The sequence below is a fragment of the Nicotiana tabacum genome, chromosome 8, assembly GCF_000715075.1.
Source record: "Nicotiana tabacum cultivar K326 chromosome 8, ASM71507v2, whole genome shotgun sequence".
Classification (NCBI taxonomy): Eukaryota; Viridiplantae; Streptophyta; class Magnoliopsida; order Solanales; family Solanaceae; genus Nicotiana; species Nicotiana tabacum.
In genome coordinates, this window is record NC_134087.1 from 8,056,467 (window position 1) to 8,128,555 (window position 72,089).

A 72,089-nucleotide genomic window follows, 5' to 3' on the forward strand; every position below is an offset into this window, starting at 1 on the left:
TTGCCTTGGAAACATAAGCGTTTAAAAGCGGATAGGGGTACCAGTACTCAAGTACTAAAGGGAACAATGGAAGATTTGCATAAAGAGATGCAACGACACCAAAAATGCTTCTATGGTTAAATCTGAGTAGTGTGAAGGATCCATGGTTTGTCTATCAATGATAATATATGACATTTGTGTGCAGAAGCTTTAACTATAGTTTTCTTTTTTTGATTTCAGCATATTTCAAAATATGAATCATGTGAACCATGTTATACAATGCAATATATTGGAAGTGATGGGAATTAGGGGTGTCAATGGTTCGGTTCGGCCGGTTATTTTATAAAATTTGTATCATACCAATTTTTCGGTTCTTATATTATGTATAACCAAAATTAGACTTTTCGAAACTGTCCCAATCACTTCGGTTTCTCTTCGGTATCGGTACGGTTCGGTAAATATTCGGTAATTTTTTAAAATTTCATGTAAAAATCACTATTAAAAGTAGATTGCAATAACATACGTACTTTTGTGAGACTTAGCGCAACTCTCTAGACATTTTTATAGTTTGGTAAAGGTGATGAATTAGAAAAATATAAAGATGGCTAGAGTATAGATCCATCAACTATTCTACATCAGCGTAAAAGAAACTAAGCAAATACAAAGAAAATATAAAGCACACGAGTGGAAAGACATTAATTGAGCTGCGATTCAAGAATAAAGTCTATAAAAGATTAAATATTCAAAAAAATAAATCTAAATTATACGAAAGGAAACATATTGAATACATTATAATTTATTACTCGTAATCTCTATAATACCTTGTGTCTTGCTAGTGAATATGGTAGAAATAATTTAATTTCAATAGGAGTAGCATAATAGGTTTGGAATTAGGATTTTGAGTTTAATTACTTGTTGGCTTGTAACTGTTTCATAATGAAAAGGCCCCAAAAAAATTTAATGCTTTATTACTTTTAAACTTAATATATAAATATATTTTTCATATTGTAAATTTATTCGGTATGGTTCGGTATTTTTTCAGTTTATTTTTATAAAATAAAAAATATACCCTAATTATCGGTATGGTTATAGATTTATATAAAAACCTACAATTCTATTAAAAGAAACCTAAAAATCGATTCGATACGGTACGATTCGATCGATTTAATCGGTTTTTAAATATCCGTTGACACCCCTAATGGGAATATAAACTTCGTATATGCCGTTGATTTGGAATGACAAAGGCTCACTACTAAACTGGTCAAATAATGGACAAAATGTAATTGTGTTGTGCTTGAAGATACACATGTTTCATATTTTTTTGGGTATTATATCTAATAGTAATAGTTGGTTATGATTGTACTAAATAGCCCAAAGCTCTGCACTGTTCTTAGGTTCTCTTTTGCAGAAATTATACAGGAAAAATAATTACTATCATATTATCCTATTATGCACTTGATGTAAAAGTGATCTGGCATGGTTATTAATTTTCATTTTTATATGGAACACTAATGTATTGGTACCAGAACGCTTAGAAAATAAGGCCGAATACTTATTTCTATGTGATACTTTCAGTTGGATTTTTTTGTGTTTATTCTTTTCTATGTAATTTTTTCTTAGGCTTTTAAAATATTACATATGTATATCTTCTATTATAAGTATATTTGTTTTATAGAATTTTGTTACAAGTTTTTTTTTTTATCTTTTTATCTATATCTATACTATATTAAAAACATGAAGACCCTTAGCAAAATGTCGTTCGTCTTTTTTACTTTTTAAAAAATAGAGTTTATACAATACAAAATAATCATTTCATTATTTTGCTAATATTTAGGAATTTAAAATCAACTAGAAACTTGATTATTAATTTTTTCCTTATTTGAAATGTGTAAAAATGTTTATATTCGTGTACAGAAGCACTAAATTAAATTCAATGCTAATTCAATGCAATATTTTTTTATTCCGGAAGAAAAACACGAAATTTATTGAGATTATTTTTTCAAAAACTCTTCAACTAACATAAGAACATTATTGATAAGGAGTCGCAAGGGAACTGCCGTAAATCTGTTATTTATTCAACTTTCCATCTTCGTTCTTTCACACTAGTGTTAGAACCCGCGTGATGCGCGGATAATTTGACGGAATATTAATCTTATAAAATTATGATTTAATATATCATATTATTTTAAAAAATATTAGTTACTATTTTATTATTTAATGTAGTGTACATAAATATAATAAAATCTATACAAAACCAAAGGATACAAAGCATTATAGTAATTAAATAAATTATTTATTCCTTGTTTATTCTTTATTAAATTAGTAAGTACTTAGTAGTATACATTTAGTAATGTGATTTTTTATTAATTTGTCAACTAGCTTAATATTTTGATACTACTTTTCTTCTAGTAGAACATATGTATATATTTTCTAACTCTGGAAATATATATTTTTATACTTATGTTATACCGTTTAAAATTCTTCAATAGTCTAAAGCTATCAATAATTTTCTTGAGTGTTATTTATTTATATTTTATTTATTAATTAATTCAAAATATAAATATTATAAAATTATCTTTATCCACTTCTTTTTGTACATTCATTTCTACTATAATATTTGATTAGTTTTCTGATTTTATAATTACTAAAAATTTAAATAATATCATTTTTTTACTAAATTATAATTTTGAAATTCATCAAAAGTATAAAGATATAAGCCTTTTATTATTTTTATAAAAAATGTATTAATATTTTTAATAATTAATAAAATATGTTTTATATATAATATATTATTTTATGTATAATATCCTAATAGTTTCTTTATATTTTTTATTTTTTATTATGAAATTATGAGTTCTATTTATTAACTAATTAGTATATGTACTTTTACGATATCATTTAATTTATTTATTTTTTTAGTATTCTTCAGTTATTACTATTTGCTTATTATGATTTTAGTTATGTGTATAAGTACAACTATTTTCATAATAATTCTAATTATTTTTATAAGTCTTATATATATATATATTTCTTTGTTATCTAATTGTATTATCCATTATTTAATATTGTTAAATTGACATATGAATTATTAATAAATTATTAATTTAGTATAATAACTACTCCCGTACACACATACGCACTACTACTATATTAGGATGAAATTACTCTGAATTGGTAGTTTTATATTTTTTGTTACTTTTGTTTTTTTATTTTAAAATAATTTTAAAACTCCAATTTGAATGAGTAGAATATTTTTTTTTGTATTTTAATTTTTTATTAATAATATAAGATATCTATATTTATTAATTCAAGTAGTGTAACCAAATAATTCAAAATTTAAAATTCAAAAAAAAATTAGTTAGAAAAGTAGGTTATTTTGTCTTAACAATACCGCTTGGCTTTTTTGGTTAAGACACTTGTCTTCATGTAGTGTTTTTGCTTCTCCTATTCTATATAGAAAATATAGACAGAAGATAGAAGATAGATTTATAAATAGCTTAACTAAGCAAAAACATGAAGTTTCGTGAAGGAGCCATAAAAGCCAATTGAAACTCTTCGTTATTTTTTCATGATAATTGCAGTTTATTTTTATGAGGCTTTTTTAGTCTGTTGCAAAACTAATTGATACCTTCATATTTACAAATTAATGTAACATTAAATTTTTCATGTTACTCTTCAAAAATAATTAATTTATTTTATAGCCTCAAAAATATTATGGTATATTTAATACTATAAATTTTACAAAAAATAAGGTTTAAAATTTCGAGATGTGATCAAACACCTTTGAGGTACTTCTATTGTCTAATAGTTAGATTACCAATTTTTACAATATACAAATATAATTACTTATATTTTTAATGGCCGGATAGTTAAATCAACATCTACTACAGATAAAATAGCAAATACTTTTGAAGTATTTTAATTTCTAAATTGTGTACTGATTTATAATTACATAATCAGATACTTCTCAAATATTTTAATTTTTGAATCCTGTAATAATTTTTAATTACTGAAATGGAGCAAAATCTTTCTATAATATAGTATTAATTAAATTTAATTGGTAATTAAAATACGAACTTGAAACAATAAGTATAAACTAGTAGAAAATAAATGTATTTATGAGTTGACATTAATTATTTTCTTTCTTTTTACATTTATTTCAATAAATAACAACTACCTATATTTTCTTATTTTTTAATTTATTTGTTGTAAAATATTAACACAACATTTATCATTTTTAGACTTATTGACATTGTTTTTCTAGGAGCTATATTATCAGACTTTCATTTTCAAGTCTCTCAACGACCAAAAGATTCAATATTAATATGTGGAGCAGGATTTATCCTCTCTAGAGTTAACTAAATGGATCAACATTCATCATTTTCAGGAACTTATATGTTTAATTTATTTTATAATTTAAATATATTATTTAATAATATTTATGTGACTCATGAAAATTATTTATTCATTAATATGTGTACACGCGCAAAGCGCGTACACTAAGACTAGTATCAACAAAATTTACGAAGAGATATGTCTGATCGCGCGAAGCGCGGGCAACATAACTAGTAAGTACATATAAGTAAGTTCTTTTAAGAAAATAAGAAATTTTCACAAGACTATTCAAGCGGGATTAAAAATATTACTCGCATGTACCCATTTACAAAATTTTCTCATTAGAAAAATATAATTTTGTATGTGTTATACCTTGACTTCGAGTATAAAATTCACATAAGTTTATACTCTTGCAATAAAAAGAAGAATAGTTGAATCACAATGTTATATACTATTAAAGGAGTATACAGTATGTGAATTATTGTACTCTGAAAGTATTTTATAACTATTTTTTCTCGAATAGATATAAGTTTAAATTTTTTAAAAATAGATATTTTCGGATTTTCCAAAAATGAATATGCTCCGAGGAAAAGGAGAAAATAAAGGGGAAAAGAAAAATGAAAAAGTGAAAAAAATCCATGTAAAAATTTGTCATTCTATTGTAACTTCAATTCAAAGCATCATCTTCTACATATGATTTCCCCTACCTTCGTCCCATTTTCTTCTTCTTCTTCTCTTATTACAGAGGTTGAGCTGTGACATTAGCAAAACCTCTCCTCATTTTCTCTCTCTTTCGATCTCCTTTCGTCTGCTTTCTGGCACTTTCCACTTAGCTGAGTAGCTACTGGATCGTTAGGGTAATTCATACACAATTCTCTTTTCGGCTGAGTTCCGCATTCATCTGTTAAAATGGTAAGTCCATTAATATCAGTATTTCCTTAATGCTTTCGCATTACGTTACAACTTAGATCTGATCCAAATCTGATTCGATTTAATGGCGGCAACGGATCAATGTATCGGGAACTACATTTGTGTCCCATTAGTCACGTGACTTAGCTAATTCCTCGACTATAATTTGAATGTCAGGTTTACGAATTGTTTGAGATCTGGTACTTTGTTTGTTTACTTACTTAATTTCATTTTTTTCTTTTTCCAATCTCGAATTCGCAATGGCACAGCCTCTAAGGTTGGAGATTAAGGTACTATACTTTATTCAAATTCAAAAATTTCCCGGTTGTTTATATTTTTTGCTTACATTTTTGTATTACCGATACATACTGTGCTGACTGTGGTAATTTGATCAGAGGAAACTTGCTCAAAGATCAGAAAGGGTAAAGGCCGTGGATCTACATCCTACGGAGCCATGGTAATTGAACTTTTGTTTACCAAACATACTAATTTATTTATTTTTTTGTTTTTTCAGTTTTGACGCCTATGCTTGCTAAGTAGTTTCTAATGTTGTATTGTGGATTGACATATTCTTAGGAAAAAGTAAATTACAAAGTTTATGTTGTTCTTGGGGAGGAGATTTTGGGGGTTTTGGGTGGGTGGGGGGTTTAGTAGGACGTTGATGTCATTACTTAAAGCAATTTGTTTTGATTCGGGGTGCCATGCCGTTTAGTTTACCTTTTCACTATAAGTCTAGTTCTCTTGGCTCATTCATGCTATGTCTGCTCGCAGGATACTGGCAAGTTTATATTCGGGGACTCTTTGCATTTGGAACTACCAGACTCAGGTATAAGAAATTACCCAAACTTGTGTTGCTTCCTATTAAATTTGAATTCTTGAATCTTGTGAAAAATGTATGATATCATTACTTGTAAAGTTCGCCTAATTAGAAGGTTCTATACATGAAATGGATGAGAGGGAGCAACTTTTATGGTCTTGGGCCAATAGTCATAAAAGTTAACCCCAAACTAGAAAGTGCATTAGATGAAATGGATGAGAGTGAGCAGTTTTTATGGTCGTAGCTGATTTTCATATGTCAAGATTAATATTTTAGAAAAGGGGGGGGGGGGTTAGAAGCACTCTTTTCCTGGTTTCAGGACATGCAAAGATGAATTAGTCCTTGAGCTAGAACACTTGATTATTATGATCTTGTTGGTGTTGATTCGTCAAGGAGTGATTGATGATGCTTGGGAAGCAGATCAATTTTTGCTGGTAGCTTCAGTTCTGATCATGTGAAGATGGCAATATGCAAATATCCAACAATTTGTACCGAAAGACAAGTTGATAGTTGTAGCTCCCAAATTTGTTGGTAATTTGGAAAAGCCAAGATTACTATTGAGCTCATCATTTGATTTGCCCTGTATGTAGCTGTGTCTTTTGGTTTTCTTATGGCTTACCATTTCCTCTTATTTGCGCCTGTCCTTCGGGATAATATCTACCATAGCCACATTTTAGGAGCTGTTAATTATACATGTAAATTTGGTAGCCAGAACTGCCCGTAAAAGTTATTTTCCACCACTGATATCCTTATATTACAGTAGCTTCAAGTCAATATCAGTAGTATCTCTACATATTAGCATACCATTTAATCATATGAGTAGCGTTATTAAAGGCGAAAAGTGCAAAAATGCTCTAACGTCTGTTGGAGCTTTAAGCGCAAAGCACAAATAAAGTGTGAGCTTTAATGAAAAAAGGCGCAAATAGAGAAAAATAACAAATATGTATGTGTAGTCCAAGACTAATATCTATAAGCATGAATACCAAATATATGGACAAAGAATTGAAGAAAATTTATGATAAAGTGAAATATCAATTGCTTAGTGTCCCTCTTCACGATTACTTGGCAAGGAAAAGTATGTCTTAGAGCCTTGATGACAACACTGAAGCACCTGCTAAGCTAAGCGAAGCACTCAACATGTTTTGAGCCTCGCTTCAGGGCTTAAGCGCACTTTAAGCGCACTTTAAGCGCGCCTTTGATATCACTGCATATGAGACACAACTCTTCTTCACTATGTGCAAATCTACTTCTTAGTTTAATATGAAAAAGCAATTGTATTAGCATTACCCTAAGTCCTAATAGAGCAAAAGTTACATTGTAATAGCATTATTGATAAAATGCTGATTGGTGATTCGTTATTTGCTGCAGACAATGGCACAATCTTTCGAAGTCACTGAATTACCAGGTCCGTTAATAGAATCAAAATGGTACTTTTGGTTGGTTAGGGTGTGCATAAGCAACCTTTTACTGTAACAAAGTTTTTCATTTCTTTTTAACACCTCAATTATTCTTTACAGTTAGATCAGCGAAATTTATAGCACGCAAGCAGTGGATTGTTGCTGGTGCCGACGACATGTTTATTCGTGTATTCAATTATAATACCATGGATAAGGTCAAAGTATTTGAGGCGCACACAGATTATATTAGGTGTGTGGCTGTTCACCCTACTCTACCATATGTGCTGTCATCATCTGACGACATGCTTATAAAGCTTTGGGACTGGGAGAAGGGATGGTTATGCACTCAAATTTTTGAGGGTCATTCCCATTATGTGATGCAAGTCACATTTAATCCTAAAGACACCAATACTTTTGCTAGTGCATCTCTTGATCGGACTATAAAGGTAACCTTGTTTCTTCTTCCTCTCATCCCCTTCCTCTTGGGATAAATTTAAATAAATCATATATGTTATTCACCTATCTGACATTTGGGCTTGAAATTCTTGGCTTCTAGATTTGGAACCTTGGCTCTCCTGATCCTAACTTCACGCTGGATGCCCATTTGAAAGGGGTTAATTGTGTTGACTATTTCACTGGTGGTGATAAACCATATCTAATTACTGGTTCCGATGATCATACTGCTAAGGTTTGCTTCGATAACCTATTTCTATGTTCTGTTGTTGATAGTACCCATATAAAAACTGAATTATATGCTCTGGATCATGGAACAGGTCTGGGACTATCAGACGAAAAGTTGCGTCCAGACTCTTGAAGGTCACACACACAACGTCTCTGCTGTATGTTTTCATCCAGATCTTCCTATTATAATCACGGGGTCAGAAGATGGTACTGTTCGTATATGGCATGCAACTACTTACAGGTAATACTCAGAATTATTTGGTCATTGTAGCTTACGTCTAGTTTTTATTTACCATTAGATAAGATGGTTCATGTTTTGAGTCTTTTGACACACTTCTTACTTTCCAATACATTGTTTCCTTAATTTAATAGACACCAATTACGCGGATAAACACATATGTTAGCATAATTTGTAAGGGGTTTCTTTTGTTAGTTGCATAAATCAGTCAATGTGAATTCTTTGATTGATTTACAGTGATGACCTATGTAAAGTTATTGATGGGTAAACAGCACATGCTTTGCCTTTTTTTTCCCCATCAAGCTGTGCCATCGTTTTTTTCGAGAGATACAGTTTTTATAGTGGCGCAATGTGTTCCTACTGTTGAAATGTTGCCTCTTGTTTTTAAAAAAAAAAGGGATTCAAGGGTACGCACTACTCCCTTAGTCCATATTGTATTAGAGAACATCTAACATGGTTGAGGCGCTATAGTGCTATTGTAGTGGTTCATTTTGCTTTTCATTTTTCCTTCTGAGATCAAACTAATCAATTAGCCCTTGAAAACTGATGAGTTTCTGGATTTTTTAAAAAAGATGAACTTATCTGTTGGAAAAACTTTTTACCGCTTAAAAAGCAGTGCATCTCGTCTTTTGGTGACTTTTCATTTTCGAAAATGGTTATCACTCACTCTTTGTGTGCACCCTTCTGGTTCTAGTTCTGATTCCTTGTATTCTTTTTTAGGTCTTAGGGTTTTAGTTCTTGATCTTTTTGTTCACCTTCATTTTCTGGCAGACTCGACAGAGTGTTGAATTATTTCTGTTAAAAACTAATCCATTTCTGTAGTTTTACCTAAGATAAACTGATGAATATATCCTTTACATATGTAAACACTCCTCTGGTTCTGACTCATTGTATTCTCTTGTAAATCTTGGGCCTTATTTCTTGGCTTTTTCTTTTCATTTGTATTTCATGCAGACTTGAGAACACGTTGAATTATGGCCTTGAAAGAGTTTGGGCTATTGGTTATATGAAAGGTTCAAGAAGGTGAGTTTCTATAATTGATTTATAGCTATAATTTTGTTCTGTTTTGATGTCTACCGGTTTAGTCTCCACATTTATTTTGCTTTTCAATTATTTATATTCTTTCTACCTAGCATTTTGTTTTGTTTTTTAAAGAAGGTCAATGTTAGGGACTTGTGAGATTAACAAATATAAAATATGTGAAATTTAGGAAAATATATGAGCTAAGAAGTAGATCAGGATTTTCATCTTCTGCTTAGTGCTCTCTATTTGCATTCATTCAGATAACTGCAGTTATGATTCATATGCTCAATGTACAGGGTTGTAATTGGCTATGATGAGGGAACCATTATGGTAAAACTTGGTCGAGAGGTACCTGTTGTTAGCATGGATAATAGTGGAAAAGTCATTTGGGCTAAGCACAATGAGATTCAAACTGTTAACATCAAGAGTGTGGGGGCAGATTACGAGGTATGACATGGAATTGCCTCTATGTTTGTTCGCCTGACCCAAATTACTGCTGAATATTGTTTTATGGTCACCTGACTCAATTGCTACTGAATTTGTTTTATGGACTGTTTACTTTACTTCAGGTTACTGAGGGAGAACGATTGCCTTTGGCTGTCAAGGAATTGGGAACTTGTGACCTATACCCACAAGTGAGTCAGATTCGCTGCTGAAACCAAGCATTTTAGTGCAATCTTGTATAACCTGTTTTGCAACAGCGAATTGGATCTCGTTCAATAGTTCAATGGTTATTCATGTGATGTCATCCTGTTTGGGTCTCATATACTGTAATGCTCGTCCTATTAAGACTCTTAATCTTTCCGTTAAAAGAGCAATTTATATACTCTTAGTCTGATTGCTGATCTTGGTTTATTCAGTGTCTAGATTTTCAAGATGGAATGCCATTTTGTATTAGTGATGCTTATCCAGAAAGATATGGTGTCTGTACCTGGTTTTTTGCTTTCCTTATGTCCTTAAAGATGTGTTGTTTCATTAGTTTTGTAATCATCTTCTCATGGTTTAAAGGGGTATGCTAAAATGTACTAGTTGCAATTTCTATCTGCCCTCTTAAGTTTTGAGGATATGTTCACCAGTGGTCACTTACTGTTGATCTCATTCTATTTCCCCTTGTTCACAGAGCTTAAAGCATAATCCAAACGGAAGGTTTGTCGTTGCTTGTGGAGACGGAGAGTACATCATATATACTGCTCTTGCCTGGAGAAATAGGTCATTTGGCCTAGCCCTGGAATTTGTTTGGTCTTCTGATGGAGAATATGCTGTGAGAGAAAGTACTTCAAGGATTAAGATTTTCAGCAAAAATTTCCAGGTTCATGATTGTCCTCCTAACGCCTCCCGCCCAAATTAAATTTCTTTTGATGTTGTGCATCACATTGCGTATTACTGATCTAATGATACATTACTTTAAATAATGTACTCCAATTAGATGCTAACCCCTCTCTCCCTCAGTCTCCTCCTCTTCTTCTATTCCAAACCTTGTTTTTAGTGAACCCCTTACTTCTTTGAGGGCCTGACAAGTAAATTTAAGTTCATGTGCATGCGATAAGCTGTAGCTCTGTAAAATGCATTTAGCTTCTCTTTGTCCTGAAGCTGAAGGGTGCATTGGGACTTGGGTTATAGTTTCTTTTGTTCACCATCTGGCCTAAAAGTGGTTATGTTGATGTCTCCAGGAGAAGAAGAGCATCCGGCCCACTTTCTCTGCTGAGCACATCTATGGGGGTACTTTATTGGCAATGTGCTCAAATGATTTCATTTGTTTCTACGATTGGACTGAGTGCAGGTTGATACGACGAATTGATGTTAATGTCAAAGTAAGATATATAAGCTTGACTTCTGCATGTACTAGGGTGATCCTTTTACTCTTTTAACGGTTGTTACAATGTCATTTGCATTTTCTGCTTCAACTACTTCAGAACCTCTATTGGGCTGACAGTGGTGATCTGGTGGCTATTGCAAGTGATTCTTCATTTTACATACTTAAATACAATGTGAGAGCTCTCTTTCAGCAATTTTTGAATTATTTTATTTTCTTTTCTTTGTGAACTATTTTTCTAATTGTACCTTTGATATTAAACCTGCAGCGCGATGTTGTTTCTGCACATTTAGATAGTGGAAGATCTGTAGATGACCAAGGTGTTGAAGAAGCTTTTGAACTTCTTTATGAGATAAATGAACGGGTCAGAACTGGAATTTGGGTTGGAGATTGTTTCATTTACAATAATTCTTCTTCGAGGCTGAACTACTGTGTAGGCGGTGAGGTATGAAAGTTCATTCACGTAGTTTTGCTTACCTATTTGTTTTCCGAATGTCTCTTCTCATACAGATAGAGTAACAGTTTTTCTATAATCTGTAGGTTACCACAATGTTTCACTTAGACCGACCTATGTACTTGCTGGGATATCTTGCTAATCAAAGTAGGGTTTTCCTGGTTGACAAAGAGTTCAAGTGAGTATGCTTGTGGCAGCTTTTCTACATGGTTCTGGAACTTATTTCAGTTATGATTCTTTGACACATGAGCCTGATTGCTTTCCGTTACAGTGTTGTGGGATATACTTTACTGCTCAGCTTGATCGAGTACAAGACACTTGTGATGCGTGGTGACTGGGACAGAGCAAATGAGGTCTTGCCATCAATTCCTAAGGAGCATCATAATAGGTACATCTTTTCTCTTCTTGAAATAAGCTTGCTTTTCTGGGAACATGACGAATAAATAGCGCTTGATTTCAATTTTTCCTCTCATCTTTCAACATTGTTGCAGAATGTGATGAACTCTGGGTTCAAAAATACAAACTTCATTTTTGTGTAGTTTATGATGTAAATTATTTCCTTAATAGACAAATTATTGAGTACTGGAAACCAAATGGTGCGCGATGGATATTGAGGATTCATATAGCCGAGTGCATCTAGTTTCTGATAGAGGCGTAGTTGTAGTATTGATATAATTTTTAATTATCCTTGGGTTGTGACACACTGCTAGGGTTGTATTCTGGTTGCTAAGCTATGTGATTGAATGCCATTCAGAGCTCTTATTAAGCCCATGATCTGAGAGCACTGGCGTATGCATTAATATGCAGTAGCGGCAGTCTGTTTGCTACACAACTTGGGGGTGGGGGATTTACTTCTTTGTCTTATATGATGGGATTCATCAAGGTTCCTAAGTTGTGATCAAATGTTCCCTATAGTGTTGCTCGTTTCTTGGAATCACGGGGAATGATGGAGGAAGCATTGGAAGTTGCAACTGACCCTGACTACAGATTTGAACTTGCCATACAGTTGGGTAAATTAGAGATTGCGAAGGTAAGGGCTCCTAACTCGTGAAAGTGTGTGGTTTGGCCTCTTCTCTCTTCCTTTGTACTTACTTATGTGAAAAAAACCATATGTTGTTTAAGTATGGGCTTGTGCCCCTTCTTGTTTGCAGGAAATTGCTGTAATAGCGCAGAGTGAATCCAAATGGAAGCAGTTGGGTGATCTAGCAATGTCTGCTGGAATGGTAACTGATGCTTACAGCCACTTGAGCCCCCCTTTTTTGGGGAAAACAAATTCTGAGAAAGGAGAATAAAACCACTTGAATTTCCAAAAACAAGTAAATGCACGAGGTTTTACAAATGGCCGGTGTTTAAGCTCCTTAATTTTTATAGGAACTTCCAAGTCAGTTTTCCGAAAGTTTCTTTTGCTGAAAACTCCTGACCTATACCCATTTTTCTGCTGGGAAAAATCTTCAGTTAAAGTACATCTGTGAAAGTTTTGCCAATATTTCTCTTTCTAGTTGAGTCGTAAAGGGTGTTTGTGGTTTGATTTGTGCTGCCTCCTAGTCATTCTTCTGTAAAATGCATGTGTTCTTTTTAGTTCTTACTTGTCTTCTGTTCTCTTTACACGGATTCTTTGCCTACATTACAATTTTTATATCTTGCAGCTGGAGATGGCAGAGGAATGTTTGAAGCATGCAAATGACTTGAGTGGTTTACTGCTGCTTTATTCCTCATTAGGAGATGCTGAAGGAATAACTAAACTAGCATCTTTTGCCAAAGAGCATGGGAAAAACAATGTTGCATTTCTTTGCCTGTTCCTCTTGGGTAAAGTGGATCAGTGCGTTCAGCTGTTGGTTGACAGGTATTTAATTTTCATTTAAGATCCTTTTATATAGGTTAGTGATCACCCCCAAGCTATGTTGCGCGGACTCTCCAAAACAGCTGCCGCACCCGTTGTCGGATCCTCCAAAAATACACTATTTTTGGAGGATCCGACACACACCCATCGATATTTTCGGAGAGTCCGAGCAACATAGCCCCCAAGGTACCCTATTGAAAATATGCAGCTGTTGGCAAGTAAAGTGTACCAAGAGTTCGAGTATCATCCCATGTGGAGCTAGATCATTTATGATTAAGTCCTAGGTTTATTACAATTATTGCTGATTCAAACAACCACTTAAGGTGGTTATTGATTAAACTAAATATTTCTAATTTAAACAATTAAATTTTGCAACTGGAACTGACACTTTTGGTTAAAATTAACGGGTAAAGCTTTCCTACTTGATTGCCTTGGTTTCAATTATTAGCTTGGAGACATTACTTACTCACGTAAATGTTCTAGTCATATGCAAGTCTACCCTAATTTAAGCAATCAAGCTATATCCCTATCACCCTATGCTAGTAGACTAATTTTGATATATTGGTCTCAAGCTTATTGAATTAGCTATGTGGGGTGAAAGGATATCCTGATTCTCAGTCACAAGTTAACTTAATTAAATCAATTAATTAGCTAATCCCAGACTATTCAGTCTGCCTTATTGTCGAATTACATTCCGACCAATTCATACTAATATGGGATTCTATTTGTTGGCCAGACTAGTAGGAGCGGTACAAACCAAGATAACTAAAATCCACCTTAGAATGACCAAGAATCAATTTGTATTTAGTATCGTAAGGGTCATCATAACCTTGGATAGTGATTTAGTTACAGCCCATGAAAAGCATCAACGCAAAGTCAAAGATAGGACGAATACAAGCCATCGAAATGGTCGTAGAGAATAAATTTGGAAAAACTCTAAACTTGCGGCGTGGTTTTACCAAAACTTGGTGTTGCTTTTAAGAAAGCTCTCCGAAATGTGTTCTCCAGCCAGTCATAGGTAAGAAACCCAGAAGACGACTATTTATAGGTTTGGATCCAAAAACACAAAAGACCATGCTGCCCTGGAAGAGATTTGCCACAAAATCTCAAAGGACTGCGGTTGCTGGGTAGTAACTGCAGTCGAGCTATCGAGCTTTCAAAATTTCATCCAAAACTGTGTAGAGTTAGACCAGGGTCACAGTCTGCCCAAAATCTTCTCGACCCCATCGAGATTTCAATGTTGTTTCTCCCTGCTTTCTTAATCTCCTTGGACCACAATCATGGTGCATATTGCCTGCGGTCGTGGGTCTTGTGAGTTTTTCTTTTCTTTTCTTCTTTTTCTTCCTCTCCCTCTTTTTCTTCTTTCGAAGGGATTTTCACTTTGTTTCCCTTTCATTGCACTCCTATACATCAAAGAGATAATTAAGTGATTAGCAAGTAATATGAACCAAGAATCACTCATGAACAAGCTTAAATGGCGGGAAGTTGATATAATTAAGTATACGAAGTAGCCACATCAGTTTGTTGTCAACACTGGAATGATATTCTGTATTGCAATTTCTTTGTAGCAATCGGATACCTGAGGCTGCATTTATGGCAAGATCTTATCTTCCAAGTAAGGTGTCTGAAATAGTTGCTATTTGGAAGAAGGACCTCAATAAGGTCAGTGATATTCTGTTTCGAGGGTGCATTTATATTTACATGTATTGTTTAATAATTAAAAATCTGCCAGAGCTGCCAATTCTCTAGCTCAGAGCTTCTCTTTGTTTTCTGACGTTACCTCAGTTTAAATCTCTCTTCTTTTTCTTTTTAAAATAAGGAAATTGCTACAGTTTTGTGTTGGGGGGATCATTCTTTTTGACAATTAAGTTTATGGTGCAAAGAAACTTTGGAGCTCTTTGATCTTCGATGATGCTCTTTATGTCTGTTATAGACATCAAAATAAATATTGTTGGATAATAATGTTGTGTTTTATTTTCCATGTTCTGCTTGCATTTATATGTAATTTCTGTGAAATAGCCACGAGAAATATTTTTGATGACTTTCCTGAGAGGCCAATGGTGGCATGAGAACACCCTGTGTCAGATACATACATCCTTTTTAACTTTAAGATGTGAAATTGAGTGCAAGTTAAAAAAACAGCAGGCTAAGGTTCTTAGTCATTTATGCAATAGCATATTTGGGCTTCTTCAGGATAGCAGTCTGCTGACTTATCTTTGACCATATAGCTGGAGTCCTTGTCATATTTTGAACATAGCTTTCTGCATGATTTCCGCTTGTAGGTTAACCAGAAAGCAGCAGAAGCTTTGGCTGATCCTGAAGAATATCCCAACCTGTTTGAGCACTGGCAAATTGCACATGCTGTTGAAGCTAGAGTCGCCGAGGAAAGGTGTAAATAGATAGCTCTTCCCCCTTTGCGTGGATCTTTTGTAGCTCGCATGCTGGTGGCTCTTTGAAAATATTAATGCTTTGGTCAGACCTGCTAATGTTTATGAGTGCTTGCGCCTCTTTTTGAACACATTTTACATCTCTTTTTCTATTTGTGCTCCTTTCCTCTTATTGTTTAGAGTATGAACTCAACATGGTTGTGTTCTAAATAAAAAGCATGGATGGGCATTTTTAACACTAGAGTGGACTGGTTCCCAGTTATGAGCCTAACTGAAAATGAAATTGTTAAATTGCACACAATTTCATTTTGAAAATTTTGCACCAACAAGGTTCTTTTTCTAATTTCTTTGTAGGGGTGTGTACCCACCAGCAGCAGATTATGGAAATTTTGCTGATAGACCAGCTACCAACCTTGTAGAAGCTTTCAGCAACATGAGAATGGATGAAGAACCCCTTGAAAATGGAGATATGGAGCATGAGGTATAAGATGGACATGTTTCTATTTGTCTCTTACGAGGATTCATTTACTATATGTGATCTTTTTGATAAAAGAAGTAAAAACGCACAGTTTGCATTTACCGCATTTTTTTTATAGGAAGCTGAGAATTAACTAGTGTGTCATACTACTTTGTATTTCAAACATCTAAAGATATTCCTACACTCGAGGGTAGTTGATAGCTTCATACAAGCACCTTATACGGCTAATCGTTGTTGGTAAATGCTAAGTGTAAAATGATTTTCTGCCTTGTTTAAACTCTCCAGGTTGTGGAACAGAATGGTGATGAGGTGCACGAACATGAGCAAGATGACATTCAACAAGAGAGCCAAGAAGAGGCTGTTGTGGTTGATGCTGACTCTACTGATGGTGCAGTACTCGTCAATGGAAACGAGGCTGACGAAGAGTGGGGTACGAATACTGAAGGAAAACCGTCAGCCTAAAAGCAATTGGTTGGGCCGGTGTAAAAATCCTAATTTTATTGCTGGTGATTAATTGAATTTCTAGTAGCTGCTGCATTCGGCTCCCATACCTTCCAAATTCTTCTCTTTTTTCTTTTATGCCTCCTTGCTTTCGTTAATCTTAACTGCTTGAAGCAACTTAAACAATCACCCCTCACTCCCCAATAAAGCATGTTTTCGTTAATCTTGACTGGTTGAAGCAATTTAAACAATAGCCCTTCCTTCGAGAAAGCATATTGCCAATACTAAAAAAATACTAAAATATTTTGGAGTCTTCTCTTCTTCATGTCAGGAAGTTTAAGAATGTCTTTCAAGCTTTTAAGGTGCTGCAAGCAGTAGTAGTTCATTTCCGTTATTTAGGTTGAAATGCTGCTATAAGTAAAAATTCCAGCACTGGCTAATAATTTTCAGCTTTAGCATTTGGAATTCATTTGTTTCTTGGCATAAATTAGACAGTTCACTTCTTCAACCTGTTCTCAGATTGTCCCTATTTGTGCCTTTTGTTTTGAACTACTTTAAATTTATCACTTTTCTCTCATTCTTTTGCTTTTCTTCTTTTTGCAGTGCTTACACCACGTCACTAGGTTCAGTGAAGAGAGTTGGTTCCAGCTGTATGTAATCCGTTCCTACGGTGAGAATTGAATTTTCTGCATCAAGTGTAATTTCATGCAAGTCATGTCTGATAAAAAGTTCTTATCTATGTGTCTTCTTGATTGGGATGCTTCAAGTCGCATCTAGTTTTCCATTTCTATTGTGTTAAATACACATATCATTTCATCTACTTGACTGGTGTCTATGTAGATTCGGTACGTCTAAATCTCGTTGTTCTACCTTCTTGAACACAAGAAAAATTGGAGAAACCATGTCTTTTTTCTAGAATTTGGACAGTCTTGTGTCGTGCGTGCATAACCAGAAATTGTGGTACTTATATTCTGGGAAGTGTGGTGTGCCATCTGGAAAGATAGAATTATTGTGTTCTGCAGTTTTTCACTTGCATGATCAAAGTCAATTATTTGATTACACATAAACTATATTTCACCTGGTTCTGGATGTGATAAAGCAGATGACCACCTTATGGGCAAGTTCCACTAGCAATGAGCAATGAGTTTTTGACTTCTTGTCTGTGTTTAGCTGGTTAAGATAGAATTCTTTTTTTCTTTTGACTACATGATATGCATTGCTGTGGTCCAGTGCTAATTACAACTTGCAGAAGTTCTGCCAAATGTGTGTGAATTCCTTGTATAGCTTCATAGGCAAAAAAGCATGCATTCCGTGGCCGCTTGACAGAAACTTTAACTTTTCATTCCAGGTTCTCAAATTATTGCCCAAATGGGACGATGAAGGGACTGGATGTCTGTTCTGAGTGGTGTGATTTTGTAGCAACAGAATTTTGGTGGCATTTTGTAGAAAGCATTTGTACCAGCTCGGTTGTTAGCAATAGCCTAGCATAGTTATATACTTTTCTAATCTTTATGAGACACACAATTCTTTAACTCGTCAAAATTCTTTCATGCCACTGTGAATGTAGAGGAAACACTTATATCATAATTCATATATATATATGGAAGTGGAAATACTGCGGAAGTGTTCTAAGTTCATATCTTGGACCATATTTCTCAATGATTGTCCAACATACCCTTGTTCTGTTCGTCAAAGATCTGTGTTTTCATTTACTTCTGCCAACATGAAGGTAAAACTTGTCTCAGTGGACAGTGATGAATTATTATGGTTTGTGGATCTGACATGTTTGGTCTGAATGCTAATAAATACTTAAAGAAGAATTAAATGAGAGGCTATCAGGCTGATATGCTTCGAACCTGAAGACATGTATAAATAGGTGATACACAAGTTTTAGGCAACTTTCAACAGTTTATACTATTTGTTTATTCATTTATGACATATTTCCAAGTAAAAAGGGGCATTTGCATCTATATCCGCTTTTTGGGTCACGTTTTAACTTGTGCATGCTTTGCAAAAAAATTGTAAGCGTACCCACTTTTTCGCGTAACTTCAGCATATGGTGCTGAAGTAGCAAAGACAATCACGCAAAACTTCAGCATTCTAGTAGACGGGACTGAAGTAGCAAGTGTGCTGAACCAAGTGTGCTGAAGTTTTTGTTTGTAATTGCTGAACTTAAGCATATTAACTGAAGTTTTGTTCTTTATTTGCTGAAATTTTTGTTTGTAATTGTTGAAGTTTTTGTTTTTGTAACTAGCGAAGTTTTTGTTTTGTAACTGGCGAAGCTGAAGTTTTTGTTTTTGTAACTGGTGAGCTTCAACTCTAGAGCTGAAGTTTTTGTTTTGTAATTGGCGGACTTCAGCTCCAGAGATGAAGTTTTTGTTTTGTAGTTGTCAAACTTTAGCTCTAGAGCTGAAGTTTTTGTTTGTAACTGGCGAAGAGCTGAAGTTTTTGTTTGTATCTGGCGAACTTCAGCCTTCTTGGAGTTGATGTTTTAACTGACTTTCCATATGAAAATTAGAGAAGAAGAACAAGATTCTTAACTGTACAAGAATGAAGTAGGAAAACATCAGCACTTAATTCACCCATAAGCTCAAAAGACATTTTATACAATACAACGTAATAACTTAAAGCATGAAATCTTTTTTGCTTTTCTTTTTCTTGAGAAGGATGATTAGGAGTCTTCTTCTTTTCCATGTTGTTCAAGAGTATTTTTCTTGCTTCATAACTGTGTGCATAACAGACTAGTAAAAAAACCAAACCAATGAAACACATGATAAATCGAGCCATTATATTGTTACATCAATGTTAATTCCGAGGAGATATGGAGATCACTGGGAGAAGGAGGAGGAGAAAGGGGGCTGAAGTTGTTTAAAAAGTGGGTACAAGTTAAAACTTTTAAAAAAATAGGTATAGGTTAAATGGAGGCGACCAAATAGGGTTCCCCATGCAATTTTTACGTGGTTATTGGAGAAACATTTAAATTGGGCTATATTGACCTCTCTATTCATGGGGCAAGTGCACAGACAGTCGTTTTCGGGACGCTATTTAGAGATTAGCCAGTACTTATTTTTGTCCTGAAATTCTAAATTAAAATTTTTGACTCCATGATAATTCATGACATTCATGTCCTGAAAATTTGAACAGAAAAATTAAAATTCAGGACGCATTGATTGATTCCTAAATATAATCCGGCTAGCTGATGTCATTTTCATGGCATATAATGATAATGCCAAACTCAGGTTGGAGGATTAGAAGGAGACGTCTATGTACACGTTCAACACATATATACGAGGTGTAATGATTCAATATAACTCTTCCGAAAAAAATTGAATGGGAAAAAATGATCATGCAATAATCTTTTCACTTTTTCTTTCAAAGCAAGGGCACCTATGTGAAAGAAGGTGTGAATTGTAATCATTATACTGTAATTCATTCTATTTTATTGACCAATTTGAAACTTGAAGTATCTTTTAATTACTGTTTTGAAAGCATTAGTTTATAAAAATATTAAATAAATAGGTAAAATGAATAATATAAAAAACATTTCATATCCAAGTTGAATGTGTTGGAAAATTTGTGATATCTCCAAAGGTAATGTCCATCTTGGTTTGGGAAAACTTTTCTCTTTGAAATATGTTATTTACATCTAATTATTATTTAGTAAGTTATTTTACAATTAATAGAGTCAAACTAGCCGTTAACTCGCCGTTGGAGCAACACATATATAAGCACGGTCTTTGGAGAGCTAAAGACACACTTTCTAATACAACTTTCTGAATCATCTTTTCCTCATATATGCTAAGTTTCTTTCTTGAGTTTTGTGCTAGTTCTTTTCTTAGATTAATAACTAGAAAAGCTTGTTGAATCCTGGGGGATACGCCTAATTTTTTTTTATCACGGTGTGGGCGAAATATCCTTAAAGACAGTGTCCTTGATACGCCTCAAGCTAATTCTTATTCTCCATAACCAATATTTTTCCAACAATCTTAAGAATATAGTGATGATATTGAATCTCTGATTCAGATGTGGAAAACCCACTAGTGATTGTGTGATCACCTTTTGATGGGGTGTTATGATATTGAAATTGTCTGACAATGAGGTTGATTAAGCAACCTCTTGGTGAATATTTCACTAGGAATTAAGCTGGCAACATTTGTGTCGATTAGTTGTGATTGCCAAGGCGCAATAGCCATTGTAACAAAATAAATCTTTCAATGGGAAGAGTATACACATTCTCTTGAGACATAATGTAATAAAGCAATTGCTTAGAGAGAAATTTTTATACATATTATGTGTAGTCAAGAGAGGATTTTGGCCGATCCTTTGACTTATAAGTGAAACATCGAGGGATTGAGATTTTTGCCAATTTGAGATGTATCAACAATGATGATAATCCAACCTATGTGATTGGAGATCCCATGAAATATGTTCATATGGGTAATAACAAGTCATTAGTTGATCAAATATGCATTATCAAATTATGTGTCTTCCAAATGGGGTGTGTGTGTGTATATTGATCAAATATGCACTATCAAATTATGTGTCTTCCAAATGGTGTGTGTGTGTATATAGTGCAAGACTGCAAGAAATGTGAGGTTGAGTTATTAAACTCTTAATCCAATAATCCATAGTCTTTTGTAGGTGGTGTATTGCACTGCAAAATACACTTGATGAATGGACCTATATGAGTGTGGAGTGGGGCCGCTCTTATGAAATTTGTGGCGAAACTTCTAGAACACTCATGAATACCAGGCGCGAGCATGACCTATTAACGCAAAATCGCGATAATAGCAGAAATTGTGGGGGTGTAATATGATGAATAAGATCCCTAGCTTACAACAAGAATTTTTGGTTCATAAAAGTCATCAACTTCACCAGTTATTCTGTAAGTTAAATCTTATTTTATCTATATCTGGTTCATAGTCTTTAAGACACCAGATGGATTTCATTATACCCGAAACCCAGCAAATTATTCTCTCTTTCTTTCTTCGTTTACTATTTATTTTTTATATCCCTTTTGAGATATGTGGGGGATTGTTGGAAAATTAGTGATATCTCAAAAGGTAATGTCCATCTTGGTTTGGAAAAACTTTTCTCTTTGAAATATTATTTACATCTACTTATTATTTAGTAGGTTATTTTACAATTAATGGAGTCAAAGTAGCCGTTATTAGCCGTTAACTAGCCGTTGGAGCAACACCTATATAAACATGGTTTTTGGAGAGCTAAAGACACTTTCTAATACAACTTTCAGAATCATCTTTTCCTCCTATATGTTGGGTTTTTTCTTGAGTTTTGTGCTAGTTCTGTTCCTAGTTTAATAACTAGAAGAGCTTGTTGAATCTTAGGTGATATGCCTAATTTTATTTTATCACGATGTAGACAAAATATCGTTTAGAACAGTATCCTTAGCACGCCTCAAACTAATTCTTATTCTCCATAATCAGTATTTTTCCAACAGAATTGCACGGTGCAATAAAGAAAAATATGCAGTCTTTAATTAGTCGATGCAGTGCTTTAGATATATGAATATCAACAGAAAATCTCAAAGTAAAATTTAAATCACAACGCGTAGTGAGAGACAGTTAATATCTGCTTTAATTTATAGGAAGAAATTTACCTGACACCTACACTTGTGTAAATTGTAGTAGTTGAGATTAATTCTTCTAAGTTTAAAATTAATTGTACCAATAATTTAAGGGAAAATTTAATATAAGAATAATTGGGCTCCCCATTTTTCAATTTTATAGCCCATATTTCAACTTACAACCAACTAGCCCAAAAATAATAGGTTAAGATTCAACATTCAACTCCAATAGGTTCTCAAAATTATCATTTAATTTTTAAAAAAGATTGTTCAAGACTTTAAGTTAATTTTCGAATCAGTAACTGTGACTCAAATTTTAGTTCAACAAACCAAATTCATTTGGGTGGTGAAAATTAGATTTTTAACAAGTTTACATATGTGAGTTTAAATTCCGAATTTGATTTTGTGAGAAATTTGGAGTGAGTGTTATTTAGACTTGTTAGAAATAGTATAAGGAGGTTGTATATAAAATTTGAAGTCATTTAATGGAGATTTGGACTGGTTTTGAACAAGAATTGCAACTGAAAATCATGGAAGAAGTTCGTCTACAGACGTTTGTATAAAGGTGTATAAAAGTGTATAATAGTGTATAAGATGTATTTATACACTCATATACACTACTATATAAGATTATACATAATTATACAAAAAACTGATTTCGTTTCTTCCTTGCGTCTTTTCTGAAATTTAACTCAAATCTTGCTCAAATCTACTCCAAATCAATTCAAATTTAAACTTTGAACTCCTTTTGATATTTTCAATCAATTGGAACAACACCCAACTCAAACAACTATCAAACTCAAAAAATTCTATTTTCTAAAGCAAAGTTTTAAATAACCTTCATGGTGGACTTCTACTCTTTAATTTTTTTACAGTGTAACCAGGTAACATAGGGGGAGAAACAGTAATGGCGGACGACTATATAAAAGATGTGAGAAGAAAAGAGAGTGAAAACAATGGTTGTGAGAACACAGATTTAACTCCGTAGCTTTTAGAACCAATGATTGCAAGAATGCAGATTTTGAATTTGCAAGAGTTGGTATTTTCAAAATATGTATAATATGAGCTAGGTCGGTAAAACTTAAAAATATGGACCATTTTTTGTTACGGCGTAAAGGTGTATTTTCTTGTAATTCTTTCCTGATTTAACAACCATCAAGAAATTGTCAGCGGAAAGAAGAAAAAAAGAAAACAAATAAATAGGGAAAACAAAAAAGAAAGAAAAAACAAAGCGAACAGCTCTGTTCATTTGCTCCGTCTAGGGTTTTTATATACTCCCAGTTCATTACAGAAGAGAGTTGAGGTTTCTCCAAAGCTACTTCAAGAAATTTGATACTGCCAGGTAACGATCGATCTCTCTTCTGCTTTTGTAAATGATTTTTTTGCAATTAAATCGACTTTTTGTTAATATTCTGTCAAACTTATTAAAGCAATTAACTAACTAACTAACTAACTCCTAGTAACAAATCCAGAATTTAACAGTAGCGTACCCACTTATATATGAGCTTAATTTAATACTTTTAGGGATTCTTATAATGGGTACTATTTTTTGTGATAGAAGGTTTTCTGGTAATGTACTGTTTGGTGGATGAAATTATATTGGAAAAGAACTGAAATTGAATTATTTTATAGGTATGTTCAAATGATAACTTATTTAATGAGTGACAGTATATGACTGGATTTTAACTTATCACGGCAGTAAAGAATTATAAAATGTACTGGATCATATTTGATGCAATTTGTTTTCTTTGTTTCCTTGTTCGAGCAGCTGTTTTTGTAACCTAGAGGCCTCTATATGCTGTTAATTCTTAGTATGTTTGATTTCAGCTGATTAAAACATGCATTTCTTAGAATGTCTTAGGAGTATTGTTGATTTTTTTGACTTGGCTGTCTTGTTTACTCTGATGAATAGCTCGTTGCATCCTTAAGTTTTTTTCTGGATAGGTCTTTAGAACTTATTTATCCTCCTGATAGATTGCTTTCTTCGAGGAATTTTATGATCTTGATTCCTCGAAATTGCAACATTTTTTTTTTGCATAAGGTGCTAACCTCCGTTCGTAATTTCGAGCACCTTACTTCGAAATTGCAACATATGTGATGTATGACTGATAAATAAGGGAGAAGAAGGTAGTTTAGGGTAAGCATTTGTCCAATTTTCGGGGAAAAATACCCTTCTAACCATTTCATTGGAAAGAAACTAAGAAGGTCAAGGCATCATGACTGAATAGGTGGCTGTTTTTTATTAATTCCACTCTCCTATTCTATTCCCTGCTACCTTATATATTTGCTTGTTCCGGTTTTATGTTTATTCTTTATTAAAGTTTAATAAATATTAGATAATTCAATAACATCAGTGTGTGCTCACCTAATTTGTGTAATTGGCTTCCGTATATGATTGCTGCCCTTATGTCTGAACTACTTTCACTTAATCAGCGAATGTTGTGAGTCCTTAGTATATTGTTTCGACTCCCATTTTTTGGTTTTCCTTATGCCGTTTCACATTTGAGCAAATAGAATGTGCCTTCCTCTCTCTCTCTCTCTCACACACACACACACACACACACACACACTCACTCACACTCTCGCTCTGTTGTTTCCTTCAATGAGTTTGTTGAGAATGTTAGTTGTTGCCTTGTTGGTATAGCCTGTGGCCATGGTATAAGTTTCCTTGTAGTTATTTCAAAGTATACTGTCATCTGACCTACCTTCCTGAAGATTGATGAGGTTTTCCTTTGCGCTTTCCGGTTTATCTAGATTTATGACCTTCCCTCAATGGTATAGGTTGCTTTATGCTGCAGGGCAGATTGATTTATTATTTGTTTGTCAGGTTACTGAAACTTCTAAGTATTTCCTGCAGAAATTTGAATCTTTCGGGAACCCTTCAACTGTCTTTCTTAATTTTGGGATGGGGGACGCTGAATCTCTTCAACCATCAAAGAAAAGGGCTGCTGTAAAGGAATTATCGCGAGATAATCCTGGTCTTGATGATGATAATGAGTCATCTGAGCAGGAGAGTGGAACTTTCAAGAGAGCAAGTGATGAGGTGATGGCAAGTAGGAGAATTGTCAAAGTCCGTAAAACGCCATCGACTACAACTACTCCGTCTTCTAACCCTTTTGCGGGGATTCGATTTGTTCCACCTACTGATGCCAGTACAACTCCTGCTGTGACCACAACTGAAGCTGGGAGTGGGGCAACAACTTCCAAGAAATCAGAAGAATCAAATGATCAAAGTGAGGCAACTAAAGAGGAAGAAACTTATGTGAATAGGGAAGCTGATCATGAGAAGGAAACTGATGGAAAGTCTAAGCTACCAGAAAACAGATCTGATGAGTCCAAAGCTGACGAAAATGTTGATAAGGAGAAAGTTGATAATCCCAATGAGCCTAACATACCTGAATCTACTGAAAAGAAGGCAGCGGAAAGTGAGAAAATTGAAGATGATACCAAGGCAGCGACAGTAGTGGAAAAGACTGCAAATGACGTAGAAGTGGAAGGCAATAAGACCGAGAATGAAGAGGAAAAACATGTGGGCGATGGAGAAAATCAAAAGGGTGCTGAAACTGCATCTTTTAGCTCGTTCCAACAGCTCTCCAGTAGCCAAAATGCTTTCACAGGACTTGCAGGAACTGGGTTCTCCAATACTACGTTCTCGTTTGGAGCTAGTTCGAAAGAGGGATCTCCACTAGGACCTGGCTCTCTCTTTGGAGTAAAAAGTGACCAGTCACCTTTTGGTCTTAATCTTTCCACTAATGGAAATGCTTCTCTGTTTGGTAACTCTGGGTCATCCAGTGTTAACAAGGGCGAGGGAATTGGAATTCCTTCCATGCAAGAGGTTCCTGTTGAAACAGGGGAGGAAAACGAAAAGGCTATCTTTACCGCTGACTCTGCGCTGTTTGAATTTCTTAATGGAGGGTGGAAGGAGCGCGGGAAGGGAGAGCTGAAGGTCAATATTTCTTCAACTGAGACTGGAAAAGCTAGACTTGTTATGAGAACCAGAGGAAATTACAGGTTGATTTTGAATGCTAACCTTTATCCTGAAATGAAGCTCACAAATATGGATAAAAAGGGTATCACTTTTGCTTGTATGAATAGTGCTGGCGACGGCAAAGATGGACTTTCTACTATTGCTTTGAAGTTCAAAGACGCCTCTATAGTCGAGGAGTTTCGAGCTGCTGTGTTGCAGTATAAAGATAAGATGGCAGGCTCTTTGAAGACACCACAAAATTCACCTTAAACTTCATTATGTCTAATGATTATAGCAAAGATGCATAGAGATTCTATTTTCATCACGGAACCCACACTACATTTGTCCCTTTTTCCTCCCTTTGCAGAGGTAAAAAGCCAAGGTAGAGAGAATATTTTGTCTAGAGATGGATAACTTGTAATCCGATATAGCAAATAGAGTCTTCTCCATTATGTTGTTTATCTCTTGTATTTCTTCTCCTTTTTTGCTTTGTTTGGATATAACCTGTGGTTTCGCTGTCTTTTGCATTGGTTTGAATCGTAGACGCGCCGCTCTAGCCTTCGATCTCATGCTATCATTTTCCGATGTATTTAGTTTCTTTTTTTCCTTTTATTGGGTAAAGTTGCAAGTTTGTAACTCATCGACAACCTCGTAGAAAATTTTCCTATGGTATGCTCCTTTTTTCTTTTCTTTTTTTGGTTTTGCACGCGGTCTTTGGCACCCTCTTTGGGCCTCGATTAATCCGAATTCGCTGGATAAGGCCTAATATTGTGGAAACGCTCCCTACATGAGTTGTTTCCTTTTTAGGGCTCGAATTAAAGGAACTCTAATAAAGGGTCGAGGGATCATGTCCATCCTACCACACCTTGATGGTTATGATTTTCTCCTTGAAGTCGCAAGTTCCGCATCGAAAGGTGTGACTAAGTGATCAATAAAGTAGATTGAGAATCTAAGGTTTCATGTTCAAATCCCAGCGGAGATAATAACACTAGATTAACCTCTTTACTCTAAAGAGGTTATTGTAATATAAAATGTTCTTGACTTGTGTTTGTTGTGCTAAACTTGCTTAATTTGGTCTTCAATGCCTAGCTTTATTTTGATGATGAGGAGTGGATCTGCCTAAACAGGTCTGTCCACAAAATCCTTAAGAAAATAAATATATCCTTTACTAATTATTTAAAAGTGTCTTGAGGGAAAGGTTGGTTCCCTTCACGTGCTATCGTTTGCTCTTTGGCCTTTGGCATTTCTTTGTTCACGGGGCATGCCAAGACAACGAAAAATACTTGAAATTAATAGGACGAGATACATTGTCCTGCCGCATTTCAGCAAATTAACCAATTATAAACTGAGCTTCACGCAATTCAATAAAAACAGACTATCATATGTGGTTTGTTAATTGACAAAAACTGATATTGCCTTTGATTTTCAGTAGCTTTTTTCAATAAAGTAACATTTGCTATTAACACAATTGAGGCTGTGACATTACAGAAATGTACTTATTGATCATTGGTTTATCCTTTAAAGAATTCCGTGATTAACTGTTAGCTGGTCAAAACTCAAAAAAATCACCAAATCTGAAATTTACAGAAATATCAGGGAAAGCATAAGCGAATCCAGTATTTAAATTCTATAAGTTTAACTTTTAAGGTTTTAACGTATAACCCATTATATTTTTAAAGTTATGGGTCCATATATTTTTGCAATTTTAACAAGTTTTTATATATAAAGTTTTACTCCGCATTGAAAGTTATGAGTTCGATCGAACCCGTCATTACCACACAAATTCAGAAACACACAGTTGTGAATTACTTTCCCATACTGGAAAACAAGATAATAAAAGAAACAAAAAAGAAAAATGGGAACTGCAAAAAGACAAAAAAAAGAAAAGCTAAGGAAAAACGAAGAGGATAATAAAGTCCCATAAAAATATAAAATACTCCAGACAGTAGCAGTGCCACTTCTAAGGTGAGGAGTAGTTCCTTGTGCACATTCTTGAGCAGGATCCAACACAGTCATCCATTTTTCCTCCATCTAAAAAGAAAGAATAACGAGAAAAATGAATTAGAAAAACAAACATACCAAGAGAAAAATACAAGCAAATAAAAAAAACAGCCAGGTGCACTAAGCTCCCGCTATGTACGGGGTCCGGGCAAGGGTGGGCAGCCCGGCACGAAGCTCCCGCTATGTTCGGCGTCGGGGAAGGGGCGAACCACAAAGGTGGGCAGCCCGGTGCACTAAGCTCCCGCTATGCACGAGGTCGGAAAGGGCCGGACCACAAGGTTGCGCAGCCCGATGCACTAAGCTTCCGCTATGCGCGGGGTCGGGGAAGAGCCGAACCACAAGAGTCTATTGTACGCAGCCTTATCCTACATTTCTATAAGAAGCTGTTTTCACGACTTGAACCCGTGACTTCCCGGCAGAAAAATACAAGCAAAAACAGAATAAAAAATACTTATGACCATAGGGAGGCTAGCTGCAGAGGGAAACTTACTAGGTTGATGTTTTGAGCTGAGAGTAGAACAGGTAGAGAAGGCACAACCTAGCTTGCAGAAGTTAAGGTTTTTACTGTCTGGTTGAAGTCGAACATCATTGTTTGAACTGGCTGTGACAGTAGAAGTACTACTACTATTATCAGAACCTGAATTAAAGATGCATTCTTTTAAGCATCTAGAAGTGCAAGTGCAGAGATTTTGAGAAGGTTCAATTAAGCAGAATACAAAGCATTTTGAGTAGCAATCCTTAAAGTTAGTTAAGGAGGCATTTGACTGGTCTACAAAAACAACTAATATCAAAATAAGTGCCCTTAACTTAGTTAACTCCATCCTTTCTTTCACTCTTTTTTCAGAACACAAAACTTCTTGCCCTATGGAAAACCTAAAAGTGTGCTTATATAGAACTGTAATAGCCAGTATTCACAAGTGGCAAACATATATACATATTTATAATATTGCCTTAGTAGTTCAACGATTGTGGTATTTGGTGTTGGCTAAAGTTGCGGTGACATGTGATAGATTTTTGTCTTTGCTGTTGCTGTGGAGCCTTGGCGTAACTGGTAAAGTTGCTTTCATGTGACCAGGAAGGTCACGGGTTCAAGCTTGTAAACAGCCTCTTACAGAAATGCAAGATAAGATTACGTACAATACACCCTTGTAATCCTGTCCTTCTCCGGACTCCGCCCATAGCAAAAACTTAGTGCACCGGACTGCCTTTTGCTATTGCTATCTTTATATAGGACTATAAGAGTAAGGTGGTTAACAAGGACAAAGGATGAGGAAGTACAATTATATTTTTTCCTTATTCTAATACCATTTACTCTCTCCGTTCAAATTTAGACGACAAACTTTCTTTATTAGCTCGTTCAAAAAAAATGATATATTTCTACAATTGGAAATAATTCAATTTTAAACTTTTTATTTTACCCTTAATGAGAAGATGTTATAACCCCACAAATATTATGGGCCCACAAAACTTTTACCCCTTAAGCTTTTAAGCTCATAAATTTCAAATGTCTTTCTCTTTTTTCTAAAACGTTATGCCGAGACAAACTACTTTATCTAAATTGAAATGGAGGGAGTATTAGAGAAAAAGAACAAACTGGTCCTCCGACCTCGCTTAAAAACTTACTTACATTTGATTTTTCACCAAATTAGCAATGACTAAGTGATAAATTAAAGTGATGCTGTGTACTATTTAGCTATAGTCCAATGATGATAATATAGGGTAATTGGGGTGTCATGATATGGCATCTATTACTGCAAAGTGCTAAGGTGGCTCAGCTAATACTCTTGAAGTATCCTTATATATGCAGCTAGTGCAGAGGTGGAATATTAACTAGTTTGATAGTTGTTTTACCAAAAGATATTGAAACCTTTTTGATTAAATCAATTAATAAAGATGAAGAAGTAAATCTTAGGCAAGTATAATTAAATTTGGATAAAATGATACAAGAGAAAAAAAACAAGACGAATGATGCTTCCTCATATGTTGGAACCAAATGACTACTCATAAATATGAGTAACTTCAAAAGTAGAAGAATCTAGCAATGAATACAATTGACCGAGATAAAGGATGATGTACGGATTTCAGATCTGTAGTAAGCAAAGTTGTCTTTTTCGTATTCACTTTTCGATCCCCCTTTTACAAAGTCTTCCCCCTCTATTTATAAGGGACAATCCCCTCTTGAACCCTAAAAAGGTACAACATAAAGAATATTCGAAAAACATATTCCTATTGTCTCCTACTACGCCTACACTATTGCAAATGTTGTGCGTTCGCTAACTGTTGTCGGTCGTCACCCTTTACAACGACCAAAGGACGTTGCGTCGTAAGGGCCTCATCCTTCGCCGTACTCAGTAGTGGTCATGGTCGTCCAAATTTGGACCTATACAGTTAGTCCCTCCACTTGTCGAGGTTGCGGCTCGGTGCGTCCTTGATAAGCGGACATCGCCCATACCTGCGGAAAAATTTGGCTTACGAATCGTAATGGTTTGGCCAACAACGGAAGGGTAATGTGCTTCACGATATCCTGGGTGGAGTGTCTTATTGGGAAATGACGTCACTTCCACGTGCATCATTATTACGCGCCTTTCCGAGACAGAGACTGATAGTTTGTCGCTTCGATTTTGGTGCCATTGGCAACCTTCCGCTTCGATTATGGCTCTACCTAACCCTATAAATAGGTGAAGGGTCTGTTTTTTCAAAAACTCTTGGCCAGTCTGTTTTTCAAAAACTCTTGGCCATTTCTTCTTTGGTTATTCCTTCTCATATCTTCAGCTTTTGCTCTTGCGATTTCTTTGCTTTCCCTCTTCCGTTCGCTGTTCTTGGGCTTTTATGTTTTATAAACACATCTTCTTCCATAGATATTCCTAGAACACATCGATCTCGTAAGGGGATTTCTGATGCCACCCCGTTATCCATGGTGCTCCCTTACGGTGGTGAGGACATGACGGTGGAGGAAGGGGATAGTTTTCCCACCGTGGACGAGTTACTGCCGAGACACCCCATGTCTCGAAGCGACTTTATTAAAGAACTTTCTCCTACTCCCGCTTTGGTAGTATCTGAAACTGAGCAGGCCCATATAGATGCCCTCCGCACTAAATACAACATCCCCCCTCATGTCGAGATAGTTCCGGCGGAGAGGGACTTCGTAGAGGTCCATAGACCGGGGTATTGTGCTTTTTATGAATACCCTTTTGTGATTGGTCATTCCCTCCCTCTTCTCCCCTTAGCAGAGGAATTTTGTCAGTTTTATAAGGTTTTCCCGGCGCAGCTTTCTCCTAACACATACAGAATATTCTTGGTGTTGACAAAGTATGTGGAGTTGGCGGGGTGCGAAGTTGACATTCACCACCTCTTGCACTTGTTTTCCCCTAGTTCTCACAGGTGTACTATGGTACATTTGAGGCACCGTGGAACCAAAGGGCTGGCGGTCGGAACTGACGACCGGGCGAGCCATAACTTTTGGCATAAGTATTTCTTTGTCAGAACTGAACACATTGTGTCGGATCCTGCTGGCTTCCCAGAGCAGTGGAATAATAATCGTAGGTGTCGTAACCCGTTTACTCCTTCTTTTTTGTTTATTGTTCGACTTGATATTTATCTGCAGCTTTCTTTTGCAGCTGTGAGGTGTACACCCGTCCTATTGCCGGTATAAGGGACTGGGTAGCCTGTTTACTTCTTCACGCAGTGGAGACTCGAGACTAGCCCGCTTTTGTCAAACGTTTTAGGCCGAAGGTCTCATCTGGTAAGTGTTTTCCTCTACATTGTTTTCGGCTGTTTGCCATTATTTATTGATACGACTCTTTGTGATGATAGGCCGTGGAGCTTCTAGGCGGAGGGCCCAGTCCCTGCATTTTACCAGGCTATCGCCTCAGTGGGAATGAAATTTACTTTGGAGGAGTCCATTTGAGAGGGTCCTGCTCAGCTGGTACAGGCGAGAGACTCCTCTCGGGATATGGTTGTGAGGGAAGAGATTTCCTCTTTACCGATCTATCACCTCTTGGATGAGTATTCTAACGGGGACGATCCTTCGTTGAGAAAAAAGAGGAGGGTAGAGCTCGGAAAAGACGTAGCCGTTGATACTGGTAAGAGTAGGATGGGTGCATCGGAGATGGTACATGTGCCCGCATTTATGGCAGACGCTATTTTGGTGGGGAAGTCTCCCCGGGCAGAAGGAATCTACCAAGGAACGGGGTATGTACGCTCCGCTGAGGGCGGCACATCATCTACTGTCGGAGGGGGCTTACGCACCGAGGGTGATAGCTCGGGTTCGGACGTCAAACCAGGGGATGTTCGAGATTTTTTGAGCGTCACACTCGCGTAGAGGTTAGAACGGAGGGTTCTGATCGACACATAGTCGTTCCCGGGGACTACGACTTGTTGTCGAACTGTTGCGTCTGTTTTTGCCCCTTTATGTGCTGCTCCTGAGAGCAAGGCACTTAGAGCGATGACTGATGCAGAGTTGTCGCGGAGCATTTCTGGCATGGCTCTGCGGGTAAACGTCTTTCTTTTCTTTTCGTCGTTGGATCTGTTTTACTATTCTTGGCCCATCTTTTTGTTTTAACTTTGTTTTTCATATTAGACCCTCATCATGGAGATCGAGCGTGAGCATCAGGAAAGGAGGAGGACAACTGTCTATGGAAATATGTCTTCTAAGTATCAAGAATATCGCACCAACTCAGAATTGCGACTTCCAACTGTTCCGCGATGGGTTCAAGCAAAGGGAGGATCAATTGGCATGTAAGGTCGAGGAATTGAAAGAGCGAGACGAGGACCTTATGAAGGCCATTGCCTGTTGTAGTGAGCTTGAGGCGGCCCTTAAGGTCAAGGAAGATGAGCTTGAGCAAAATAAGGGAGTGATGGCCGAAAATGCCGACCTCCAAGCAAAGGTGGCCAGTTTAACTGCCGAACTAGATATGAAGGCGGCGGAGGTCGTTTACCTTAAGAGTGAATTGAGCGCAAATGTTGATGGATTGGCCCTCGCCGAAAGGGAGAGGGCGACTGCCGTCTCTGAGGCAGAGGCTTTAGGAGACGCCCTCTGTGTTTGTAGATTGGAGCAGGATAAGGATATGGAGGCATCCGCGCTTAAGGTAGCGGGACTTGAGAGTCGTATTCACGATTTGAAGACGGAATTGTCCGCGTTGAATGAACAAGTGGCTTCCTTGAAAACGGAGGGCATGAGACATCAGTCGCGGCCCTCTACATCGCATGCTTTGGATGATCATGTCATGCCTCGTCATTTGTATGAGTTGTGGGTTCACACTGAAGCCCGGCTCGATGTGTATAAGGCTCTTTATACCGACGGGAGGGCGTCTGAGACAGAGCTTCGGGATGTGCGTGCCAAGGCCCGTGCAGCTCGTAAGGCATACGGATATGACCCCATCATGCCTGGCGGGGATGATATTAATTCTGATGATGCGGACAAACTTGCTTCCGACTCTTGGTACGAGGAGGTGTATACCACAGGGAATGATGTGGCTTAGTATTCAGTTGTATTTACTTTTGCTTTGCCATTTTTGTGAGGGAATCTTTGAGCCCTTTGTAAAAACAAGTACTTGTAATATATTTGCTGAAATGAAAATTCTTTTGGTCGTGTACCTCTAAGTTGTTGTTTCCCTTTTTTTTAATGGTTTATTCGTCGATGACTTTTGCCGCAGTCATGTTATTATAAATCTTCATTGAAATGTTAAACCCATTGTGTTGTGATTTTAATTGAACTCTTTTCGTTAGCAACGACCTTGGTCATAGGGATGTTACTTTCAAGCTGGCGCCGATGTAGTATCCCATCGTAGTTTACCAATGTCGAACTCTTTTCTTTTGGCGATGGCCTTAGCCATTGGGATATTACTTTTGAGCTGGTGCCGAAGTAGTATCCCGTTGTGGTTCGAGTGAAATAGAACTCTTCTCTTTGATGATGGACTTAGCCATTGGGATATTACTTTCGAGCTGGCGCCGAAGTAGTATCCCGTCGTGGTTCGAGTGAAATCAAACTCTTTTCTTTGACGATGGCCTTTGCCATTGGGATGTTACTTTCGAGCTGGTGCCGAAGTAGTATCCCGTTATGGTTCGAGTGAAATTGAACTCTTTTATTCGACGATGGCCTTAGCCATTGGGATGTTACTTTCGAGCTAGCGTCGAATTAGTATCCCGTCGTGAGGGTGGCATTCTATTTCATTTGCTGGAGTGTCGTATGTGCTGGTTTTTATTCATACCTTGGAGACGCGTGTTGATTTTGCATACATAATGGAGTGATTTTATTTATATCTCGGAGATACATGTCGACTTCATACACACAATAGTGCTACTTGTCAATTTCGTACATACAATGGCGGTACATGTCGATTTCGTACATACAATGGAGATTCTTTATATCTAGTCCCTTCATTGCTTGGCCTGGAGATGTCATCAATAGGCGGGGCAATGAACAATACTTCAAACTCGATACGTCCCCCTCGTCGCCTCATTAAAATCCTCCCTGAGAAAATCCGATTGGGACAAAACCGGGTGAGGGAAAAAGAGTACAACTTAGGCGGCATCCCTTTTCAGAAGTGGAAGTACTCGAGGTGGGTGACATTCCAGTTATTTTGTAGCAGTTTTCCTTCCATTGTCTCTAATTGGAATGCTCATTTGTTTGTTGCTGCTATGATTTTATATGGTTCGTCCCAGTTTGTTCCCAATTTCCCTTTATTTGGGTCCTTCGCTGCTTGTGTCTTGGTTTTAAGGACGTAGTCCCCGACTCTGAGTGGTCATACTTTGGCCTTCTTGTTATAGTACCTTTCTGCTTGTTGTTTTTGGGCTATCAACCTTAGGTGAGCTATATCCCTTTGTTTTTGAACTTCGTCCAGGTCTTGTAATCTGCTTTTGTCATTCCTTGGTCCATTCTCATTGGAGTATCTCAGGCTAGGTTCCCTAACTTCAACGGGTATAACTACGTCAGTGTCGTAGACTAGTGAATACGGCGTCTCACCCGTGCTGGTTTTTGGCGTTGTGTGGTAGGTTCATAACACCTCTGGTAGCAGTTCCGGCCATAGCCTTTTGGCATCCTCGAGCTTTTTCTTTAATATGTTGAATATTGTTTTATTGGATGATTCCGCTTAGCCGTTGCCGGCAGGGTTATATGGCGTGGAGAGTATCCGTTTGATGTACCATTTCTCAAAGAACTCAGTCGTCTTTTTCCCAATGAACTGGGGTGTGTTGTTGCAACTGATTTCTTTGGGGATGCCGAAGCGGCATATGATGGTTTTCCAGATGAATTCAATGACTTCTTGTTCACGTATTTGAGTGAACGCACCTGCTTCTACCCATTTGGAAAAATAATCAGTTAAAACCAAAAGGAAGCGTATCTTACCTATCCCTACTGGGAGGGGTCAGACGATATCCATCCCCCATTTTATAAACGGCCATGGAGAATTGACGGAATGCAGGAGTTCCCCCGCCTAGTGTATCATAGGGGCGTATTTCTTGTACAACTCACATTTTTTGACGTAATCCGCGACCTCTTTTTTCATAGTGGTCCAGTAGTATCCTACATGGATAATACATCTAACGAGGGCCCGGTTGCCTGTATGGACACTACAGTGGCCTTCGTGTACCTCTTCGAGCACCCGCTTTGTCTGATTTGGTCCAAGTCATTTGGCCAAAGGACCGGTGAACGTCCTTTTGTAAAGGTCGTGGTTTATGAGGCTATACTTGGATACTTATATTCAGAGCTTTTTGGCTTTTTTTTATCTTGTGGGAGTGCTCCTTGATTGTGGCCAACCCTGCACTACTATGGAGTAGCGAGAGAGGTCGAAGCAACTTTTACCCGATTAAAGTCGGGATCGATTTCCACAAGGATCTAGATATTGGAGTCGGGTGTCTATCTAAAGCGGAGTTGTGTATTTGCTCTTAATTCCACTTCTACACATTTTTGGTTTGATTTATAATTCTAATTTTATAAAACTACAATGCTCAATTAAACTAAATAAAGCTAAGGTTTAAACTATTGCGAGTTGTTCAAATGATTAAAAGGCACTAGGGAGGCGACTTTCACCTAGGTGGTCAATTGACAGATTCTTGAGTCTAAAGCTAGATTGTCACATTTGGGGAGTATGATATAACCATTGCACGATTCTACTCACTCTACACCTCTCGGTAGTTCGAGTGATTTTGCCCGAATTGACTTTCTCAAGACCAATTGGATATGCAAATTTGTGCAAGCAATCAAGGTTCACGTCGGGTATTACTATCTCTAGGTTTAACCCTTTAATTGAGGTTATCAATCTCTTGAGTACGCCCCAATTCCTTGTTCTACTAATTTCATGGACTTAGGCTCTCTTTCTCAAGAAGAGCCAAAGTCTACTAGGCATAAACTAGTGTTTGCAACCACTAATTCACAATTAAAACCCTAAATTAGCCCAAATATCAAACACCTATAGACAAACCCATCAATTACCCATACTAAGGTTGAGCCACAACCCTAGCTAATGGATCTAGCTACTCATAATTAGAGAAGAAAACAAAGAAATAGATGAAGAAAAACCCATAATAATTAATTGTTAAATTAAACTTGAAGACTCAATGTTTAAATCAAGCTAAAATTACTCAAAATAGGCAAAAGGAACAAAGTCACGAGGGCAGCTCTCAGTACAAAACTATCTGATGACCTAAAAATGGGAAAATAATCTATTTATACTAGGCTGAAAATCTTGGACAAAAATACCCTTGCGGGGATAGTGCGGACCGCACAAAATCGAGTACGTCCGCACTAAGGCTCTGTGCTTGAATAATCAGCTCTCTGAACTCAGGCAATGCGGACCGCATGAAATCGAGTATGGCTGCAGTGGCTTCCATTGCGGTCCGCACAAAAAGGACCGCGGTCCGCATTGAGCTTCATCCTCCAAAACACCACCTCTCTGAACCTTGGCTCTGCGGTCCGCATGAAATCGAGTGCGTCCGTGGTGAACTCAATGCGGACTGCATAATACCCTTTGCAGCCGCATTGTCTGTTGGCCTGAATAGCAACCCCTCTGAACTTCACTTGTGCGGACCGCACAGAATGGTTTGCGGCTGCACTGGCCCTATTTGACTGAGCTTTGTCTTGTCTTGGTACTTGTGCAAGGTTTCACTCCTTTTTGAGCTGGTTTTTGACACCTTGTCACCTTGTTGATCAAACCTGCAATCAAGCACAACTTGTGAGCCTTTGGGGCTATATTGTACACAATTCTAATCAAAACTCGAGTAAGAAGGAGTGTAGAATGTATCATATTCCTTAGTTATCAACTCCACCAAACTTAAGCTTTTGCTTGTCCTAAAGCAAACAAAATAAGACCCATCCCCTAAGAGAAAATCCAAGAAAATTCAGTTGTCCTAAAGTGACCTCATCTAGCATCAATTGGGACTAACAATTGCCCTCAATACAAATAAATCATTAACAACATTTACTCTTTTAATCACCATGGATTAAGTGAGACAGAAGAGCATCAAGAGTTGACTCAACACATCAAAAAACTCTTTCTATTACTTTGGTCATTATGGAACCCAAACTTGCACATCCTCAACTCTCCCTAAGCAAACCTCACCTTTAGGATAGTGGCACTCAGAATGAGGTTAATGGAAACACACTCATCTCTCTCAAGGAAAAGTCACAAGTACGGCTCTAAGTACCATATGCTTGCCCCTTATATGAGTCACCACTAATGTAAGCTTCATTCAACTCAAGATCATATAGGATTTTTGTGGAGACATAGTGAAGGCTTTTGGTTTAGGGTAGGAAATGTTTGGTCTAAGTAGGTTCCATCTTCCCTTAAGCACTTCTTTTGTTTCATTTTGGCATACATTCACTTGACTTTTTAAGTCATTTCACTTCTTTCTAAGGGGTTAGAGAGACACACTGTCAATCTTTCTTTTTCATTTCAAATCTTTTCTCCTTTCTCAACTTTCCACACCTTTCATTCCTTGCTTTTATTGAATCCCTTTATTCATTTTTATATTGAACATTCTTTTTATCTTTTTGCTTTTCTTTCTTTTTCATTGCCTTTCCTTTTCTTCATTTTGTGCCTTTTTACCACTTTGTTGCAATCCTCATCTCTCCCCTCCCCCAAACTTATACTTTTGCCATGTGCTAAGAAAAGATCGGGTTCCAAGGGAGGGTATCTTTTAGAATGGGTAAAGGCTTGTATTCTGGTTCTTGAAGGAAAAAGGTCTAAGGCTCAAAAGGGTTGACTAGGGATTTTATCATGGTAGGCTATGGAAGTGTTCAAGCTATCATTTGGATCAAGGAGAGCCTATAATCATATCTCAAGTCAAAATTCACTTAGTATTTCGCCTTAACAAACATTCAGGGCAAGTTCTAGACCAATGGTCGGGACTTGGACTTGCAATGCAAATTTCTCACCACACAAGCTATGGGATCACTAAAGACACAGAGTCAGGAACCCACAACAACCTTAGATAAGATTTGAGCACATAATGGTTCTGAAAAACCACTTGATGATTATCGACCAACACAAGAGTCTCAAGGTCACAACTTTTACCATCCTATACACAACGATTTGTTTCTGACCATAAGATCAAAGGAAAATGTGCTAGGCCCAAGTGAAGCTTTGCTTGAGGCACTCTTAACCACTAACTACTAAAAAACAAAAAGAAAGGAAAAACAGACTCAAACCCTTAAGAAGGTAGTCATGCCATCCATCATCGAGAAGAGCCACCCGGTTCACACAAATTCCACCTTTGGAAAGAACCATGGCATTAAGAAACCAAAGGCTTATTACAAAAATCCAAAACAAGAAGCTACGAACACAAATAAGAAGCTAAGAAAGAAAAATTGCAGAAAGTAAAATGAATATATACAAGAGGGGTTTGATCGAATATACAATAAGGGGGATGAATATATACAATGTAATATAACTTTTATATACAAACCCAAAGGGAAAAATACGATAAATGTAATGAAGTGCTAAAATTATATACATACCAAAGATGAAAAAGGAAAGGAAGAAATAATAAAATTTGTCATATATATATACAGTCATCCAACAAATCAAAGTAGGGCCTACCCCCCTCAAATGAAAGCTGGCATTGTCCTCAATGCCAGCTAAGCAAAATAAGCACAAAAAATAAAGGGAAGAGGATACAAAAACTCCATATGACACGTCTATCTGTATGGGATCCTGAGTGGTCCTTGGGTCCTCTGTAAGCTCAGGAACCTGAGACTGGCTCCCTATGACCTGTGGCTATGCTGCTGGGATATGGTCCTAGACCTGGACTGAGGCCCGGGCTAACTCCTAAGGCTGGCTGGAGGAATCTCCCTATGGGTCATCCAACTGTATGACTGCGTCATCTGCACGGGGAATCACCCTCTTCCTCTTGGGAGTCCTCTCTGACTGCACTGGCTGGGGATGGACTGCTGGCACCGGGTCATGTAACAATAAATCCAAAGGCAAGTAATCTGCCTTCAACCTGTCAACCTCAACCTGCAACTCCTTCATGGACTCCTTGGAAGCCCGAGTCTTCCTCATCTTCTTGGCCTCCCTAGCAGCTCCTTGAGAGCCTTTCCATGAGAATCGACAGCATCTGTGAGCACTTTTTGAGTATCAAGGATCTTCTTCTGGTTGTCCAGAATATCCTTAAGAGCGTCCTCAATAACTGTGGGACCTGTGGAGGCGGAGGTGCTGACTGGGATGCCACTGTAGTAGTAAGGACATACAACTTAGAGGAAGCTGTCTACATCCAATTGTTGATGCTGAGAAGGGCCTGACTTAGACGGTGGGCAGTCGCTGGGTAGGCCGGGGTGGAGGGTATGTCTGGAACTGCTAAAGTGGATGGACCAGGGGGCATGTCCGCTGAGGTGTAAGAAGGTTGAGTAGGAGCCACTACCACTACTGGCTCTTCAGACTGGCCAGTTGAAGTAGTGGCTATTCCCTTGTAGTTCTTGCCTTTAGGGTTTCATTACCCTGCATGTTGTACCATGAGAACGGTGCCTTTGCTTTCACTTAGACATCAAATTTTCGCTTTTATACCTTTAGGTCCCTGAAGTACATGGTTAAGAAGCTGGGGAAGGGATAGTTTCTGTCACCTTCACTCATTACTTGCGTAATAACCTGAGACATCACATTCTTGACGTTAATCGGGTACCTCGCGATAATTGATACTACCCGTACCGCCTGGTGAAGAGGGAGTAAGTTGTCGTGGGTAGTGGGGTCCAGTCTGCTGCACACGAATGTCTCCCAACCCTTAGCTTCGAAATTCAAACTTCTCCTTAAGATCTTCACTCCCACATTCAACCAATCGAGGGTGGTACCTGGGATTGCCAAGTACTGCACCAACCAAGGATGGGCCTCATCACCTAATGCCATCTTCTCCAGATACAGTGATTCATCCTCCTCATTGAAGCCCAAGTAGTCATTTATTGCTTTACCATCAAATAACACTTTCAAATTCTGCACCTTGGTCACTTTGGTGCCCTTCTTGATGTGGGCAGCATTGGTGTAGAATTCTTTGACCAGGTTCTTGTTTGCATCCACATAGTTGCTTAAGAAGTACTCCCATCCCAGTCTCTCTCTAAACTGTCTTCTCACATTGGGGTTATAAGGCAAGAGGTCTATATCCACAAAACTTCACTCCAGAATCAATTTCCTCATAGGCCACCATTCTCTGAACTTATGGTAGGCCACCTCACTCACAAAATGGTCTTGCCACACCTCCGGGTTTCTAGTTCTCGCTACTCCTCCCACCTGAGGTTCACCCCTTCTCCTACTGCCTCTTCTTCTCCTACTGCCTCTTCTTTTCCTACTGGCTCTTCTTCTCTTTCTGCACCCTCTTCGGATAATGAAGTTGTGGGAGAGGTAAAGTATTCATTTCCACTACCGACAGCTGAGCCCTCAGATGACTCAGAAGATACACACACTGAAGCTTGGGCAGTGGGGGAAGGTGGATGAATGTTTCTCAGTCTATTTCTCTCTGGCCAGTCAACAATGTACTTTGGCACTAAATTTGATGATGCCTCCCGGGAGGGCTCCTACTCACTCCCCGACTGATCAATGGCCCTATCAGCAGCTCTGATGAGTTTCCTTATGTTTTTTATGTTTTGTCGGGCTTGGAGGTCAACTTTATCATCTTTTGTTTCCCACCCCGGGAGGACTCTCCTCTACCTGCTTGTTTAGCACCCTTTCCTCTTTGTTTCACCATTGTCTGCAAACAACATTCATTAGACTTGTTAGTATCCAGAAAAGCATTGTGATTCACAGTTGTAGAAAAATGTTGCAGACAGTTCAAACTTGCAGAGTGCGGACCGCACAAAATGCAATGCAGCCACAGAGAGACCAATGCGGACCGCACAAAATGGCACCACGATCGGCACAGAGGTGGGGTTCAGCCTACCCACTCTCTGAATAAACGCACCGCAGACTGCATAAAATGGTAATGCGGGCTGCATTGAGGCACCGCAGACCGCACAAAATACAATGCGGCCGCAGTCCTCAATGATCAGGTTTCAGAACTTTTAGTAATGCGGTCTGCACAAAATACCATTGCGGACTGCACAAGGGCACCGCGGACCGCACTAAGTTCCACTGCGGTCCGCACTGAGTACCAAAGCATAGCACCAACCTAGGGTTCATGAAATATTCAATTTAAGTCCAATTTTCACTAATTAAAGAGTCCTTAAGTGTTTGCCCAATGTTTTAACTACCTAATCCAAGGTTAAACAAGAAATTAACTAACCTAAGCTACCACATCGAAAGAAATACGGGAAAGGCAAGAAGAAGACACAAAAAAAACAAAAACTAAAAGAAAATGAACAAATTAAACACTAAAAAGAAGTTAAAGTTACCAGATATGAGAAGTACTGAAGATAGAAGATTCTTAGCAGTTAATTACGAGCAAGAAGGAAGATGAATAGTGAAATTTTGAGTTCTGAGAGTGAAAGGATCGAAAAGTTCAAATGGTGGGCCTCAGGTACTATTTATAGAAAAAGTCCTAGGGCCCAGCTTACCTACCCACCGCGGACCGCACAAAATGCAGTGCGGTTCGCACCACACAGAATATACAAGTTTGAAAAGGCAACCACTGTGGTCCGCACAAAATGCTTCACGGCCGCAGTGGTTCACAACGGACCGCACAAAATGTAATGCGGTCGCGGTGGTAAACTTCAGAGAGTTGATTTTTACATCCATCATCAATGTGGTACACACTAATTTTGTGCCCCCTCACTAAGTTCTTTGTGGCCGCACAAAATGTAGCGCGGTCCTCATTGCAAACTTCATAGACTTGAACAATTTTTTTCCACTTTGTCCTGCACTGCATCAACACAATCATGTAGCATCTCACAACTAGTCAGTCCAAAAATAAATCCTATACTACAATGAAAATCAAAGAACAATAAGAAGAAGAACACATGGGTTGCCTCCCAAGAATTGCCTGATTTAATGTCGCGGCACGACGCAGGTTACCATCAAATCATTTGAGATGAAGAAGTGCCACCACGTGGCTGTCATCAATATTTCCCAAGTAGTGCTTGACCCTATGCCCATTCACTCTGAAAACTTCCTCATTTTTGTTCTTTAAATCAAGTGCACCAAACGAGGTCACACACACCACTTCAAAAGGTCCACTCAATTTTGACTTAAGCTTTCCCGGAAATAGACGTAACCGAGAGTTGAACAAGAGAACCAAATCACCCACTTTGAACTCCTTCCTATGAGCATATTTATCATGAAGGTACTTCATCTTGTCCTTGAACAAGGAAGAACTAGAGTAGGCATGTAATTGGAATTCATTAAGTTCATTAAGCTGCTCAACACGAAGATTGGCTGCAGTATCCCATTCAAGATTTAGCTTCCTCAAAGCCCACATGGTCTTGTGCTCTAACTCAACTGGTAGATGGCAAGCTTTCCCAAACACCAACCGATACGAAGACATACCAATCAGAGTCTTGTAAGCAGTCCTATAAGCCCATAGAGCGTCATCCAACTTCTTTGACCAATTGGTCCTATTTGCATTGACCATCTTTGACAATATGCTCTTGATTTCCCTATTGGAGACTTCAACTTGACCACTTGCTTGAGGATGATAGGGAGTAGAAACCTTGTGATTGACACCATACTTTGCAAGCAAAGTGTCAAAAGCTCTATTGCAAAAATGAGACCCCCCATCACTTATGATTGCATGAGGAGTACCAAACCTTGTAAAAATGCTTTTCTTGAGAAATGCAACAACACTCCGGGCTTCATTGTTGGGCAAAGCCACGGCTTCAACCCACTTTGAAACAGAGTCCACCGCCACAAGAATGTATGTGTTCCCACACGAGCTAACAAAAGAGCCCATAAAATCAATGCCCCATACATCAAAAATATCAACCTCAAGAATGGTATTAAGAGGCATCTCATCTTTCTTCAAAATTCCACCCGCTCTTTGACATTCATCACACCTCTTCACTAGTTCACTTGCATCTTTGTAAAAAGTTGGCCAATAAAACCCACAACTAAGAACTTTGGAAGCCATCCTCGCCCCGCCATGACGGCCACCATAGGGAAAAGAATGACATTCCTCCAAGATACTCAATTGCTCTTCCTCTGGGACACATCTTCGGATCACACTATCTGTGCAAATCTGGAACAAGTACGGCTCATCCCAATAGAAATCCAAACTATCCCGTTTGAGCTTCTTCCTTTGGTTAGAAAAGAGCTCACACGGGATTATACCAGTCATAAAGAAATTAGCAACGTCCACAAACCATGGCAAACCATTCACTGACACCGAAAGGAGTTGTTCGTCGGGAAATGAATCATTGATCTCTAGGCCATCACGAGGCCTCCCCTCCTCCTCCAAGCGGGACAAGTGGTCCGCCACTTGATTTTCCTACCCTTTCGGTCCACAATCTCTAAATCAAACTCTTGAAGTAACAAGACCCATCTCATCAGTCTAGCTTTGGAATCTTTCTTCTTCATCAAGTACCGGAGTGCGGCATGACCGGTATGGATTATGACCTTGGCACCCATGAGATACGACCGAAATTTCTCCATTGCGAACACAATAGCCAAAAGTTCTTTCTCGGTCACTATGTAGTTCACTTGAGCATCATTCATTGTCTTGCTCGCATAGTACACCGGATGAAACATTTTGTTCACTCTTTGACCCAAAACCACCCCAACCGCAACATCGCTCGCATCACACATAAGCTCAAAGGGCAAGCTCTAATTAGGTGCAGTAATGATAGGAGTGGTGCTCAATTTATACTTGAGAATTTCAAATGCTTGCATACATTTTTCATCAAACACGAACTTGGCATCTTTTTCCAATAGCTTGCATAAAGGATTCACTACCTTCGAAAAGTCTTTGATAAATCTCCGGTAGAACCCCACATGCCCAAGAAAACTTTTAACTCCCTTGACAGAGGTAGGGGAGGGAGCCTTGAAATCACATCAATTTTTGCTTTGTCTACCTCAATACCATGCTTTGAAATTTTATGCCCAAGAACTATGCCCTCTTCCACCATAAAGTGGCATTTCTCCCAATTGAGAACAATATTGGTTTCTTCACAACGGGCCCAAAACTCTATCAAGATTCTTCAAGCACTCATCAAATGAATCACCCACAACACTAAAGTCGTCCATGAACACCTCTAAAATGTATTCCACCATATCAGTGAAAATGGCCATCATACACCGCTGGAATGTAGCCGGTGCATTACACAACCCAAAAGCCATCCGAGAAAAGGCAAAGGTGCCATATGGACAAGTGAATATGGTCTTCTCTTGATCTTCCGAAGTAATCAAGATTTGGTTGTACCCAGAATACCCATCCAAGAAACAGTAGAAGGCACGCCTATCAAGTCGGTCTAACATCTAATCAAGAAAAGACAATGGAAAGTGATCCTTACGGGTCGCTTTATTCAACTTGTGGTAGTCCATGCATACCCTCCAACCAATGACGGTTCTGGTAGGAATCAACTCATTTTGTGAATTTGCAACCACGTTCATGCCACCCTTCTTCGGTACACATTGCACCGGCAAAGTCCAAGAGCTATCAGAGATGGGTACACAACCCCCGGCATCCAACCACTTGATCACCTCCTTTTTCACAACTTTTTGCATTGCTTCGTTCAATCTTCTTTGATGCTCCAAGGAGGGCTTTGCATCATCTTCTAGGATAATCTTGTGCATACATAATGCGGGGATTATCCCCCGAATATTAGATAAAGTCCATCCAATTGCTTTTTTCCGCTTTTGAAGCATCGCCAATATGGCATCAACCTGCATGTTAGTAAGACAAGAGGAAAGAATAACTGGCAAAGTAGAACTTGGGCCTAAGAACTCATACATGAGGTGTGGAGGCAACAACTTCATTTCCAACACCAGAGGTTCCTCAATTGAAGGCTTTGTTGGTGGAGTTTTCCTATTCTCGATATCTAAAGAAAGTTTTCTAGGCTCATAAGGGTACGAGCTCATTCCACGTAACGCATTCACACACTCCACCCGGCTTGCATCCTCATTGACATCAAGATTTAACAAAACATCCTCAAGAGGGTCCTCCACATTGATCATTGCACTGGTATCATCAACTATCACTACCGTGACAAGGTCCACAAAAGAGCATACCTCAGAACTGTTGGGCTGCTTCATTGACTTGCACACATGAAAGACCACTTTTTCATTACCCACCTGGAAGGTGAGTTCCCCTACTTCCACATCAACTAACGCTTTCCCTATATCAAGGAAAGGTCTCCCTAAAATGATAGGAACTTCATAATCCACCTCACAATCAAAGATCACAAAGTTAGCTAGAAAGATAAATTTATCCACCCGGACAAGCACATCATCAATAATACCCAATGGTCTCTTCATCGTTCTATCCGCCATTTGTAATCTTATGGAAGTCAGCCTAGGTTGCCCAATACCCAAAGTTTTGAAAACTGATTAGGGCATCAAATTGATACTAGCCCCCAAATCACATAAAGCCTTAGCAAAGTCCGTACTCCCAATGGTGCAAGGAATGGTGAAAGCACCGGGATCTTCAAGCTTCGGGGCCATTGAATGCACTATTGCACTAACTTGGTGAGTCATCTTTATAGTTTCATAATCCATGGACCATTTCTTTGTCACCAAGTCCTTCATGAATTTAGCATAGCCCGGCATTTGTTCAAGAGACTCCACCAAAGACACATTAATGGTTAAGCTCTTTATCATGTCAATGAACTTTTTAAACTGATTCTCATTTTTCTGCTTCACGGGCCTTTGAGGATAAGGCGGAGGTGGCCTTGGAAAAGGTACCTTGGCTTTAGGCACAACCGGCTCCGTCATGTCTATTACATGTTCCCTAGACGGGTTCACGTCATTTTGAATTTCCACATCGACATCTTGAATATCAATCCTCACTTCTTTGTTCACATTGTCATCAATCACATTTTCAACCACCAAAGAAACTTCATCTTCTTGCAACTCAACTTCATCACTCAAAATTTGCTTTTGTTTGGAGGCATTCACATCACCGCCTCTCCCACTTCTTGTAGTTAACGCCATAACATGATTGTTCCCACCCTTCAGGTTAACCGCCGTATCACTAGGTAGAGCCCTCTTAGGATGAGTATTCAAAGACTGTGAGATTTGGCCTAACTGCACCTCCAAGTTTCTGATTGAGGTATTGTGGGAAGCCAACTGCGCATCAGAATCTGCATTCTTTTTCATCATTTGTTCGAACATCATTTCAATTCTACCCATATCATTGCTAGAAGAACTAGGACCTTGGGATGAAAATGGGGGAGAATTGTTCGGTTGTTGGTACATTGGGGGCCATTGAAAGCCTTGCCCCCGATTTCCTTGGTTTCTATTATTCCATCCACCTTGATAGTTGTTACCACCCCAATTGTTGTTATTACCATTCCAATTTCCTTGATTGTTTTGATTGTTGTTCTGATTACCCCAGTTTTTGTTTTGGTTGTTGTTCCCCCAATTACCATGGCCTTGTTGTTGTTGATTGCCCCAATTGCCTTGGGGTCTCCATTGTTATTTGTTGGAAGAATTGCCCCTTTGGCCTTGATAATTGTTCACATATTGCACCTCTTCACTTTGTCCATCATAACCATCATCTTGAAATCCACCACAATCATTGTCAAATTGCTCCAAATTCCCTTAATTCTGCTGGCCTCTTTGTCTTCTTTTGTTGACAAGCATGTTAACACCCTCCATAGCATTCACTTGGCGGGGATTTTGAAATTGTTACAACTATGCCTTTGCTAGTTAGTTAATAGTAGTTGTCAACTCAGCTATAGCCTGCCCATGATCATGTAACTCTTTGTGCAAATGAGTGACCGTAGGGTTGTCGCTCCCCCTTTTTCTCGCAAAATCGGGTTTATGACATTTGGGAGGACAACTCGTTCCCTTTTTGGGAATTGGGTTTGAATTGAATAGTTTCCACCTAATGATTAGAGTGCATTAGGACACTAGGAAGGAATTGATCTAGAAAACCAGAGATTGGGTAAGAGCTAGAAATTATCCCGAGGGGAAGGTGCTAGGCATCTCTCAGGATCCACTAGTATGGTTCCTGGCCATGCTACAATTGTGACTTTAAGTACAAGTAACAAGTAAGCAAATAAAGGTTTCAAATATGAGGGATTGTCACATTATGGCTACAAATAAATTAAAGTTTGAAGAAACAAAGAAGCTAAAATTTTGAGGAAATAGTTTGAAAATTCTGAAAAGTAATAAAATACACAAGTAAAGGGAAGGGAGTCCTAGGTTTACAAATAATATGGATCACATCAATGCAATATCCGGTAATCACTCCTCAGAAGAGGGGTTACATATGGTATTAGCGCACCAGTCATCATATCCATATCTACCCTTTCCCATCCCGTTAAGGTATTAAAACGTGGAATAGTTTCGTTACTTATTGCATGCTCTTACCCGTCCCAATCCTATCAGTCCCGGAGGCATTTGGGACTACTAGTCCTAAAGGGAAGGGAGATTGGGCTTTTATGGTTTAAAGGACAAAATCTAGGGCGACAAACAAAACACATAGAGCAGATATGGGAAAACACATAACATTTAAAGGCTCAAACAGGCCTCCTCAACTTAAAGACAGATTGTTTAGCATGTCTTGCATGTACTGGTTATGGTCTGAATTAAACTTTAAAATGTTAAAGCAGGCTGGTTTATCACATATTTTCATATAAGAAGTCCGAATTAGGCCTGCCCGCTGGTTGTAATTATCAAAGACTTGTACAGTTATAACCTTTAACCTAAAGCTTGCCTAGATGAAACCTATAGGCATGATATTTATGCATAACAGAAATATACTGATTTTAGAGAAAAGGACTTATTAATTGCAGGAACATAAGTTCTACAAATATTAAGCAACGTTACTACTATTTTATTTTAGACTTATAAGCGACATAGACGATTCAGATTCGGTTGATTACTCCTATAGGCATGCTTTCTAAGCGTTATTGATTTAAAAAACATTTATAGTCGAAATAAAAATGTAGGAGTCCTATAGGCATGGTATCTAAAATGATGTTTGTTATTAAAACATGTGAACATGTTTGTCTAGTGATAGATGCATATGCAGAATTCAAGAAGTCCTATAGACAGGTTATCTATATGATATGCAACATTATGAAATGTAGAACCTATAGACATGTTTTCTAGATAATACAGAAATGCAGAAATTTATAGACATGGTTTCTATATGAAAATGTAGGACCTGTAAACATGATTTCTATATGAAAATGCAGAACCTATAAACAGGATTTCTATATGAAAATGCAGAACTTATAAATAGGATTTCCATATGAAAATGCAGAACCTGTAAACAAGATTTCTATATGAAAACGCAGAATTGAAAGCAGGACATAATTGCAGAAGTATAATAAATACCTATGAACATGATATCTACCCTTTTTGCATGCATGATTTACCCTCCCCTTTTCACTAAAACCCATAAGTTATTACAAATTATTACAGCCCAGAATGAATAAGAAAAGCAAATTACATCAGAAATTAAAGTACAACCAAGGGGAGCCTAATTCAGACTCTAGGTCTAAAATATGAAATGAACCAACTCCAAAGATCAAATATCCAAAGCCTTTCTCTTACTTGGGATGTGTCAGAGCTCCCTAAGAGTCTCAAATGAACTACGGGTAGTGCTCACACCCAAGTATATTGCAGAATATAAGTCATAGTGCAGTGTGGAAGGGTCAGCCCTCAAATGTCCAAGTTCAGAGGGAACTCAAGGTCCCAAAGCAAGGCTCATAGGAGGGAGGCAGAACTTAGAATCTAAGAGAGAGTGTAAGTGCAGAGAGGGGATTTTGGGGAAAGCCAAGACAAACTAGTGGTCATACCTAGCAATTGAAGTGTCGGCACACCCCAACCAGCCTGTTAGTCACATTGTTTGGGAGTTAGGATCCCCTAAGGGATCAAGTCCAGAAATGAGCAACAACTTGGATGTTGCTATATTCTAAACTTCAACTCAAACACATAGAAGGGGACAGAGGTGCAGGGATTCACAGTAGAAACATATGCTAATTTACATTAAACATAGGCAATAAAGTAGACAGAGGTGTAGAAGCTGTAAAATAAACACATTGGGATGAGGCTGAAAATCAAACTAGATCATACCAATTTCAGGGAAACAAGATAAGAAAGCAGTAGTCTTGTGAAGCCAAAGTGCAAGCAAATAGTCAGAATGTTATGATTAGAGAACTATGATACTTGAGTAGTATAAAAGTGTTAAATAAGAGTGTTAAAGTGCAGAAGGGTCGTGCTCTTTTATAGTGTAGAAGGCAAGCAGAATAAGGTAGGAGAATGATTTGAAAATCAATTACAAAAATTTCCCTTTGATTAAGGGATTCTAATTTCAAATGTAAAAATAATTAAGAAAAGAGATTGATCAAAACCTTTTCCAAAGCAGTACAAGAAGGGTAAATACACAGAGATTTATTTAAGGATAAAGTCTGATAGCACACGGTTTGCTCAAGTAAATAAAGGAAATCAGTTAACCGCCAAGAAATCAAAATTGAAGGCTTTGTGCGAATGAACCAAGTCAGGAAAAGTGAGGAAAGGTTTTACTTAAGGAAAATCAGTAACAATCAATTAATCCTAAAAAAAAGATCCTGAATTAATCATAAGTTGGAAAGCCTTTTGAAGAAAGGTTCAACATCATATAAAAGCATACAGACATGCTTAAACAAGAAAGAACTGTCATGCCTTTGTAAAATCAGTAGAAAGAAAAGGTTCAACATTGTATAAAAACAAAGATATCCAAACTCATTCAGAGGTTTAAAACCAGTCTGAAAGAGCTAAGGGTTCTTTGAAATAAAGCCCTAGTTCGAACAAACCAGAAAACATAAAGGAGAGGGCAAGCAAGTTAAGTCGAGACATGTGTAGAGGTTTCAGAAGAGAATTGAAGCTTCTAACATGCTTCTTTCAGAACTCATGAGAGAACATGATAGCAAAGTAACATGCAAACAGTAGCAGGATTCGGAGGATTGAATGGAAAATACTAATAAGAATAGCCGAGGAAACATGCTTAAGAGGCTTTTTTAGAAGAACTCAAACAAAGTTCAGTAGAAGAAAAGTAGTAAGCACACTTAAGAACGCGGTAGAAAAATACAGTAGAGAGATTCACAGGACATAATGGAAATACTGGTAGGAATAGTAGAAGAAACATGCTTAAGGAATTTTCTAAAAGGAATTTAAACATGGCTCAGTAGAAGGCAAACAAAGAACTTTAAGAACTTAGTCGAAAAATACAGTAGAAGAACACAAAAATATCAGAAAATTATAGTAGGAAAGCACATATAGAAGAACACAGTAAGATAGTAATACAAGAACATGGTAAAAGGAAGAATACAAGAACACAGTAGGAGAAAGTACACGTAAAGGAAAAGGAAAGTCAGAATTCACTTAAACATTTTAGAAAACCCTAGATCGGAAAAGAAAGACCTTAAAAAAATAATTTTTGAAAGAAGAAATTGGGGAAATGGTTTGAAAACTCAAGTAGATCATAGATATATAACAGATCTAAGAAAAATCGGAGAAAACCTCAAAGGGTTAGGGTTTTAGAAGAACCCTAGAATGAGAAAGGCTTTGAAAAGGTCTCCGATCAGAGTCAGAGAAGTCAGAAACAGGCTCATAGGACCAGGATACGCCAGAGCAAAGCCGGAGATGGCCATGAAACCTCGAGCCGGCAAAGATCTGAGTGAGAACCTTCAAGGTCAGACCCCGAATCTTCAAGTACCAAGTGTACAATAGCAAAGGGAGGTGAGTTTAAGACTCTCATGGCCTGAGAAGCAATGGATTCCGGTGAGTTTAAGGTGGAAGACGGTGAGAGGGGGCTAGGGTTAGGGAAGGTTCAAGAGTGTTTGAGAGAGTTTAAGAGTTCAGAGGTGGCGGTTGGTAAGAAATGAAGTAGGGTTGGGGGGTGTTTGTGAATTAAAAAGGAAAGGGAAAATCGTGGTCGTTGATCAAAATGATCAACGGTCTGGATCAAAAGGGAAGGTTGGGTGGGTTAAATTAGTTGGGTCAAGGGCGAGTTAAATTGAAATTGGGCCGGTCCAAAATTGGGCTTGAAATTGGGTCAATTAAGGGGATCAAATTTGGCTATAATTGAAATAAAAATGGGTCAGATTTTAAATAGCCAGTTTTTCCTTTCTATTTTATAAAAAATAATAAAAATAATTTTTAAAGCAAATTAAAAGTACTAGATCAGTTAATAATATATAAATATTAATTTAAAAATATTGGAACCAATTTCATAATTATAAAATGCTATTAGTCTTAAAATAGGCTAAAATTGCAATTATATGCAATTTAGCTTTTAGAATACCAAATAAATTTGTAAAAAAATGTATAAAAATTACCCTAGATATATTTTGGTATAGATATGAGAATAAAGTAAGTTATTCACCAAAATAATAATTTTGGGAATAATTATTGGTTTTCGTGCTGCTAAAATGGGCAATAAATCAGTTTAAAAATCTTTTAGAAATTAGGAAAATTATTGAAACACTTGGATATACTTATATATGCATATATATGCTATTTTGAAAGTATTTTCATGTAAAAATACATAGGAAAAAATTGGGTATCAACAGCTTCCCCTCTTTACCCGGAAAGGATGAAAGAGTTGCCGGGTAAAGATATGATGGCCAATTTGACCGAACGAAATGGTTTGAAGACGTTGACCATGCTCTAGTTCCTGAGCTACCCACACATCTCCTGGTCTTACAGGAATCAGGCCATATGTAGTTCAGGATTCGTCGGCGGAATATGCCGATGGAGATTTTCAAGAACGGATGAGATGTTCGAGTTGGGATGGATGGTTAAAGTCTAGTAGAGCTGTGGGAACTGGAGCAGGGTTGCTCCTGCCGAGACGACCGTTGCTCACTAGTTTACCTGCAAATAAGAAATACAAGTGTATATTGTGCGTAAATTTAAACATGATGCAAGTTCCCGTTGGACCATGAATGCTATCTTTGGACGGTTGGGATGACGTCCTTGGACCATGATGTCCTGGGCCATGAACATATAATAAAGGATTCGCGGGCCATGAAATGATGCTCTCGGGCTATGAGGATGATGCCTCCGAACCATGATGCCTTTAAATAATGATATGCAAAAGATTAAAAGGGATCCTCGGGCCATGGCATGGTGTTCTCGGGCTATGCAAATGGTGCCTCTGAACGATGATGCCCTCGGATAATTTGGCGATCTTTCAGCCCATGAGATGCAGTAGGGTGGCGATCTTTCAGCCATGCAAATGTAAATGAGGTGGCGATCTTTCAGTCATGCAAGAAGTAAATAAAGGTGGTGATCTTTCAGCCATGCAAGAAGTAAATGAGGGTGGCGATCTTTCAGCCATGCAAGGAGTAAATGAAGGTGGCAATCTTTCAGCCATGCAAGAAGTAAATGAGGGTGGCGGTCTTTCAGCCATGCAAGGAGTAAATGAAGGTGGCGATCTTTCAGCCATGCGAGATGGAGGTAAAGCTTAACCTCGGGAGGCAGAATGGTAGCCTTATGCAATACAGGAAATGCAGATGGAAACAGAGCTTAGTCTCGGAAGGCAGAATGGTAGCCTTATGCTACCCAGAGAATGCAGATGGAGGTAAAGCTTAACCTCGGAAGGCAGAATGGTAGCCTTATGCAATGTAGAGAATGCAGATGGAGACAGAGCTTAATCTCGAAAGGCAGAATGGTAGCCTTATGCAATGTAGAGAATGCAGATGGAGACAGAGCTTAGTCTTGGAAGGCAGAATGGTAGCCTTCTGCAACGCAGAGAATGCAGATGGAGGTAGAGCTTAACCTCGGAAGGCAAAATGGTAGCCTTATGCAATGCAGAGAATGCATATGAAGGTAGAGCTTAACCTCGGAAGGTAGAATGATAGCCTTATGCAATAAAGAGAATGCAGATGGAGACAGAGATTAGTCTCGGAAGGTAGAATGGTAGCCTTATGCAACGCAGAGAATGCAGATGGAGGTAGAGCTTAACCTTGGAAGGAAGAATGGTAGCCTTATGCAGGAAGTAAGAAGGCAACTAATAATAGAATTTTCTTAGCTGATAGTGGATTGCGATATTGCGACTACTGTGATACTGTGTCTGCTGGGGACACTGCGTGCGGATAGTAGCTGTGAGCAAGTGCAACGGTTCTGAGAGTAGTATTTCCGAGTAATGTGAGTCTTGTGAGTGTATAGTATATTTGATGATTTTGCAACTCAAGTGCCTGCATCCAAAGAAAATCGTGAGTTTTGTAAAAGGGGGAGGTTAGTTCGTATTCTCGCTGGCTTTACTTGACCTGCTTGGCTCTGTTCCGGTGATATTGTGCGTATCATTGGGGTAGCGTTGCTAAACAAAGCAACTTTGGTAACAAACATGCACGATTTAGTAAAAATATAACATAAATACATAATCGAGAATAGTTTTCCTTAGATGAACCTACGACTACGACGTGGTTCAAGACATTGCAACTTCTCTTGCTCTGGAATTTTAAGGGTCTTCCTCAAAATTCTGCCCCAGTTTCCAATTGCGAGGGGAATGAAAATTTTATTGAATTGTGACCGAACCCATAGGGCTGCCTACGTATCCCCTCTTAAATGGGAATCAGGTCAGGCATAGTTCAAATTACATCATAAAGGAAAGCGTAAAAGTTACATATAGTATCGCTTCACTGCATTTTAATTGATCGGCTTCGGCCAAACTTCTCCTTCCATTTCTGCAAGTATGAGAGCTCCTCCAATTAGAACCCGGTGGACCATGTACGGACCCTGCCAGTTGGGAGAGAACTTCCCTTTGGCCTCGTCCTGATGCGGGAAAATCTTCTTTAGCACTAGCTTCACCGGTGCGAATTGTCTTGGCTTGACTCTTTTGTTGAAGGCTCTGGCCATTCTGTTCTGATAAAGCTGACCATGGCAAACTACATTCATTCTCTTTCCGTCTATAAGAGCTAGCTGTTCATAATGATTTTTCACCCATTCTGCATTGTCGAGTTCATCTTCCTGTATGATCCTTAGGGAAGGAATTTCTACCTCAGCGGAAATAACAGCCTCTGTACCGTAAACCAGCATATAGGGGGTTGCCCCAGTTGATGTGCGGACTATGGTGTGATACCTCAATAAAGCAAGTGATAACTTCTCTTGCCACTGCTTATGCTTCTCTATCATTTTCCTTAGTATCTTCTTGAAATTCTTATTTGCGGCCTCTACGGCTCCGTTCATCTGAGGTCTGTAGGCTGTAGAATTCTTGTGTTTGATCCTGAAGGTTTCACACATGGCTTTCATCAAGTCACTGTTGATATTGAAACCATTATCAATAATGATTGATTCTGGAATTCCGAACCGACAAACGATACGATCGCGGATGAAGTCTGCTACGACTTTCTTAGTCACTACCTTATATGATATTGCTTTAACCCATTTGGTGAAATAATCAATTGCCACTGGGATGAACCTGTTCCCATTTGATGAGGCAGGTTTGATTGGTCCGATAACATCCATTCCCCAAGCGGTGAACGGCCATGGTGAGCTTGTTGCATTAAGCTCGTTTGGAGGCACTTTTATCATATCTACATGTATCTAACAGCGGTGGCACTTCCGAACATACTGGATGCAGTCCGTTTCCATAGTCAACCAAAAATAACCAGCTCGGAGTATCTTCTTGGCTAAGACAAAGCCATTCATATGTGGCCCGCAGGTCCCAGCATGGATTTCTTCTAGTAATTTATATGCTTCATTTGTGTCAACACACCTTAGTAATCCCAAATCAGGAGTCCTCCTATACAGGATTCCTCCGCTGTGAAAGAAATTGTTGGATAACCTCTGAAGCGTGCGCTTCTGAATAGCATTTGCGAGCTCTGGGTATTCTCCTTTCGCCAAGTATTCCTTGCTATCATGAAACCAAGGTTTTCCATCCACTTCTTCTTCAATGTAAGCACAGAAAGCTGGCTAATCGTAGATCTTTACTGGAATAGGGTCGATGAAATTCTTATCTGGATGTTGTATCATGGATGATAGGGTAGCCAATGTATCGGCAAACTCATTTTGGACTCTGAGAACATGCTGGAACTCTGTCTTTATGAACCTCTTTCTCAACTCATGTACGTGATGCAGATAAGGGAGTATCTTGGAGTTCTTGGTCGCCCATTCTTCTCGGACCTGATGTATAAGCAAGTCTGAATCCCTGATCACTAGAAACTCTTGAATGTTCATGTTAATGGCCATCTTGAGTCCCAAGATGCAGGCCTCGTACTCATCCATGTTGTTGGTGTAAGGGAATCTGAGTTTGGCAGACACCTGATAATGCTGACCGGTTTCTGACACTAGGACTGCTCCTATGCCAACTCTTTTAAAATTTGCTGCTCCATCGAAACACATTCTCCAACCGTCATAGGATTCTACAATGTCTTCTCCTATGAATGATATCTTTTCATCAGGAAAATACGTCTTTAAGGATTCGTATTCTCCGTCCACGGGATTCTCGGCAAGATGATCTGCCAAAGCCTATCCCTTGATTGCTTTCTGAGTTACGTAGATAATGTCGAATTCACTTAACAGGATTTGCCACTTGGCTAGCTTGCCAGTGGGCATGGGCTTCTGAAAGATGTACTTCAACGGATCCATCCTTGATATGAGATACATGGTATAGGCACAGAAATAGTGCCTCAACTTCTGAGCTACCCAAGTCAGAGCACAACAGGTGCGTTCTAACAGAGAATACCGAGCCTCGTAAGGGGTGAATTTCTTGCTAAGATAGTAGATGGCCTGCTTCTTCCTCCCCATTTCATCATGTTTCCCAAGAACACAACCGAACGCTCCATCTAGCACTGCAAGGTAGAGTAATAGAGGTTTACCTGGCTCGGGCGGGACCAAAACTGGCGGTGTGGACAGGTACTCCTTGATTCTATCAAAGGCCCTCAGGTACTCCTTGATTCTATCAAAGGCCCTCTGGCAGTCATCAGTCCATTTGGTAGTGGCGTCCTTCATCAACATCATAAAGATTGGCTCACAGATGATAGTAGATTGAGCCATGAACCGGCTAATGTAGTTGAGTCTCCCCAAGAAACTCATTACTTCTTTCTTGTTCTTTGGCGGTGGCAATTCTTGAATAGTTTTGACCTTTGATGGATCCAGTTCTATTCCTCGGTGACTCATAATGAACTCAAGTAGTTTTTCGGCAGGAACCCCAAATGCACATTTCGCGGGATTCAGCTTCAAGTTGTACCTTCTCAGTCTATTGAATAACCTCCTCAAATCTTCCATGTGATCAGTGTCTTTCTTGGATTTGATGATGACATCATCGACATACACTTCGATCTCTTTATGTATAATATCATGGAAAATGGTAGTCATGGCCCTCATGTAGGTGGCCCCAACATTCTTTAACCCGAACGACATCATCTTGTAACAGTACATTCCCCACGGCATAATGAAAGCCGTTTTCTCAGCGTCTTCTTCATCCATCCAGATCTGATGATACCCAGCAAAACAATCCATGAATGACTGCAACTCGTGTTTGGCGCAATTATCAATTAGGATGTGTATGTTTGGCAAGGGGAAGTCGTCTTTTGGACTAGCCCGGTTGAGATCTCGGTAGTCGAGACAGACTCTAACTTTCCCGTCCTTCTTCGGTACTGGCACGATGTTGGCTAACCATGTCGGATATTCTACTACCTTGAGAATCTTAGCTTTGACTTGCTTAGTGACTTCTTCCTTGATTTTCAAACTCATGTCAGGCTTGAACTTTCTGAGCTTCTGCTTTACCGGTGGACATGTCGGATCAGTTGGCAGTTTGTGAGCCACAATAGATGTACTCAGGCCAGTCATGTCATCATACGACCAAGCGGATATGTCTTCATATTCCCTTAGAAATTCTGTGTATTCCTTCTTTTCTGATGGCGATAAGTGGACACTGATTCTCGTTTCTCTGACGTGCTCTGCATATACCAGGTTAACAATCTTGGTCTCATCCAGGTTAGACATAGGTTTGTTCTCAAAATTTTCAACCTCTTTAACAATCTCTTCCGGTATGTCATCTTCCTCTAAATTTGTATCCATTTGTTGCGTTATCTCGTTGCATGTCATAGCCATTGGTTCATCAAGATAGGTAATGGTAATGTTGTATAAGTAAAGTAATGAGAGAAAATAATAAGAGTAATATTTGTAAGGAAACCGAAATGCTTTGATGAATTTCATAATTGTTTTAAACATTGAAAGATCTTATTGTGAAAATTCAAAATTGCGAAAGGAAAATCAACTAGTAAAAATAAAAGATAGTGCATGATGCTTTGTTCAGCCTTGCTACCCCGAGGCTTTCCGGGCTCTGGTGGTTCTGATGGTCCAATTGTTGAGGCATGCTCCTCGGATTACGGCTTGTATAGAAGGGCCTTCCTCCCCTCCTCTTTGAAAATGACACAACAATCCATGTCATCATCTTCCACGAATAAATGCCTCATTGCTGCCAGTGCTTCCTCTTCTTCCGACCCAGATATAACATCGGTTGGCTAGAAAGTCTGTTCTAAATGGGGTATCGACTGCTCCAGTGGGTAGTAAGGGCCGTGCCATGGTGGCGACCAGTTTTTGAATTCCTTCCAAGTATACTCGTATCCCAGACCGAAAGTGGTGCCATGTTTCTTCAGTTTGATCGGCTTGGCGATTCCTTGGAGGTTCTTGCCAAGTCCCTTGCCAGGCTCATATCCGCTCCAGTTCAATATGCTTTCAGTTTTGTTGTCCCACCATTTGTCTTTGTCAACGGCGTTAACTCGCTCGATGTGGTGATAGGTTTCCCCGCCTATCTTTATCCTTCCTCCAATCGCTGGGATGGTTTGGCAACTATATATGGGATTGCTACCGTCGCCGTGAATGATCACCTCTTGGTGGTTCCACTTAAATTTCACCGCCTGATGCAGTGTTGATGCTACGGCCCCAGCAGCATGAATCCACGGCCGTCCCAACAGCAAGTTGTAAGATGTTGGCACATCTATTACTTAAAATTTAACATCAAACCAAGTAGGCCCCATCTACAAACACAAGCTAATTTCCCTAATAGTGGACCTTTGGGAAACGTCGAAAGCTTTGACATTGATGGCCCCGTCCTTGATCTCATGCAAACTCTTTCCCAATGTTCTGAGTGTTACCAACGGACAAATATTGAGGCTGGACCCACCGTCAATCAGGATTCTGATGATGAAATAATCTTCGCATTGCACAGTGATGTGCAGCGCCTTGTTGTGACTCAACCCTTCTGGTGGCAACTCATTTTCATGAAAAGTGATCTTGTGACTCTCCAATACCTTCCCTACCATGTTTGCCATTTCTCTTCCAGTGATGTTTCTCGGTACATATGCCTCACTCAGCACCTTCAACAAGGCGTTCCTGTGTGCATCGGAGCTTTACAACAAAGCTATGATAGAGATCTGTGCTGGTGTTTTGTTCAACTGATCGATGACTGAGTACTCCTTTGCTTGTATTTTTCTCCAGAGATCATCGGGCCTAGGGTCAGTGATGGTTGGCCATCCAGAGGCCTGCTTGCTTGATTCAGCCAAATGTTTCGGGGTGTATACTCTGCAGGTTCTTGTCATACCCTGTGTTGCGACTGCTTTTCCGGATTTGGCTTTCCCTTTCCTTCTTGCCTAGGCTGTGTAGTCCCAAGGTATGAAATTTGTATGGAATGGCATTATAGCCAACATTACTACTGGAATGGGCACCTTTTCTCCGAACGGAGCCTGTATTTTGGAAGGCTAGACAACAACTTCAAATGGTTCAAGTACATTTGCTGGGGACCCAAACTCGACCTCGATCGGTGCTGGCATTTTTGCAGAGAATGGTGTTTCAAACTCAAGTGGTATGGACATGTTCACCTCAGCGTCCCCAGAAGGATGAATCTGGACTACAATCGGATTAAGGGTGATTGTTGGTTTCTTTGGATCGTCACCTTCTGTGATCAAACCTATTGACCCCTTGAGGTCTCAGTCTTCCTCTATTTCAATCATGTGAATGCCTCCATCCGTGTGGTCTAGTAGAGGGTTATTGTGGACATTCGGAGCGGGCTCCTTTTCCACAATAATCTTGTTATCAATTAGTTCTTGGATTTTATCTTTCAGAGAGCGACACTCATCAATGGTATGCCCTTTTATGCCGGAATGATATGCACATTATTTATTAGGATTGACCCATTGGGAAGGGTTTTCAGGAGTTATAGCGGGGATGGGGGTGACATAACCAGCAACTTTGAGTCTTTCATACAGCCGGTCAATCAGCATCAACCTTTCATAGTACTGGGGGTCTTGAGCTCGGACGAAAAACTTGTTCATTTGTTCTTCCTCTAGAGCAGGCCTGACTTTGGCAGCTTCTGACCTCCAGCGAGTGGCATACTCGCGGAATATTTCCATTGGTTTCTTCTTTAGGTTTTGGATGTAGAACACATCTGGCGCATTTTCTGTGTTGAACCTAAACCTGTCCATGAAATCGGACGCCATGCTTACCCAGTTCGACCACTTCTTCGGATCATGGTTAATGTACCGAGACAGAGCAACTCTCTTCAGACACCTCATGAAGAGTTTCATGCGGATCCTTTCGTCCTTTCCTTCTCTGACCAGCTTATCGCAGTATGTTCTCAAATGAACTCTCGGATCTCCTGTACCATCAAACATCTCAAACTTTGGAGGTTTTACCCCTCGGGCAGTTCAACATCGGGTTTTATGCAGAGATCTTCATAGTTTAGCCCCTCAATTCCTTTGCTTCCTTCGACGCCCTAAATTCAGCTAGTCAACTTCTTAATCTCTTTAGCCAGACTCCTGATGAGTGAGTCTTTATCGTTAGACTCGGGTATGCTTGAAATGGGTTGGGCAGAGTGTGGCATGGTTTCCATGTAGATGGGGGTGTTATGAGTGTGAAAATTGTCATTTATGGAGTTCACCGGTTCTAGTATGAGTAGTGGAGTATTGTTGGAAGTATGATAGGTGTTGTAGTGGTGGTGAGGAGTGGGAGGGTTTTGGGGTTTTGGGATGTTTTGTGGAGGTGTAGGGTTCTGAGCGTTAGGAAAATTGACATCTGGGGTGGTGAGGGAATATGATAAGCTCGCCAAGTTCCGGACCTGATCAAGTTCTTCTTGGAATTTCAGCATCTTTTGTTCAAGATGGGATGCACTTTCCTTAGGAACCAGAGTACCATGAGTGACATCTACCCGTTCAGTTGAGTTTTCCTTTCTGGTGTTGTTCAAATCTTCCATCTTTCCTTTATTCCTATTTTTGACGGGGCTAGGAGGAGGAGTGGGTGGAGGGTCCTTGGATCTTGTGGAATATGATGATGATGCCAGAGTGCACGAACTAACCTTAGGGAGGGGAATAAATAAAAAATAAAAACAAAAAGGCAACAAGTTAGTGAGGATTATGAAAAGAAACGTTGCGATAATTAAACAGGTAGTGCAAGAATGGTCGTGTCCTAATTTGGGAGCCTCGTTGGGCCCGAGGTAGGCCTAGCGACAAGTTGATTTGGAGAACTTATAATGCTTAATGCCTCATTTTATTGATAAAAATAAGACGAATCCCAAAACGACATTAAATAACAGAAGATAAAAATGTCACTAATTGCCATTGGCCTTACAAAAACGTAACTTCCTAACTATTTGGTCCCAAAAGGACCTTCCCTAGACTCGGCATCTTTGGCTCCATCGAACAGCTTCACCAGCTCGCGAAGTCCCAGCAACAGGTAGGCTATGGCCAGGTGTCCACCCTCGTTTCCTTCAGCATTCTGGCAGTCCTCGATCCTCTTAAGAAACTTCCTTTCTAGCTCCACTAAACCTCGTTCCAGGTATCTTAATCGCTTGTTGGATCTGACGGCCATGTCTTTCCACTTTTCAATCGGTTTTTGGTGGGCTTCTTGAATCTCACGGTGCTCGCTTTCACATTCCCGAATCCTCTTACGTAGTTGGTTGTATTTGACCTGTGCTTCAGCCCTTTCATGATGATTCTGTGACCTCTAACAAACCCAGGTTGGCCCAAACCATTGTGATTGTCCTCCAGCCATCCTGAATAGTATGGGGTGCAGCCAGCATGGTATCTATCTGGCTCAATAGTATCTCTCCCCATGATGATCTTGCAATGCCACATATGCTGAGCTTGGCACTTATAAGGACTGTCATCAGCTTGGAAGTCGGCCCGAAAATGACTCATCTTGTCGACCCTTGGTATAACCTGTTTCCTACCAGCCTGTCTCATAACCCAGAGAGGGACATAAGGGTAGGTTCCTCTCAAACCGATCAGTATCAGAAATGGTGTGTCCCTGGATCGGGCGATGAGCTCTTCAGTAGGGAACCACTCGAACATCCATTGTATTTGATCCTCAGTCAGATTTTCAAACAGCTCCACCCATCCCTTGGCATCTTCTGACTGAGCAAACATGTTTGGCATGTAGTTCATTCGCCTTGGTTGATGGAAGGCTATATGATCGTCCCAGTCTCTATGCTGAATCTTTTGCCGATATTCACCCCTTTGGAGATGCTCCATGAGCCAGAGTTGGAGTAGTAAGTTGCAGCCCTCGAAGTGTGGGGCTCCTTGTTGACACTTTTCCAAGGCTCGGTATATCTCTGCGATGATCATGGGCACTACTCTAAATGGTTGTCCACCAATTCCCTCCATCAAATTTTTGGTAACCATGGCTAGCCTAGTGTGGATCCTTACTTTCTTCATTGGAAACACTATCATCCCCAAGAAGCAGAACATGAAGACAAAGACCCTTCGGTGAATATTCCCCAACGATGTAAGGGCGAACTCATCCGGATATGTACGGTAGGATTTGCTGTGACCGTACCTCTCGTACAAATAATCAAAGGGAATGTAGGACTCCTTCAAACATGTCAAGTCTGGATTATTCTTTAGACCCATCTACCCTTGCGCTTTTCCGGCATTAACAAACCCGGGGTCTCCCATGGTATACCAGCCAATCCTCTTATTTCCTTTAGCAGGAGTATCATCTCAATCTCTCCGAAGCGAAACACAGACCTATCACAATCCCAGAACAGAGTAGCAGCTTCTTTGATTTTGTTGTTGGGTTGGACATCTAGGAGGGAAGGTATATTTCCTAGGTATTTTCGGACAAGAATCTGATCACTGGAATGAAGATCCTCCCACCAGCTTAGCAACCTTGGGTGGATGTTCGTGACTATGCCGAATCTGGGCACTTCGTGCCTCATGTTTCTGCGTGCCTCATGTTTCTGCAAGACAAAAGGGTTAGTACCTTACCCCCACCAGACTTGACTATTAAATACCAATAATTGGCATAAAAGCATTTAATTCTCCAAATAAATGCACAGAATGTGGTAGTGTCCGTTTGGGTTTTTGGAAAACCCAGTGGACTTTGGACGAGGCTGTCTTAAAGAGTCATTATGCGGACAACATAACTGACTCAGCTAAGTTTGACCATGATGCATGCACAATTAAACAGAGTAAGGTTTCTATGGGGTATTAGACTAGTACCCTTAAGCGAACAACTCAATAGGGAAAGGCACGGAACCGTCGACTACACCGTTGAGCGACTGATTTTACCGCAAATACGCCTTTGCCAAATTTAAAGGGTGATAATATCGGAAGAGCACAACCACTCATTATAAGCGTTGCTATGGTATTTGTTTGGCACGAGTGGAATATGATATTGAAAGCATGCTTATGCAATAATTAAAACAAGTTGTCACGTATTTGCACGTTCATAAAGTGATAATTACAATAATTTAAAATAGTAATAAAGGAGTGCAGTAAAGGAAAGCAGTGAAAGAAACAAGAGACAAGTTAGTTTTTGCAGTAGAAGAGGGAATTAAATGCTTAAAGGTATTAAACAAATAAAGCGCAAAAGAAAGGTAAAGTCACAGTAATAGCTTGAAATGGTAAAAGCCTAAAAGTATTTCCCCAGCAGAGTCGCCATGTTGTCGCGCCCCCTTTTTCTCGCGAAATCGGGTTTATGACATTTGGGAGGACAACTCGTTCCCTTTTTGGGAATTGGGTTTGAATTGAAGACTCACCACCTAATGATTAAAGTGCATTAGGACACTAGAACGGAATTGATCTAGAAAATCAGAGATTGGGTAAGGGCTAGAAATTATCCCGAGGGGAAGGTGTTAGGCACCCATCAGGATCCACTAGTGTGGTTCCCGGCCATGCTACAATTGTGACTTTAAGTACAAGTAACAAGTAAGCAAATAAAGGTTTCAAATATGAGGGATTGTCACATTATGGCTACAAATAAATTAAAGTTTGAAGAAACAAAGAAAGCTGAAATTTTGAGGAAATAGTTTGAAAATTCTGAAAAGTAATAAAATACATAAGTAAAGGGAAGGGAGTCCTAGGTTTACAAATAATATGGATCACATCAATGCAATACTCGGTAATTATTCCTCAGAAGAGGGGTTACACGTGGTATTAGCGCATCGGTCATCATATCCATATCTACCCTTTCCCACCCCGTTAAGGTATTAAAAGGCAGAATAGTTTCGTTACTTATTTCATGCTCTTACCCATCCCAATCCTATCAATCCTGGAGGCATTTGGGACTACTATCCTAAAGGGAAGGGAGATTGGGCTTTTATGGTTTAAAGGACAAAATTTAGGGCGACAAACAAAACACATAGAGCAGATATGGGAAAACACATAACATTTAAAGGCTCAAACAGGCCTCCTCAACTTAAAGACAGATTGTTTAGCATGTCTTGCATGTACTGGATATGGTCTGAATTAAACTTAAAAATGTTAAAGCATGCAGATTTATCATATATTTTCAGATAAGAAGTCTGAATTAGGCTTGCCCGCTGGTTGTATATATCAAAGACTAGTGCAGTTATAACCTTTACCCTAAAGCTTGCCTAGGTGAAACCTATAGGCATGATATCTATGCATAACAGAAATATACTGATTTTAGAGAAAAGGACTTATTAATTGCAGGAACATAGGTTATGTAAATATTAAGTAACGTTACTACTATTTTTTTAGACTTATAAGTGAGATAGATCATTCAGATTCGGTTGATTACTCTTATAGGCATGCTTTCTAAGTGTTATTGATTTAAAAAACATTTATAGTCGAAATAAAAATGCAGGAGTCCTATAGGCATGGTATCTAAAATGTTGTTTGTTATTAAAACTTGTGAACACGTTTTCCTAGTAATAGATGCATATGCAGAATTTAAAAAGTCATATAGACAGGTTATCTATATGATAAGCAGCATTATGAAATGTAGAACCTATAGACATATTTTCTAGATAATACAGAAATGCAGAAATTTATAGACATGGTTTCTATATGAAAATGCAGGACCTGTAAACATGATTTCTATATGAAAATGCAGAACCTATAAATAGGATTTCTATATGAAAATGCAGAACTTATAAACATGATTTCTATATGAAAATGCAGAACCTATAAATAGGATTTCTATATGAAAACGCAGAATTGAAAGCAGGACATGATTGCAGAAGTATAATAAATACCTATGAACATGATATCTACCCTTTTTGCATGCATGATTTACCCTCCCCTTTTCACTAAAACCCTAAAAGTTATTACAAATTATTACAGCCCAGAATGAATAAGAAAAGCAAATTAAATCAGAAATTAAAGTACAACCAAGGGGAGCCTAATTCAGACTCCAAGTCTGAAATATGAAATGAACCAACTCCAAAGATCAAATATCCAAAGCCTTTCTCTTACTTGGGATGTGTCAGAGCTCTCTAAGAGTCTCAAATGGACTCCGGGCAGTGCTCACACCCAAGTATATTGCAGAATATGAGTCATAGTGTAGTGTGGAAGGGCCAGCCCTCAAATGTCCAAGTTTAGAGGGAACTCAAGATCCCAAAGCAAGGCTCATAGGAGAAGGGGTAGAACTTAGAATCTAAGAGAGAGTGTAAGTGCATAGAGGGGATTTTAGGGAAAGCCAAGACAAACTAGTGGTCATACCTAGCAATTGGAGTGTCAGCACACCCCAACCAGCATGTTATCCACATTGTTTGGGAGTTAGAATCCCCTAAGGGATCAAGTCCAGACATGAGCAACAACTTGGATGTTGCCATATTCTGAACTTCAACTCAAACACATAGAAGGGGACAGGGGTGCAGGGATTCACAGTAGAAACATATTCTAATTAACACTAAACATAGGCAGTAAAGCAGACAGAGGTGTAGAAGCTGTAAAATAAACACATTGGGATGAGGCTGAAAATCAAACTAGATCATACCAGTTTCAGGGAAACAAAAAAAGAAAGCAGTAGTCTTGTGAAGCCAAAGTGCAAGCAAATAGTCAGAATGCTATGATTAGAGAAATATGATACTTGAGTAGTATAAAAGTGTTAAATTGAGAGTGTTAAAGTGCAGAAAGGTCGTGCCCTTTTATAGTGTAGAAGGCAAGCAGAATAAGGTAGGAGAATGATTTGAAAATCAATTACAAAAATTTCCCTTTGATTAAGGGATTCTAATTTCAAACGTAAAAATAATTAAGGAAAGAAATTGATCAAAACCTTTTCCAAAGTAGTACAAAAAGGGTAAATACACAGAGATTTATTTAAGGAAAAAGTCTGATAGCACACGGTTTGCACAAGTAAGGAAAGGAAATCAGTTAACAGCCAAAAAATCAAAATTGAAGGCTTTGTACGAATGAACCAAGTCAGGAAAAGTGAGGAAAGGTTTTACTTAAGGAAAATCAGTAACAATCAATCAATCCTAAAAAAAGATTCTGAATCAATCATAAGTTGGAAAGCCTTTTGAATAAAGGTTCAACACACATATAAATGCATACAGACATGCTTAAACAAGAAAGAATTGTCATGCCTCTGTAAAATCAGTAGAAAGAAAAGGTTCAACATTGTATGAAAACAAATATATCCAAACTCATTCAGAGGTTTAAAACCAGTCTGAAAGAGCTAAGGGGTCTTTGAAATAAAGCCCTAGTTCGAACAAACCAGAAAACATAAAGGAGAGGGCAAGCAAGTTAAGTCGAGACATGTGTAGAGGTTTCAGAAGAGAATTGAAGCTTCTAACATGCTTCTTTCAGAACTCATGAGAGAACATGATAGAAAAGTAACATGCAAACAGTAGCAGTATTCAGAGGATAGAATGGAAAATACTGATAAGAATAGCAGAGGAAACATGCTTAAGAGGCTCTTTTAGAAGAACTCAAACAAAGTTCAGTAGAAGAAAAGTAGTAAGCACACTTAAGAACGCGGTAGAAAAATACAGTAGAGAGATTCACAGAACATAATGGAAATACTAGTAGGAATAGTAGAAGAAACATGATTAAGGAGTTTCTAAACGGAACTTAAACAGGGCTCAGTATATGGCAAACAAAGAACTTTAAGAACTTAGCAGGAAAATACAGTAGAAGAACACAAAAACATCAGAAAATTATAGCAGAAAAGCACATATAGAAGAACACAGTAAGATAGTCATACAAGAGCATGGTAAAAGGAAGAATACAAGAACACAGTAGGAGCAAGTACACGGAAAGGAAAAGGAAATTCAGAAATCACTTAAACTTTTTAGAAAATCCTAGATCGGAAAAGAAAGACCTTAAAAAAATAATTTTTGAAAGAAGAAATTGGGGAAATGGTTTGAAAACTCAAGTAGAGCATAAATATATAACAGTTCTAAGAAAAATCGGAGAAAACCTCAAAGGGTTAGGGTTTCAGAAGAACCCTAGAATGAGAAAGGCTTTGAAAAGGTCTCTGATCTGAGTCGGAGAAGTCAGAAACAGGCTCATAGGACCAGGATACGCCGGAGATGGCCATGAAACCTCAAGCCGGAAAAGATCTGAGTGATAACCTTTGAGGTCAAACCCCGATCTTCAAGTACCAAGTGTACAAGAGCAAAGGGAGGTGAGTTTAAGACTCCCATGGCCTGAGAAGTCATGGATTCTGGTGAGTTTAAGGTGGAAGACGGTGACAGGGGGCTAGGGTTAGGGAAGGTTCGAGAGTATTTGAGAGAGTATGAGAGTTCAGAGGCGGCGATTGGTGAGAAATGAAGTAGGGTTGGGGGGTGTTTGTGAATTAAAAAGGAAAGGGGAAATTATGGTCGTTGATCAAAATGATCAACGGCCTGGATCAAAAAGGAAGGTCGGGCGGGTTAAATTAGTTGGGTCAGGGGCGGGTTAAATTGAAATTGGGTCGGTCCGAAATTGGGCTTGAAATTGGGTCAATTAAGAGGATCAAATTTGGCTATAATTGAAATAAAAATGGGTCAGATTTTAAATAGCCAGTTTTTCCCTTTTTATTTTATAAAAATAGTAAAAATGATTTTCAAAGCAAATTAAAAGTACTAAATCAGTTAATAATATATAAATATTAATTTAAAAATATTGGAACCAATTTCATAATTATAAAATTCTATTAGTCTTAAAATAGGCTAAAATTGCAATTATATGCAATTTACTTTTAGAATACCAAATAAATTTGTATAAAAATTACCCTAGCTATATTTTGGTATAAATATAAGAATAAAGTAATTTATTCACCAAAATAATAATTTTGGAAATAATTATTGGTTTTCGTGCTGCTAAATGGGCAATAAATCAGTTTAAAAATCTTTTAGGAATTAAGAAAATTATTGAAACACTTGGACATACTTATATATGCATATATGTGCTATTTTGAAAGTATCTGCATGTAAAAATACATAGGAAAAAATTGGGTATCAACAGGGGTCACCCTGTGGCACATTGACTCTACTTTGCCAAGCAGGGGAAGTGTCAATCATCTCGTCAAGAATGTCACAAGCCTCATCATAAGACAACTTCATAAAGTTGCCCCCGACAAATTGGTTCACTATGCATTGGTTTGTTGTGTTAATTCCTATGTAGAAAGTCTGTTGGATCATCGCCTCAGTCATATCATTGTTGGGGCATTCCTTCACCATTTTTCTATAACGCTCCCAAATCTCATGCAAAGGTTCCGTGGGCTCTTGCTTGAAAGCCAAGATCTCATCTCTCAATGCTGCCATATGCCCTGGTAAGAAACATTTTGCAATGAACTTGTCCGCCAACTCATCCCAAGTAGTGATGAAATGGTTGGGAAGTCACTCGAGCCAATCCAATGCCTTCCCTCTAAATGAGAATGGGAAGAGTCTCAATCGAAGTGCATCTTCGGACACATTAGTTTGCTTGCTCCCCCAACAGGTATCCACGAACCCCTTGAGATGTTTGTAAGCCTTTTGATTGGCAGCGCCCGTGAAATACCCACGATGCTCCAGCAATGTCAGCATCACATTGGTAATTTGAAAATTGCCTGCCCGAATCTAGGGCGGGACAATTGCACTTGCATATCCTTGGTTTGGAAGCACTCGAGGAGCCACTCTTGGAGGTGGCGGGGGAGGGTCTGGAATATAATCATTGGTCTGGCAGCCTCTCCTTTGTCCTTGAGGCACAATAGGGACCTCATTTTCAACATTATCATCTACTTCTCCCCCGACGGAAGATCTTCAAGAGGTGCATTGTTTAAGTTTGCTGCCATTTTGTACCAGAAGTTGTGACACAAACAAATTAGTAACACAGAAGGAAAGAAGAACAATATACAAAACTATTTAGATAGATAGACAAAATCGTTAGCTCCCCAGTAACGACGCCAAAAAGTGATTGTGGCCAACCCTACACTACTATGGAGTAGCGAGAGAGGTCGAAGTAGCTTTTACCCGATTAAGGTCGGAATCGATTTCCACAGGGAGCTAGATATTGGAGTCGGGTGTCTATCTAAAGCGGTGTTGTGTATTTTCTCTTAATTGCATTTCTACACATTTTTGGTTTGATTTATAATTCTAATTTTATAAAACTACAATGCTTAATTAAACTAAATAAAGCTAAGGTTTAAACTATTGCGAGTTGTTCAAATGATTAAAAGGTACTAGGGAAGCGATTTTCACCTAGGTGGTCAATTGACAGATTCTTGAGTCTAAAGCTAGATTGTCACATTTGGGGAGTATGATATAACCATTGCACGATTCTACTCACTCTACACCTCTCGGTAGTTCGAGTGATTTTGCCCGAATTGAATTTCTCAAGACCAATTGGGTATGCAAATTTGTGCAAGCAATCAAGGTTCAAGACGGGTATTACTATCTCTAGGTTTAACCCTTTAATTAGGGCTATCAATCTCTTGAGTACGCCCCAATTCCTTGTTGGACTAATTTCATGGACTTAGGCTCTCTTTCTCATGAAGAGCCAAAGTTTACTAGGCATAAACTAGTGTTTGCAACCACTAATTCACAATTAAAATCCTAAATTAGCCCAAATGTCAAACACTCATAGACAATCAAGCATCAAAACACAAGACCCATCAATTACCCACACTAGGGTTGAGCCACAACCCTAGCTAATAGGTCTAGCTACTCATAATTAGAGAAGAAAACAAAGAAATAGATGAAGAAAAACCCATAATAATTAATTTCTAAATTAAACTTGAAGATTCAATGTTGAAATCAAGCTAAAATTACTCAAAATAGGCAAAAGGAACGAAGTCACGAGCGCATCTCTCAGTACAAAACTATCTTATGACCTAAAAATAGGAAAAGAATCTATTTATACTAGGCTGAAAATCTTGGACAAAAATACCCCTACGGGGCTAGTACGGACCGCACAAAATCGAGTGTGGCTGCACTAAGGCTCTAGGCTTGAATAATCAGCTCTCTGAACTCAGGCAATGCGGACCGCACAAAATCGAGTGCGGCCGCGGTGGCTTCCATTACAGTCCGCACGAAAAGGACCACGGACTGCATTGAGCTTCATCCTCCAAAACACCACCTCTCTGAACCTTGGCTCTGCGGTCCGCACGAAATCGAGTGCGTCCGCGATGAACTCAATGCGGACCGCACAATACCCTTTGCAATCGCATTGCCTGTTGTCCTGAACAGCAACCCCTCTGAACTTCACTTGTGCGGACCGCACAGAATGGTGTGCGGCCGCACTGGCCCTGTTTGACTGAGCTTTGTCTTATCTTGGTACTTGTGCAAGGTTTCACTCCTTTTTGAGCTAGTTTTTAACACCTTGTCACCTTGTTGATCAAACTTGCAATCAAGCACAACTTGTGAGCCTTTGGGGCTATTTGGTACACAATTCTAATCAAAACTCGAGTAAGAAGAAGTGTAGAATGCATCATATTCCCTAGTTATCACTCCTTCCTATAGATATGATATGACGCGATTGCACCAGTCCCAAGTTAAATTTGTAGAATATACCTCAACTTGGTTGATGAGTGGAGGAGAGTGACCATGTTCTCCTTGGTGATATTTTTAGTTACTGCGACCAGCTTGGCGAGACTGTCTGCTTCGATGTTTTGTGCTCGCGGTATTTGGTTGAGTCGGCATTCGTCGAATTTTGGCAGCACCTTGTGGATTTGGTTTGGTATTTCTTTAACCTCTACTCCTTAACCTAGAAAGTCCCAGTAACTTAGTTTACGACAAGTTGAGAGTCACAGCAGAGGATGACTCATCGAGCACCATACTTGAGGGCCAATTTTAGTCCTGCAATTACGGCCTCATACTCGGCCTCATTGTTAGCCATTTCAGGGCATCGTATAGATTGGAAAATTACTTCACCCGTTGGGACTTCGAGTACGAGTCCCAGTCCGGATCATGACACGTTGGATGCACTGTCGGTGTGGAGGACCCAGAGGTCGGGTCGTTCAGGTAAAGTGCGGAGCGCTTCTTGCTCGACTGAAACGAAATCGGCGAGCACTTGTGACTTTATCGCAGTTTGCGATTGATATGTTATATATTGCTTGCTCAATTCTATGGCCCATTTGGCCAACCTACCCAATAATTTGAGTTTGTACAGGATGCTCCTGAGAGGAAAGGTTGTCACCGCCTTTATGGGGTGGCACTGAAAATTTGGTCTAAGCTTTCATGAAGCTGTGACTAGTGCTAGAGCTAGTTTTTCAAGTTGGGGGTACCTTGTTTCGGCGTCGATTAAGGTTTTGCTGACATAGTAAATTGGGGATTGCATAACTTTTCTTTCTTGGACTATAACTGCACTTACTGCGACTTTAGAGATAGCCAGGTATACTATGAGTCACTCGCCTGGATCTGCCTTGGCGAGTAATGGTGGTGAGGACAAGTATGCTTTCAGTTTTCTTAGGGCGTCGACACATTCTGAATTCCACTAAAGTCCATTGTCCTTCCTTAATGCATTAAATAATTTATGGCATCTATCTGATGACCGTGAGATGAACCTCGACAGGGCGGCTATCCGTCCTGTCAATTTTTGTACCTGATTTTTGCTGGTAAATATTTCGGGTATTCCTTTGATAGCCTTAATCTGA

General features: G+C 38.7%; 2 protein-coding genes across 9 annotated transcripts; both read left to right on the top strand.

Annotated features, from left to right (window-relative positions):
* The first annotated feature begins 4,728 nt into the window (after nucleotides 1-4,728).
* Nucleotides 4,729-18,429, top strand: LOC107809006 (coatomer subunit beta'-1-like). 8 transcript variants are annotated; one of them, XR_012693866.1, is made up of 26 exons: nucleotides 4,729-5,226; nucleotides 5,493-5,513; nucleotides 5,619-5,680; nucleotides 5,995-6,049; nucleotides 7,409-7,445; nucleotides 7,558-7,883; nucleotides 7,994-8,125; nucleotides 8,211-8,359; nucleotides 9,311-9,379; nucleotides 9,676-9,826; nucleotides 9,949-10,014; nucleotides 10,500-10,688; nucleotides 11,050-11,190; nucleotides 11,293-11,367; nucleotides 11,461-11,637; nucleotides 11,733-11,824; nucleotides 11,918-12,034; nucleotides 12,562-12,676; nucleotides 12,798-12,869; nucleotides 13,293-13,489; nucleotides 15,055-15,148; nucleotides 15,769-15,875; nucleotides 16,228-16,354; nucleotides 16,637-16,857; nucleotides 17,396-17,462; nucleotides 18,141-18,429. XR_012693866.1 is itself a non-coding variant. In XM_075218944.1 (26 exons), exons 1-25 carry the CDS (start codon nucleotides 5,224-5,226, stop codon nucleotides 17,413-17,415), a joined length of 2,739 nt encoding a protein of 912 aa, XP_075075045.1. In that variant the 5' UTR covers nucleotides 4,729-5,223; the 3' UTR covers nucleotides 17,416-17,462; nucleotides 18,141-18,429. The 8 variants fall into 8 exon arrangements, 2 of the variants coding, with proteins under 2 accessions (XP_075075045.1, XP_075075046.1); XR_012693865.1 differs by having other exon boundaries at nucleotides 16,637-16,833; XR_012693867.1 differs by having other exon boundaries at nucleotides 16,637-16,822.
* Nucleotides 18,430-23,564: 5,135 nt separating this feature from the next.
* LOC107809007 (nuclear pore complex protein NUP50B) lies at nucleotides 23,565-26,866 on the top strand. Its single transcript, XM_016633587.2, has 2 exons — nucleotides 23,565-23,721; nucleotides 25,237-26,866. The coding sequence occupies exon 2, from the start codon at nucleotides 25,285-25,287 to the stop codon at nucleotides 26,614-26,616; it is 1,332 nt and encodes a 443-aa protein (XP_016489073.2). The 5' UTR covers nucleotides 23,565-23,721; nucleotides 25,237-25,284; the 3' UTR covers nucleotides 26,617-26,866.
* Nucleotides 26,867-72,089: the final 45,223 nt, after the last annotated feature.

Excerpts from the sequence above, each read along its gene's own strand:
- LOC107809007 (XM_016633587.2), top strand. The coding sequence starts at position 25,285 with ATGGGGGACGCTGAATCTCTTCAACCATCAAAGAAAAGGGCTGCTGTA.
- LOC107809006 (XM_075218944.1), top strand. Across the intron at positions 11,825-11,917 it reads CTGGTTGACAAAGAGTTCAA|TGTTGTGGGATATACTTTAC; the intron begins GTGAGTATGCTT and ends TTTCCGTTACAG. Across the intron at positions 12,035-12,561 it reads CCTAAGGAGCATCATAATAG|TGTTGCTCGTTTCTTGGAAT; the intron begins GTACATCTTTTC and ends TGTTCCCTATAG.